At 47.6% G+C, this 71,059-nt stretch overlaps 3 protein-coding genes across 3 annotated transcripts in view; 2 read left to right on the top strand and 1 right to left on the bottom strand.

Annotated features, from left to right (window-relative positions):
• Nucleotides 1–5,120, bottom strand: part of fam110d (family with sequence similarity 110 member D) — a 16,671-nt gene extending 11,551 nt beyond the window's left edge. Inside the window, exon 1 of the mRNA XM_066662417.1 lies at nt 5,055–5,120. The gene's annotated coding sequence lies outside the window, so the exon portion shown is untranslated. The remainder of the gene's footprint in view (nt 1–5,054) is intronic.
• Nucleotides 5,121–25,365: 20,245 nt separating this feature from the next.
• Nucleotides 25,366–52,160, top strand: slc9a1a (solute carrier family 9 member A1a). Its single transcript, XM_066643160.1, has 12 exons — nt 25,366–26,225; nt 34,914–35,374; nt 35,697–35,947; nt 39,242–39,459; nt 40,267–40,469; nt 41,912–42,001; nt 44,063–44,133; nt 45,761–45,937; nt 46,483–46,597; nt 46,695–46,796; nt 47,874–47,946; nt 48,408–52,160. The coding sequence occupies exons 1-12, from the start codon at nt 25,925–25,927 to the stop codon at nt 48,713–48,715; spliced, it is 2,370 nt and encodes a 789-aa protein (XP_066499257.1). The 5' UTR covers nt 25,366–25,924; the 3' UTR covers nt 48,716–52,160.
• A 7,794-nt stretch (nt 52,161–59,954) lies between these two features.
• Nucleotides 59,955–71,059, top strand: part of LOC136664109 (mannosyl-oligosaccharide 1,2-alpha-mannosidase IC-like) — a 57,480-nt gene continuing 46,375 nt past the window's right edge. Inside the window, exon 1 of the mRNA XM_066641171.1 lies at nt 59,955–61,430. Within this exon, the coding sequence (XP_066497268.1) occupies nt 60,855–61,430 (576 nt within the window). The 5' untranslated portion in view covers nt 59,955–60,854. The remainder of the gene's footprint in view (nt 61,431–71,059) is intronic.

Below are 71,059 nucleotides of genomic sequence, written 5' to 3'. Positions count from 1 at the left end.
TGGTGCTAAAAGTGTGTCATGCTGAGGTTTTGTCATTAGGGGTGGATTGATTTCAGCAGTTCTGGAGAATTCCAGGTCCAGGTGAGTTTTAACTGAAACTGAAAACGACCTGCTGATAAACCTGACAGGATAATGCTGGGTAAACTAACGTTTAGCAACAACTTCATCAGGATAAATACCACAATAAATCATAAACAATCATTGTCCAGTATAATTAGTTACCAACATAAACACATCTTAGTTTTCAGATTAGGTTCTCGTCACAAAGACAGTGGATTCCAGAAAACGCAGTGGACTCCACAGTCCAATTCTGGGAGGCGTTGTGTTCTAACGGCCGGCACCCAACATTTAACACGGTGACCTTAGGCTCATGTGCAGCTGTTTCAGCGCTTTACCACAGGATTATAGAAGCTTGTACGCAGACATTAGTGTCCAGCGTACGGACAGCGGAGATCAGGACACACACCTAAAGAAGGCCATGGAAATCGACGCTAACAGCCACATGTCTGCCAGCACGGTTCATCCGCAGTCCTGTCAAAACAGTCCCAGCGCCATTAGCCACATTACTCATCTGATCTCGCCTGAGCTCATCTGATCTCTGAGATGGAAACTGAAGTATGTTTGTGGTGTTCATTTTCACTGCCGTGTCTGTGGCCTATTTCAGGCCGAACCTGAACCCTGCAGACAATACACGTCTGTACACGACAATACACCAGGACGTCCGAGTCTGTTGTACTTTAAAAAATATACCAGACTGTACCTTTCTGGCTCCCTGCGGCTGAAGGTGTTTAGGATTGATGTCGTGAACCTTTCATTGAGCACTGACACGTTTAATAAAAGTCCATTCGTTTGGGAAATTAGAAATTGGAGGAGTATAATTAATAAATCAGCTTTCCTTATTAGCCATGATTCCCATAATCTCTCCAAACTGACTCAAGGTCCGATATTAGCTCCCTGTCCTGATTTAGTCTCAGTTTTTCATGTCCAAATTACAGAGCTGCAAAGAAAATTGAGCTTAAAAGTAGAGAATGTTTATAGTTTTCAAAGTTGGGGATGAGTCCAAGGAGAAAAAAATTAAAATGAAATGTTTTTTTAAATGATTTCATCAAGGTCAGGGATTGAACTCTTACAAAATGCTGATACTGTTTAAAAACCAGCTGTTTTTGACATGTTTATTGGCCTAGATTTGCACAGATAGCAGAAGAACTGATTCTGTACTGTTCCTCTATAGAAACTCCTAGATTGATGTGTGCTGTATGCATCAAAAATAAACCCAAAATGTATTTTTGCACTTCACATGTGAAATAAATGTAGCCCTGGACTAAAGAAGACTTAAGAACACGAGAAATGTATTTCCCCCTCTGCAGACGTCCTGAGACTGCTCGGCCGGATCTGCCGCTTCTGACTCATGGTGATGAGTCTGTCCGTTCTCATTAGACGACGCTTCGAAACAGCCCTAAAGTGCCACAGAAATTGAGGCCATCTTCAGAGCCGCGACGTTTGGAGATGAGTGGAAGATCATGTCTTTCTGGATCTGTCAAAGCAGCGAGGCATTTGAGACGGACAGAGGGTTAACTCTTTGTCACGTGAGACCTCCATAGCCCCTCTGAGCCTGATTTGATCCGACAGGAGCGAGGCATTAACGACACGGGCGCTGACAATTAGGCGAATGCGAGAGTCCGAGTGAGACGCTCTCACAGCTGTCAGCAGACCTCCAGAGACTTTGGGTTCGGCCTGGCGTCCAGAGAAGGGCTCTTCGTCATAAACACAAGGCGTGAGCCTCGGCACCGACACGTTCACCTCTGACAAAGCCAACATGAAAGAATCAGGCATGCCTTAGTCGCCCAGATCAGCGGTGGTTATTTCTGAATGCTAACAGCACGGTTAAATCTAGGACAGGCAGATTTACGAGTGCAGTGACACAGCGTGGTTCTGGGGTAACGTAAATACATCATTAAATATCAGCTGGAAACAATGGTCAGATTTAAACATACTCCCAAATCCTGTCATTTTCAAAATCTTAAAGCCCTCAAATACCATCAGGGATCAGAGAAGCTTGGAGAGTTTCACATTTCCCAGAGTGCAACTGGGAAGACGACCAGAAGCAAGACCATCATCAAAATCCTCCCATAACATCCAGCAGAGCCAATCAGAAACAAGCTTATGATTTAAGAACCGCCCACTGATGACTCCTCCTGTAACGTCCACTTGAGCCAATCAGACACAAGCTCCTGATACAGGCTCCCATAATGCCCAGCGGTTTCTAAACTATAACCGATACAGATTGATCCACACAAACCCTTTTGTGTTAATAGAGAACAGAGTGCGTGCAGCAGTGGGACAAGCAGCGTCCCCTAGAGTTTAGTTCCACTGTGAGTTGTGTCTCCCCCTGCTGGGGAAACGGGTGGAGAGGGTTGATGATTGGTCGATGGGTCTGCCCTAATCTGCACTGTATTAGAAACCACCTCCATCTTGCACTTTTTTGGAGGCCTCTATGTCATTTGTATCAGTATATTTTTGTAGAACAACTCTAGAATCCACACAGGGACTACTTCAGGACCAGGTTAATACCCCATGCATTAAAACATGCAGAGCCTGGGGCTGACATCACTACATTTATTGCGTTTGTTCTAAACAACAGCAACAGAACGCTAACACTCTGTCTTGTAAATCCATTTTGACACGTTCTACGTCATTCTGCCTTACAGCTGTGTGAAAACAGCTGTCACACACACACACACACACACAGACTCTTTTAACTTTTACCTGTGCTAAAAGAAGCTGATGTCACTGGGAAAAGCCCAGAACCTTTACCCTTTCATTAGAAATGTAAGCCTTGTACCAGGAGAGTAGATTTATTAGCATGCTAGCCATTGGCTGCTGGAGGTAAGCCCCGCCCACCAATTACATTCCACATGCCCAGCAACATCAACAGAAGTCTTCAAAATTGTTTAAAATAAGATATATTTGCAATGCTTTTATGTCACATCTGTCTGCGATATCATTGGATGTTGTGAGGGGAAATCTGACTCAACTGGGACTTTTCCTATTATCTGATTTACCCAGCTGCATGTAAACACCTCGATAAGGTTACTCACAAAATCTGCTTTAATATCTGGGGCCAGACTGCACCTCTGAATCCCAGACCCAGATCCATCCTGAGGTATTTCTCCTCTCGCTCAGTGCCAGCTCACACCGACGGAGTCGAGCAAGAACAACCGAGAACGCGAAAACACTGCAAAACACTTAAGAAAAATAAAGATTAAAAAAGATCAAACAGAGCTGAGACTCAGAGGAACGTTTCTGCTTTCAGAGAGGAGGAAAATAATACACCCACATCAGCACAGGCTCGGCCGGGGTCGAGGACAGGTGTAGCATGTTTGTTTTGTCTGAATCAGTGAAACGTGTTCGTTTTGTCTGGACTGGAGTGTTTAGACTGACTCTGAGGACTGTTTCGAACTATGTACTCTGCCAAATGTTTGTGGACACTCCCTCATCCATCTCTTCCAAGTCTGTTCCTCTTTCAGAGGGAAGTGTTTACGCTAGGTTTTGGAACATTGCTTTTTGATGACGTTTAGACACATGGACTTAGTCAAGTCTGGTGCTGATATTGAGAGATTAATTAACAGTATTTTACCGTTAAAAGTGTTTGTGTTTTGGAGCTAAAGTAGTGCAGAGAGATAAACATTGTTGCTGTTATTCATTCATTCATTCATTGTCTGTAACCCTTATCCAGTTCAGGGTCGCGGTGCGTCTGGAGCCTTCCCGGAATCACTGGGTGCAATACACCCTGTAGGGGGCGCCAGTCCTTCACAAGGCGACACACACTCACACATTCACTCACACCTACGGACACTTTTGAGTCTCTAATCCACCTACCAACGTGTGTTTTTGGAGCGTGACAGGAAACCGGAGCACCCGGAGGAAACCCACGCAGACACAGGGAGAACACACCACACTCCTCACAGACAATCACCCGGAGGAAACCCACACAGACACAGAGAGAACACACCACACTCCTCACAGACAGTCACCCAGAGGAAACCCATGCAGACACAGGGAGAACACACCACACTCCTCACAGACAGTCACCCGGAGGAAACCCACACAGACACAGAGAGAACACACCACACTCCTCACAGACAGTCACCCAGAGGAAACCTACGCAGACACAGGGAGAACACACTACACTCCTCACAGAAAGTCACCCGGAGCGGGACTTGAACCCACAACTTCTAGGTCCCTGGAGCGGTTCACAGGTTGATATCTGTGATTGGAGTTGGGGGCCAGGTGGCCGGGGGGTAACAGCTCTGACTGAATGGTTAATCAGGTCACTGCATGGTCACTCACTCCTCATCATTAAGAACCTAATCAATGAACGACAGCTGATGGCGCTGACTGTCCCCCCTTCAACACACCGCCAAACAATCCCAGTGTCCCACTGTCCCAGTCCCCTAGTGTCCCAGTGTCTCACCCTCCCATTCCCCTAGTGTCCCAATGTCTCACTGTCCCATTCCCTTAGTTTCCCAGTCCCTTAGTGTCCCAGTGTCTCACTGTCCCATTCCCCTAGTGTCCCAATGTCTCACTGTCCCAGTCCCCTAGTTTCCCAATCCCCTTGTGTCCCAGTGTCTCACTGTCCCAATCCCCTAGTGTCCCAGTGTCTCACTGTCCCAGTCCCCTAGTGTCAGAGTGTCTCACTGTCCCATTCCCCTAGTGTCTCACTGTCCCAGTCCCCTGGTGTCCCAATGTCTCACTGTCTCATTCCCCTAGTTTCCCAGTCCCTGTCCCCTAGTTTCCCAGTCCCCTAGTGTCCCAGTTTCACAGTCCTAATCTTCCTATGTCAAAGTCTCCCAGTTTTCCAGTTTCTTAGTGTTCCAGTCTCCTAGTGTCCACATCTCACAATGTCCCAGCCCCAGTCTTCTAATGTGTCAATTTCCTAGTGTTTGAGTCCCATAGTGTCCCAGTCTCTTAATGTCCCAATGTCCAGATCCAGGGATAAACACGTCATAAAGCAAAGCATGCAAAATAAACATTATATTTCATTGCATACTCACTATGAGTGCAACTCTTCCTTTCTCTCCCAGTGTCCAGAGGAACTCTCTCTCTCTCTCTCTCTCTCTCTCTCTCTCTCTCTCTCTCTCTCTCTCTCTCTCCAGTGGTTCTGGTAATAAATGGTGTCCTGTGTTTCAGGGGAACCCTCGGTGCGTCCTCTCTGCTCCTCAGCTCCAGTCAAACTGCAGAGAAAAAAGACTTGCCCACACACAGCAGCGTGAGGGCGGAGTGTGTTTGTGTGTGTGTGAGTGTGTGCGTTTGTGTGTGTGTGTGGCTGAGTGTTGGGGGCAGGTAAAGCAAAAGCAGGGGTGTAGAATTTCTTTGGTTGGGGGGGGTTAAAGTGAAAGGACATGGGGCTGTAGGTGTGTGTGTGTGTGTGTGTGTGTGTGTGTGTGTGTGTGTGTGTGTGTGTGTGTGTGTGAGAGAGAGAGAGAGAGAGAGAGACAGTGGTGGCTGGTGTTAATGAAGTGGGCAGTATTTTTGTATCAGTCCCGAAACCACCGCGGCCCCTTCATTCGTGTCCAGCTGAGAACTCTGAGATTAGATAAAATACAGGTGAAATACAGGGAAGGGACCACCCAGTGAAAAGCTCCAGAGAAAGTAGGACCCCTAACATCCAAACAGCCCCCCGACACACACACACACACACACCACCACCGCCCCCCTCAAATCCACAGCACTTACAGCGTCCGTCTCTGAGAGACAGGAGAACGTCCGGCTCCACTCTCGCTCCAGATCTGACCGCATCCACAGCCCCATCCTTCAGCTCACAGGGTCTGAAAGTTGAAATAAAACCCTGTATCTCCGTGTTTGTGAACGTTTAGTTAATACCTCATCTAAACACAGCAGCTGTCCTTCACTCGGTGTGAAAACCTCATGAGGAATGAACCAATAGAAACGCTCCAACATTACCCTGAATTAAATCGAAAGTTGAGAAGGTTGTTTCCTCCTGTAAAATCCTGGTGTTTTTCATTGGACAGTGAGGAAGAGAAGGTTTAACGGACTGATGAGTTTAAATGTAGAAGGCTGAGAGAAAACAAGGTGGGGGGTGTCATCCTGTTTCTCACACACCTGTTTCTCTCATTCCCTGTCTTGTCAGGAAACACACACACACACACACACACAGAGTGGTGTGTACCAGTTTGGCTCCGTGTTGTGAAGGTGAAGGCAAAACAAAAACCTTACATTCAGTTACAGAGTCACTGACCATGTCAGTGGAGAGGGGGTGGGGGGCGGGGGCAGGGGGTGGTGTGGAAGAGGGGGGGTGTTGGGGTTGGGGTTAAGGGGGTTCCATCTTTCTGATTTTCCTGAGGCCTTTGAGTTGACCCTAAATATAACACTGTAAACCCAGACCCCGAACCTGAACCCACAGGGTTATACAGTTACACTCCACCTGACCTGCCCCAGCCCCCCGCACTCACCCGGCTGTGTCCTGCTGCCGCTTTGGTTACTGCGACTCCGTCCTCATGTGGTCGTGGGGGACTTGTACCGGCCGAAGTCACCCCACCTGTAAAGGGAACGTTGGCAATTCTGGGGAAACCCAGTTCTCTCTGGTTTGTTTATGTTCAGAAGCTCCACGTCTTTTAAAGTGGATTTGAGGAAGAAACAACTGTTGTTTGTACGCAGCTGAAGTGTCACTCGTCCCACAGAAACTCATTCTTAACTCGAATTGTTTCGTTTTGTAGCACCTTCGCTCTGTGTTTACTTTCATGCAGTTAACACTCTCCTGAATTTAGAGTCAGTTCCATTTACAGCTAAAATAAGACAGTGTTACCCCCCTATGGAGCAGGAATAGAGCAACATCCTCATCTCGGTTGGTGCTTTTCAGCGTTTGGAGTCTCTCCGTTGTCTAAAAACCTCCAGATGGCGTTTCTCTGCCGTGAGCAGAGAGAGAGAAAGCCTAGCACCGGACCCAGACACTTTGTTTTTTTACCCATTTACAGACACTGGGGCTTGGTAAACACATTATAGCGGTTTCCAGAGCAAACCCACTGCAGAGCAGCACATGGAGAACTGCTGTGTTGCGGTGAATTGGAGCTAAATTGAGGTTCTGATGTTGACGTGTTATAAACAGACAGGTTGGAGATGAGGGATCCCTGGGTGATCAGTGTCCCCACCATTAGCATCATTAGCTACTTTTCGTGGACGGTGGTGTGTTTTTTATCTGTGATAAAGTCCGCAGCTTCTGTTCAGTGAAGATGTTTGGTGGCTGCAGTTTCCTCCTCAGTTTTTCTTTAGTTGTCAGGAACTTTAAGACATCTGTCCACTTTTAATGATAAACATAGCTCGTGTCTGCGCTCAAAAGCAGTTCTGAGAACAATCTGGGCTCGTATCTGGGAAAAAAAAGTCGTGAATTGGGTTTAAATCACTTCAGGTGATAAATCAGTTTAAATGTAGCTGAAGTTCTTTTTCAGAACGTTATAAAGTTCTTTACAATTTTCCAGATGATTTTATTTCCTAATGTTATTTAATCCAGAAAATCTGACCTTATTCGTTAAACAAATCCTTTTGTTATTTTTAAGCCAGTGTCTAAATGTTTAAACCTGAGCTAATCCTGGACGTGGAGACGGGTTCAGTCGGACCGAAGTGTTCCGGAGTGGCCACAGCTTCCGTGTTATTAGTTGCGCTTGAGACAAGGTTTTTGTGTCTGTTTTCTTTCTTCCCTGGTGGTCTTGTCACTCCTCTCACCGCCTTCACCCAGGGGCTCCACAAAGAGACGGAAAGCAATGTCCTGTGTCCTGCAGATGTTAAGCGTTAGATGTTTGTCATGTCCCTATTGTCCAGCCTCTTCAGGAGTCGTCCTCTGGCCTTTGAGTCTGACAGGACGTGTCTCTCTCTGTTTCCTCTCTACCTGCTATTACAGGCTCCAGTGTTTGTTTGGATTTTCCATGGCACAGATGTTGGAGGGGGACGTGCCTCTGCGTCCCCGAAACACAGGGCTGAGTGGACAAGGCTGAGTGGAGAGGCCTTGTAAGGACATGAGACGAAATGGTCAGAGTTTGTTCCTGTGTTATCAGATCCTGTTTTGCCTATTTTTAGTCTCTGAGGTGTGACAGGGGTTCAGAGGATGAGTTCAGTGGCCTCTTCCTCTCCGTCCCCTCGAGGTTCTCGCTCGACCGAGACGTTTGTGACTGAAGCTTCTGTGGATTTTCACTGGCGCAGTGAGGCTAATGTGGCTAAGAAGTAAGGGAAGCCTATGGGAACTCATTATTATTATTATTATTATTATTATTATTATTATTATTATTATTTCTCTCCAGTGGAGGTGAATGGAACCAGGTGTCTCCACCTCTCCAACCCACACCCAGCATTTTATTCCCTCGTCACCACCACCTCTGATTCAGATTCTGATTTGGGTTTTGATTTAGATTCAGGGTTTGATTCTGATTCTGATTTGAGTTCTCATTCAGATTCAGATTTGAGTTCTGATTCTGATTCAAGTTGTGATTCTGATTCGGGTTCTGACTCAGATTTAGGGTTTGATTCTGATTCATATTCTGATTTGAGTTTTGATTCAGATTCAGATTTGGGTTCTGATTTTGATGTGAATTGTGATTTCGAATCTGAACCTGATACGGGTTCGAATACTGATTCTGATTCAGACTCTGATTCGAGTTCTGACCGATTCAGGTCCTGATTTGAGTTCTGATCCTGATTCAGAATTCATAAAAACACTGCATGATTTTCCAGAGTTTCTGTGTGAATTTGAACACTTCTGTAAACCCAGCCCTCTGACCCGACTTCTGCCAAACCCCAATGTGAAACTATCGTTATTTCTCCTTGTTTCCTCCTCTCCCTTTGTCTCTCTCTTTTCTTTTCCCTGAACACAGGAAACATTCAGGGTGGGACGCAAGACTTACAAGCGTCTGCAGCTTGTGTTTCTCCGGCCTGAGGCTCATTAAACCCTGCTGCAGCTCCTGGGTGAATTTACAGTGTGGATTTAAAGCAGGGACAGTGCGTAAGGCCAGTCTGAGGGTGTTTTCACTCCCGTAGTTTGTTGGTTCTGGTCCGAATCAGTGAGAAGTTCATAATCTTGGAGCGTTTTCCACTTGGTTTAGTGTGTTTTGAACCAGGGAAAAATGCAAGCACCAAAACAGGTCGCTGCAAACCACCTGAGAATGTTCTCGCCACTGATTGGTCAGACCTGGCCCTGTCTGAACCACTCGACTGTATTTTGTGTAATAAACATATTTAGATGTCAGCAAAACCTTGTAAACGAGAGTTTCTCGCCGTTACACCAGCGTTCCTCTCAGCTCCCCGCTGCTGTTTTACTTGGTCTTTTCTCCCTGTGTCAGCGGAACCGCTCAGAACTTTTCTATAAACTCTTCACTCAGAGTTTCCCTGAGACAGAGCTTGGATTAATCATATCAAGCCTTTCCTAATAAGACGAAAGTGAATGTGTGTGTGTATGTGTGTGTCTCTCTCTCTCTCTCTCTCTCCCTCTCTGTGTGTGTAGTCTCTCTGGCACCACTCTTACATAACCCCGGGGCTCTGTGGTATTTTATTAGAGCTGGACGGGTCAATTTTGACGCTGTTGACGCCTCAGGTCACCACCCTGCCGCTCTTTATTCAGTCGTTAAAGGGCCTGTTGGTCAGTGTCTGGACGGTGGACATAATGACAGACTTTTATGACTCGTGTTGACCACAGCCTCAGATGTGTGTGTGTGTGTGTGTGAGGGGTGGAAATTTTCATGCCCCCTCAACCTAGGGTGGGGGTGGTGCCTCACTGATTATTTACAAAAGGTTTCATTAGACACTGACCCCCACAACGTCCCCCTGCATCTGGGGGTCAGAGTGAGATTCTAACATTTGTCCTGTGTGCTTGTGTGTAGTTAACAGTGTCCAAAGCCCATAAACACCAGCCACACTCAGTAAACAACCTCCAGAATGTAAAGATACTACAGTCTAAAGGCTTCAGTGGGTCACGGATGGAGCTCTGGTCACTTTATAACCCGGAGACACCCCGTCTCCGACGGAGCTTAACCTTTAACCGTTTGGCACGACTCCCTCTAAGACAATGTTTACCGTGACCCCCCGTGACCCCGTGCCTTTCGGCTTGTGGACGGTCCGCACAGATCTGGCTCACACACGCTCACTGGCCGCACGGTTAGGCGTGGTCATCTGTAACACATCAGTAACAGCTGGATCATAATCGTAGTCAAATCCTCACAGAAACGTTCCAGCGTTTAGGGCAAATGTGTTTCAGAACAGCGCAGAGTCCTGCTGTGTGAAGAGGAGTCGGATGAGGAGGTGTCCACAGACTTTTGGACACGCAGATGGGTCTCCACAGTGAGAAGAGACACAGGAAGTGGAGGAGTTTGTGTGTTTGTTTATGAGAAATGCCAGGACAAAAATTCCAGAAAACACACTGAACTGTTGTGTGGGAGGGGCTTTAATGACCTGGGGATCAGCTGATTGGCTGCGCAAGCCGGTTGCTGCTCAAACATGAAGTTACTTTGTAGTGCAAGCATTTTACAGTTGAATAAAAGTACGACCTATTTTTTGTTTTTACACGAGTCGTCTGGTTGGACTAGCATTCATCGTTAGCGGTATTCGTGTTACACTCGAGTGTAACGTTAGTCTGTGCTGCTTTGCACACATTAAAAGGACAAAAAACAATCAAAAAATGTAATATATCTCCATTTATTCAGCAAGCTGGCTTGCATAATTATTATCAGACACCGTGCACTTCCTGCTCCTAATTTAGCGATGGTTAAAGAAACCATACGTCAGGGTTAGCTTTGGTGTTAGCGCCCAGTTTTAGAGTTAATGTCATTATTACAAAAAACATCAGGCTGAAAATGAAAATATTACAACACAGTTGAGCAGCCACAGTACAAATGTTCAGCTGTTTAGATGAACACACACACACACACACACGAACACGACAATAAGCTTTGTCTTCCCCCGCTCTCCTCGCCCTTCTGAAAGCTGACGTCAATTATCTTGACAAACTTCAGCGTTTGTTTCTCATTTCAAAAAAACAAAAGCCTGTCTGTCTGTCCTCCTCTGAACTCCTGTGTTTCACACAAACACTATAGCAAGACTGAGATCTCTCTATCTGTGTGTGTGTGTGTGTTGCCTGGCCTTCACTGCAACACTGGAATCACTCCTCAGTGACTCAGGCATTTTCCAAAATAAAGCATCTCGACCGACACGCCCCACTTAAACACTTTCCATTCTCCATTCTTCTCTTTCCTGTCATCTAATTTTGACCATACCTTCTCACTAATGCTGGTTTCTTACACTTCCTAATGCCAACTGTCAGCTAGTGAGGTATTCAGAGCTCTCAAGTCTCACACATTCACTCACACACTCACACCTACGGAGACTTTTGAGTCTCCAATCCACCTACCAACGTGTGTTTTTGGAGCGTGGGAGGAAACCGGAGCACCCGGAGGAAACCCACGCAGACACAGGGAGAACACACCAACTCCTCACAGACAGTCACCCGGAGGAAACCAACACAGACACAGGGAGAACACACCACACTCCTTACAGACAGTCACCCGGAGGAAACCCACGCAGACACAGAGAGAACACACCACACTCCTCATAGACAGTCACCCGGAGAAAACCCACACAGACACAGGGAGAACACACCACACTCCTCACAGACAGTCACCCGGAGGAAACCCACGCAGACACAGAGAGAACACACCACACTCTTCACAGACAGACACCCGGAGGAAACCCACACAGACACAGGGAGAACACACCACACTCCTCACAGACAGTCACCCGGAGGAAACCCATGCAGACACAGAGAGAACACACCACACTCTTCACAGACAGACACCCGAAGGAAACCCACACAGACACAGGGAGAACACACCACACTCCTCACAGACAGTCACCCGGAGGAAACCCACGCAGACACAGGGAGAACACACCACACTCCTCACAGACAGTCACCTGGAGGAAACCCACGCAGACACAGGGAGAACACACCACACTCCTCACAGACAGTCACCCGGAGGAAACCCACGCAGACACAGGGAGAACACACTACACTCCTCACAGACAGTCACCCAGAGCGGGACTCAAAGGACAACCTCCAGGACCGTGGAGCTGTGACAGAGACACTACCTGCTGCTCCACTTTGCCGCCCTTATTCACCTACATCTAAACTTAATTTACAGGAGGCCCAGAAAATGTCAAATAGGAAGAAATGTTTCCGGAAGAAATGTTGGATGGATGAGGTGTCCACAAACATCTGACCATGCTAATAAAATGCTTCACTATCAGCTCTCTCAGATATGGACAGCTCTTGAGTTACAGAGGTACTTAGATTACCTACAAACAGAGCACATATGGCCCTCTGAGACCAGGTCCTCAGAGTTAGCACATGTATCTAAAGATAAGAGCGCTTAGCTAGCTGTCTAATGTCTCCTGAACATCACAGAGCAGCTTCATCCGTTAAAGCCCATGTAACAGCCAGCAGTAGCTAACATTCATGACTGTAAATCTTGCCTTGACCCCATAACGATAAGAGTCTTCTTTTCTACAAATAGCCCTGTGGGTCTCTATTTATATCTTTAGCCGCTAGCCCTGTTTAGACTGTGGTCGTCCCAGGAGGATGGGAGCTACGTTTTTAGCCCAAAGCCGACAGAAGCTCCTCTCTCATGTGGGAAGATGTGGTGGAGAGGAGTGACATATTTCATCCCGGAGAATCTGATTCCGCTAGGCTGCCATTTTCATGGGTGTTAGCTAGAAAGCGTCGACAAGGTGACCCCAGATTAGCTGCTACTCGAGTCGTGCTTCACATACATGTTCACTGTGGTTTTGTGGTAGCGCGCCCAGGAATGGGTTAGCATTGTCATTTTTGTCAGAGACAAAAAACCTCCAGAAGATATACATCGGTTCTCACATAATATTTGGTCAAATATAACTGCTCTGAGGATAACTTCTGCACCCTGTTTGCACATTTGGCTGTTGATTTCATTTGGTTTTGTGGTAGCACTAATTTTGTTCCTCTGTAGGCAGCTGTGTAGGTTTAGCAGAGCTGTAGCCAAAATCAAAACAGATTCTATCACTGCAGTGGCTAAAACAGTGATTAAATCGACAATTCAACTCACGTTACTAGATGTTCAGCAAGAGGATTTTGACTAAACACAAGCTCAAATTGTTTCAAGATCAGTAAAACAATCTTATCTTAAACGTCTGTGAAGTGACACCCTGAGATGTGATAATGATCGTTAATCATGCTAATCTACAAACACCTCTGTTCTAAAGTATAAATGACTAAGTTTTCTCAGCTCATGGAGCACAGAGACAGAACGCAAAGGCTCCCTGTAACACTGGGTCCGATTTAGCAGTTCTAATGTAGCATTAGCCCTGTGTTGTTGATGTGGTTTAGAGGCAGTGCTGCTTCTGTGGAAGGGAAGCTAGCATTGTCACATTAGCCTCAGACAATTAGAAAAGACCTATAGAAATATACCAGTTCCCACGATGCACCAGCTTCCTTTTCTGGAATCTTTTTTTTTTTTAGCATAAAACTGCTTTTTAACTCCGTGCTGACTTGGCGGCGAAATGAAGGGTTTGAGTTTAATAACACACGAAGGAAGGCTTTTTACTGCAGTGAATTATATACGTCGACTCTACCAGTGACTCACTTGCACACACACACACATGCGCTTCAGGGTTTTTACCGAGGAACGTGTTCTAATAGGAAACATTTCCCCTACACCAACCTCCTGATGACATCAAGATTCAAAGTGAATTTCTAAATCATTTTGATCAATTTTTATTTGATATAATACACAAACTAAAAATGAAAACACAACACATATTTTATTAAAAATGTTGTTATAAATTAATACAAATGTGCCATATTTCTGTTTAAAAATTATATTTCAGAAAATTAGCTTTGAGTGAATTAAAAGAAATATAAATATTTATAAAATAATGTAAATATATTTATATAATAATCAGATCAGAATCACAAACTATATCCAAACTGAACTGAATCAAAGTGTTAATATTAACACTAAGTTAACACTATATATGAATATTCACTATTTATATTATATTTATATCACAGAATATGAACACTGTACCGTTTAAACCTGCAGGAGTCTGAACGTCTGTAAAGAGAACAGCTTGGTTATTTATATCCAGAGTGAATGGAGCGTTAAAGCCAAGGCTATCCTTCTTTGGCCTTGAGCAAAAAACTCCACTGCCGTGTCACAGGGAAAGAGACATTTTTAATAACAACATCCACTACAGAAAAATGACGCTACACCTAAGAGGACAACAGCATAAAATTTATTCAGTTTTCAGGAGGAAAGAAAAGAAGCGAAATGCAGAATCCACATGAAGTTATAAACCTCACCTGGTGTAAGATGGAAATTATTTAAAATCGCTTTCAGGGAGCGCTTTTGAGATTATTCTTGCCAAAAGGAAGTGGCCAATAAAATGGGTATCTTTATATTTTAATACAGAACTGCAACTCCCCTGAGATAAACCAGTTTATGCTCCACAGAGTGGGTCCCCAGGGGGCTGTCATATATATAGCAGGTTTAGTAAATGACCGTGTGACTGATTACATCTTTTAATAGGTTTGTTTGAGGTGAACTGTGCCTCATCTTGGTGGTCAGCAATGAGAGTAGCCAGTTGCAGTGGGGAGGGGAGGGTACACAAGAGCCGTCAACACGGACAGTAGCCACCTGCAGCCCAAGTGAGCTCTGACATTTAAGAGAGATCATTGAGATTTACATTTTAGAACTAAACAAAACAAATGTCAGGTTTCTAGCCTGTGAAGGTTAAGCCCTGTTGTTATCAGGCTGTCTTTTGTCTCACGCAGGTCTGGCAAAAATATAAATAAATAAAAAAAAATAACCAGCAGACAGCAATCCACCTGCGCAGCGCCGTGCGAAGTCGAACAAGCTGCTGCAGTTGCTCCTCGGGAGCTGCGGGAGACAACAGACAGACTGATGACGACAGAGCTATTCCCACTCACAACCATTGTGTGGTGTAGTTCATCTCAAACTAGCCTACTAACTTTAAAACGTTCTTCTCTGACTCTGACTGCTGAGGCTACATGAACAGAATGAGGCAGAGGCGCCCTCTGGTGGACAACAACCTTTAACACGAGCAGCAATGCACAGCTCCAGTTCTGCGGGCCAATCTCAAGCAGAGACTGGTAGTTGTCCATCTCAAACTCACTTGATTTAACTAATCTCTAGGCAAAGTGAGTGTCTGAGGAGGGCAACTACTGAACTGTGCTGTGAAATGACCCCCAGGACTGGAGCTGTACAGCCCTGGTGAAAAGGGTCCATCTCCAAAGGTTCCTTCGTGAAGGTAAATCACCTTTAATGGTCAAACAATGACACTCAGTTTGGCCGACCTCCATTTTTGAACTTCAAAGCCTCCAGATGTGTCCAGGTTCAAAGTGCTGTGAGCTCACAGCTGTCTTCTTCATCGTCACCAGGCCAGAATTCCCGGGTCGCTCCAGAGCTCCAACTCAGCCCAAATACACAGACCTTTCTGGAACCTCCTTCTTTTTCCAGAAAACACCCGTCTGCTCTGTTTGTAAACTAGATGATACTCTGAAGCACACGAGCCAGGGTTCTCCGTGCCCAGTGCTGAGTCTGTAAAGTGGTGGAGCTCCATTCAGATCCTTTGGGGCAAAAAAAGACCCTAATCAAGCAACACCAGAACCAGGTCCAGGCCTCAGTACTGCTGAAGGTCATCAAATCCTCAAAGCAATGAACGCTGCGTCCACAAACTTATGGCCACCTCACTGCCCCCCCCCCGCCCTGGATTTCCTTATTGTTTGGTGCAGTGCGCCCTCTGCTGGACGTATTCCATATTACAACACTGCCCATGTACCTCGGTGCACCAAACGATGACCTCTCCCGCTCCAACGCCCTGAAAAGTTACTCTAAATAACTGTGTTCGTGCCTCCTAGGAACTTTAAGAGCGGTGACGTCACCTTTTTGTGCCATCGTTCAATGGTGACAGGTTAAGTTAACCCTTCGGGGCCAGAGGGCCTCCAGGACACTGGAACTCTGCGCTGGGACTGGGCAGCATGTTTTAAAAGGGCTGTTAGGACAGTAATTAGAGTAAACGAATTAATTACGTTAATTTTAATAATGGGAGTAGAAAATTAGAAATGGGTTGTTGCAGCTGTTACAGTATAATTTACAGCATTTTACAGTGTGATATACAGTGTTTTAGTGTGATATATATAGCATTTTACACTGTAATTTACAATGATTTACAGTGTGATATAGTGTTTTAGTGTGATATACATATAGCATTTTTCACTGTAATTTACATTAATTTAAAGTGTGATATACAGTGTTTAAATGTGATATACATATAGCATTTTACACTGTAGTTTACAATGATTTACAGTGTGATATAGTGTTTTAGTGTGATATATAGTATTTTTACAGTGTAATGTACAGTGTTTTGGAGTGTGCTAAAACTACAGGAAACACAATTTCTACTTACTTTAAAACTATAGAACCTACGTTTATAATAATAATCTTTAATAACCCAGACTTCTCTGCAGAACAGTGTAAAGGCTAGGGTACAGTAACTGTCTGAATCTAGAACATGTTCTTCCAGAGCTCATATAACGTTCTTCTTTGTCCGTGTAGAGCGTTTTTTAAAATGGATGTAATAAAACTGAACTGAAGGGACTGGACTCGTCTGACTTTCTATTCTTAAACATTTTCCTGCTGCACAGCCACCAAGTATGTGATTCAGATTTAACCCATTCATTACTGCAGCTAGTAGTTAAAGGTAATTCATACTTATCATCACATCATCATCTGAGCCACGACCAAGCAGCAGGGCATCACGTCTGCGAGGGTCCGAGAGTGTCTGATTAAGGGTTTTCACGCTAAGGTTTACTTTAGCTTCCCAAATAGGAAACTTTCCTCTTGTGCCGAGAGAAAGAAAACAGATGTTAAGGTACACTCTGCAAATACTTACAAACACCGGCGCCGTCATTAGGATGATTTTAGCAGCTACAAATATATACAACCTGCCATTACACCTCAGCTTTAGATCATGTACCATAAATACAACCTCTGAGTCTTCAGAGCTCACGCTAGACAGGAAACAGAGCACTGGGCCATGGGTCCGGAGCCTACCCGGAATCACTGGGCACAAGGCGGGAACACGCCCTGGGGGGGGTGTCAGTCATTCACAGAGCAGCACACACTCACACATTCACTCACACACTCACACCTACGGACACTTTTGAGTCTCCAATCCACCTACCAACGTGTGTATTTGGAGTGTGGGAGGAAACCGGAGCACCCGGAGGAAACCCAAGCAGACACAGAGAGAACACACCACACTCCTTACAGACAGTCACCCGGAGGAAACCCACGCAGACGCAGGGAGAACACACCACACTCCTCACAGACAGTCACCCGCAGGAAACCCACGCAGACACAGGGAGAACACACCACACTCCTCACAGACAGTCACCCGGAGGAAACCCACGCAGACGCAGGGAGAACACACCACACTCCTCACAGACAGTCACCCGCAGGAAACCCACGCAGACACAGGGAGAACACACCACACTCCTCACAGACAGTCACCCGGAGGAAACCCACGCAGACGCAGGGAGAACACACCACACTCCTCACAGACAGTCACCCGGAGGAAACCCACGCAGACGCAGGGAGAACACACCACACTCCTCACAGACAGTCACCCGGAGGAAACCCACGCAGAAGCAGGGAGAACACACCACACTCCTCACAGACAGTCACCCGGAGCGGGACTCTAACCCACAACCTCCAGGACCCTTTCTTGAACAAATAAACATTTTAAACATCTCCCTGGTTTTGTAGCATTTGCCAAAACTGCATTCAATGTTCTTCTGACCAATGGGTTAGGGTTAGGTTGCGATATTCCTGAAATACTGTGATCTGATGTTTTGTCCATTGACATAAATGCATTGGTCGTTTTTACCTACGTTTACTGAATCACTGACCAGTGGAGTGCTTTTTCTGACTCAGTAATGAACCCTCTTCTCGTCTGAGGTCCACTGAGTTGTTTGTGTTTTTAAACATAACACACAGCTGGATGCTAATAATTCTATCATGCAGTGCTCTGTCTGACAGTATCTGCCCCCTCTGTGTTTTTCTCGGGTTCCCTTTAGCGTGTCCTGTGTCCACTGGCTGAGACAGAGACAGGTTTGTTTGCCTCTGGCCTGTGGTCAGACGTTATTAATGTAATTGCCCTTGAAGTGTTGAGCTCAGGGCGTTCTGTGCCCGCTCACATTCAGACGATCCTCCATCACCCTTCAGTGACTACAGCAGATACATTAACTACATGTTCAGGAAAACAGCGCGTCTGGCCTTGGCTCTGGAGCCCATTATTTTTTTTTTTTTGCGCTCCGTGATTGAAGAGAGACACAAAGAACACACCATTTACAAGACAGACTTCAAAGAGGGGAACTGACCTCAGTGTGGGTCAAAAAATGACTTAGGGCCAACTTTTCGCTTTGGTATAATTCTTTTTTTTTTTTGTTAGCGTGAGGTTGAAATAGCGGGGTTACAATGTTTTGATGAAATGGTAAAAAAAAGTACTACAATATTATACCTAATTCTACATTGCATTTAATTATTCTAGAATATACATTTTGATATTATGAACATAAACATTTTATTGTTTTCTGTGTGAGGATTGGGCGGCACAGTGGTGCAGCAGGTAGTGTCTCAATCACACAGTTCCAGGGTCCTGGAGGTTGTGGGTTCGAGTCCTGCTCCGAGTGACTGTCTGTGAGGAGTGCGTTGTGTTCTCCCTGTGTCTGCGTGGGTTTCCTCCGGGTGACTGTCTGTGAGGAGTGTGGCGTGTTCTTTCTGTGTCTGCGTGGGTTTCCTCCGGGTGACTGTCTGTGAGGAGTGTGGTGTGTTCTCTCTGTGTCTGCGTGGGTTTCCTCCGGGTGACTGTCTGTGAGGAGTGTGGCGTGTTCTCTCTGTGTCTGCGTGGGTTTCCTCCGGGTGACTGTCTGTGAGGAGTGTGGTGTGTTCTCCCTGTGTCTGCGTGGGTTTCCTCCGGGTGACTGTCTGTGAGGAGTGTGGCGTGTTCTCTCTGTGTCTGCGTGGGTTTCCTCTGCGTGACTGTCTGTGAGGAGTGTGGCGTGTTCTCTCTGTGTCTGCGTGGGTTTCCTCCGGGTGACTGTCTGTGAGGAGTGTGGTGTGTTCTCTCTGTGTCTGCGTGGGTTTCCTCCAGGTGACTGTCTGTGAGGAGTGTGGCGTGTTCTCTCTGTGTCTGCGTGGGTTTCCTCCAGGTGACTGTCTGTGAGGAGTGTGGTGTGTTCTCTCTGTGTCTGCGTGGGTTTCCTCCGGGTGACTGTCTATGAGGAGTGTGGCGTGTTCTCTCTGTGTCTGCGTGGGTTTCCTCTGCGTGACTGTCTGTGAGGAGTGTGGTGTGTTCTCCCTGTGTCTGCGTGGGTTTCCTCCGGGTGACTGTCTGTGAGGAGTGTGGTGTGTTCTCTCTGTGTCTGCATGGGTTTCCTCCCATGCTCCAAAAACACACGTTGGTAGGTGGGTTGGCGACTCAATCTCAAGAGTCCATAGTTGTGAGTGTGTGAGTGAGTGTGTGTCGCCCTGTGAAGGACTGGCACCCCCTCCCACCGCCGCCCTGAACTGGATAAGAGTTACAGACAATAAATGAATTAATGGGTGAATTTGTAAGGATAATCTAATACAGCTGTTATGCTACAAACTCTCTTCTTAGAGAAGCCAGTCAGTAAAATACAGTGAAACAAGACTCTGAGCTGTGGTCACTCTCCTAAATATATAGTTAAGGCCAACAAGTAAAAAGACACATTTAATGATGTTTCTGAACAGCTCGACTGTATTTATTAACACAAACGACTATTTAGAGTGTTAGCACCACTTGTTTAATGTTAATAATGTTCATATGTAATAATCTTCATTCTAGGCAATAACAATTTCTTCCAAATATAATGTGTATTTCTGAAGCACTGATATTCCACAGGCTGGACTCAAAGAGAAAAATAAAGTCATTACATTATGTTTGGAGACATGTAACATGATGCTAATCGGGAGTCATGCTAATCCTCATCATCCTCCAAATGTGTTTTAATATAAACAGAAGTTAAAGTGCCAGTCCGGATCAAACAAAAAGTCCTCAGGCTCATGAAGCCACAGTTCAGAACAATAAAGATTCACTGCACAGACAGACGTACAAATAAAATTACAGTTTAGCAGAATGACGCGCGTTCGTCCGTTTTTATGGATAACAGTGTGTCACAGCGAGGCAGAACACACAGTAACACGGCTTCTGAGATCACTCTGAGACAAGGGCTAATGGTCTTCCATAAGCTTCCACTAATGGTTAGCTACATTAGCATCGCAGCTCCAGCAGTTTATAAGCAGCATAAAAAAAAATAATTAAACAGAGAACTGAGTCACTAAACTTCACCCAGGGGTTAAATTAGGGATCTTTCTCTTTTTTTGAACTGGTCTCATAATCTTTAACAAAGATTATTGCCACTGTACTCTCTGCTAAAATATATGCTATTGGGCTAGTTGAAGAAGAGATGTGTACTTAGCATGCTAAAAACGACCAATACAAATTAAACACAATTTTTATGTATACAGTACTGTGCAGATGTTTTAGGCACCTCTGATGATTATATATATTTAAAGTAATGCCTTCTCAGTGAGTGTGGTGCTTGTATAGTTATATATAACGAATACGAAATACCTGTCATTTTAGTGTGGGAGGTTTCATGGCTAAATTGGAGCAGCCTGGGGGCCAATCTTCATTAACTCCACATTGACCATGTTCATCCAATGGTTCAAACATTGTGTCCTGAAGGCGGTGCCGTGTATCAGGACGACAATGCACCAATACACACAGCGAGACTGGTGAAAGACTGGTTTGATGAACATGAAAGTGAAGTTGAACATCTCCCATGGCCTGCACAGTCACCAGATCTAAATATTATAGAGCCACTTTGGGGTGTTTTGGAGGAGCGAGTCAGGAAACGTGGCCACTATCCTGCAAGAAGAATGGCTTCAAATCCCTCTGACCACTGTGCAGGACTTGTGTATGTCATTCCCAAGACCAACTGACGCTGTATCGGCCGCAAAAGGAGGCCCTACACCGTACTAATAAATTACTGTGGTCTAAAACCAGGTGTTTCACTTTCATTGTCCAACCCCTGTATTTATAACAAGAAATAAATATAAGATATATTTTTTTCTATAAAGTAGTAGGTGAGAGTGAGTTTAAAGAACAGCGTTTTGTTCGGATTCTCCTTGATTTACATGAATTTGAAATACAGACTCCACGAGGAGATTTGGAAAAGTTAAAAAAACAACACATTCACACACACACACACACACACACACACACACACACACACACACACACACACATATATAACGTAATATAATTAAAATTCATTAAGATGTTGTGTGGGCGGCACGGTGGTGCAGCAGGTAGGTGTCGCAGTCACACAGCTCCAGGGACCTGTAGGTTGTGGGTTCGATTCCCGCTCCGGGTGACTGTCTGTGAGGAGTGTGGTGTGTTCTCCCTGTGTCTGCGTGGGTTTCCTCTGGGTGACTGTCTGTGAGGAGTGTGGTGTGTTCTCCCTGTGTCTGCGTGGGTTTCCTCCAGGTGACTGTCTGTGAGGAGCGTGGTGTGTTCTCTCTGTGTCTGTGTGGGTTTCCTCCGGGTGACTGTCTGTGAGGAGTGTGGTGTGTTCTCCCTGTGTCTGCGTGGGTTTCCTCCGGGTGCTCCGGTTTCCTCCCACAGTCCAAAAACACACATTGGTAGGTTGATTGGCGACTCAAAAGTGACCGTAGGTGTGAGTGAATGTGTGAGTGTGTGTGTTGCTCTGTGAAGGACTGGCGCCCCCTCTAGGGTTTATTCCCGCCTTGTGCCCAATGATTCCAGGTAGGCTCTGGACACACTGCGACCCTGAACTGGATAAGCTTACAGATAATGAATGAATGAATGAATGAAAGATGTTGTGTATTGGAACAGAAAGTAGAGGACTCAGATAAACTCAGCTCTCAGAATCACTGGCTATTTCAGGGTGAAGCTTTTATATTTCTCAGTGTTTGGTGAAATTTGGAAATCACAGCAGGTCTTTTTTAGTTTAAGGGCAGTGCTGAGGACACAACCACAACAGAGACAACACCGAGCGCTATGCTGCACTCACATCAGATTACAGAGAGGAAAGTTTAGCGTGCGGACGGGGGTCACCGGGTTAAACCCTAGGTTTGTTGTAATTACAATTCGTCAAAGGCTCGGCCTGGATTTCTCTTCTCTCCAGAGAAGTCGGCATGTGCCCAGCCCCTGGAAAACACAACGTGCCCTGCAGCTAGTTACAGTGAGGGAACATTCCTGACACCACCTCACAGAGCACCGCATTCCTCCCCAACAAAGTCCTCAAACCAGTCTTTTATATAGGGGACTTTTATTATATAAACAGCTTCATATATAACAGAGTCTTAGGTATTACTTTATTAATTCATTCATTTTTAATAACAGCTCATCTAATGCCTACCCAGAGTTACTGGGCGCAGGGCAGGAACACACCCTTGAGGGCACAACACACTCACACATTCACTCAGTCACTCACACACTCATAACTATGGACAGTTTAGCATTGCGAATCAACCTACCAATGTGTACGTTTGGACTGTGGGGTGAAACTGGAGCACCTGGAGGAAACCTACACAGGCACAGGGAGAACACACCACACTCCTCACAGAGAGTGACCCAAGGCAGGGCTCAAACGTACAACCCCAGGCCCCTAGAGCTGTGTGATACAGGTATTACTGTGTCATATAAACTTCAACCCTGTTATTTACGACACGGTTATTTACAACATTGTAGTGTACGTTTCACCATTGTTTTGTGTTAAAGCACCTGCCCATGGACCTTCAGAAGTTCTGTTTCTAAGCTCAGGGAAACACACTAATCTCACCTGACCTGATCACACACGGCAATCTCTGCATCTTTTAAGGTGGAATTGTGTGTTTGAGGAGAAAAGTGACTGTTGTTTGTTTGTGGCTGGAGTTTAACTTGATTGTACGCTTTCATTCACTGTTTGAATTACCACACAAACTCTTTTATCTACTCAAGATGTTTAGTTTTGTAGCACTTTCGGTAATACAGTTAGCCGTCTCCCAAATTTGGAGCTCAATCCCGAATTTCCACCTTAAGTGACATGAAACAGCAAAAATACGTCAAGTCAAAAACCACCAATGGAGCAGGAATAGAGCAATATTCTCATCTTGGTTTATGCTTTTCAACATTTGGAGTCTCTCCGTTGTCTAAAAACCTCCAGATGCAGAGAGAAAACCTAGCATACCAGACTGAGACACTTTGTTTTTTTACCCATATACAGACACTGGGGCTTTGTAAACACATTAGGCCAGTTTCCTGCGCAAACCGACTGCAGAGCAGCACCTGGAGAGGAAAATCTGAATTTTATATAAAGTGTTTTTTTATTACAATCATGTACTTTGTCTTTAAAGTGCAGACCTGTGTGTTCATCCAGATATAGATTCCTGTGAATATGTGAAGGCCGTGAACATATGAGCCACAATAATGTCTCCGGATCCTTACAACCTTGTCACAGAGCAGCATTCTGTCTGTTGAGGTACAATGACATCTGGTCATTTTCTGACCATGAATAACAATCAGATTTAAATCTGCATCAGGGGTTCATCGTCCACGCACAAACACATCGTCTTGGCCCGGACGAAACGAACAAGCGACAAGCAGTGGTGCCTTTAACTGAGGTTTCCTCCAGCAAGAGTCAGCTCTGTGCTCTGGGCAGGATCGCGTCATCATGAACAACCAAGGAAAACAGCGCAGTCATGAGTGTGAGGACAGGTCATATCATTCTCTTTATTCCCTCAGTGTTAGACCTCACCCTCGCTGTCACGTTCTCCCTACACCACGTCTCCAGACGAGATGAGACTATGCTCTCCAGGAGACGAATAGTATCAGTGAACACACACTGCACTGAAGAGCACAACATCATCTCTGAAAATAGCACCTAATCACATCAGAGAGGTCTGAGTGCACAGTGGCCAGGGTCCAAGCTGCACTGCACCAGCTGCGCCTGCCTCGTCCAGTGGTCCTGGTCAGTCCAGCGGTCCCCCCAGTGCCCCCCAGCAGCCAGTGGATCCAAAGAATGCCATTATTTGCCATTTTCCACTGCATGGTCCCTACTCGACTCTACTCCACTTATCCACCAGGTAAACATGGTCCTGGTTCTGGAAGCGGGTTCTTGTTTAGTGGCTGTTCTCTCGTGTTTCAGAGCGAGTTGAGTAGGGACTAAACCGTGGCGTGTAAACCTTGCAGAGCGCTGATCGTCCAGAGAGAGTCGTCACTCTACTCCACGCAACGCAGACGACCAGCACCAACTCTCCATCTGTAAAATCTCCAGCTGCAGCAGAGATCACGTTTGTTTTTATCCGACTCACGACGGCAGCTCGTAAATTTACGCCGTGGTCTTTTGAAGAGGTTCAAACGCTCCTTGGATCGGTGGCCGACGAAAGAATCCAGCGAGAGCAGGACGCTGCAACAAGGAAGGAACAAACTCTACTGATCTGTCTGAACTGATGACGGAGCTGTGTTCAGTCCCAAACAACAACAACATGCCAATACACCATGAGTAAACACCGCTTAACGTTACCACCGCCGTTGTTGTGGTTTCCAAAGACCACTGTTCCTCTTAGAGACAGGGGTTTGAGACGACATCAGATGCAAATCACAGAGGGTCTGTGGGAGTGGAAAACTGACCAGGGACCAGCGACTGAAAAGCATGTAGAGCCGAACTGAGTAGGTAACAGTGGAAAAATGATAGGTTTCATGCTTTGCTCACTTTACAGTATCTGGTGCTCCCATGATTCTGTCTAGTGTTTTCAAAATATTATGTGATGCACACTGCGTGTGGACTCCTTTAAGCCCCCCATAAACATCTGCTCATGATTAGTGTGGTGCTGATGTCAGGGAAACACTGACGGTCTGAACATGTGCTTGACCTTGAAGTTGCTCCATTCACAGCAAGGGCACCGAGAACCTCCTGATCACTGGATGGCGCTCTGGGTAAAAAAATAAATAATAAAAAAGGGGGGAGTCCACCTCAGAGTTCACAGCTACTCATTTTTCCTCACCCCCTCCCTCTTTTTCACTGTCTGATCTCTATCCCTGCCTCTGTTTCTCTTTCTTTCTCTGCCCCTCCCTTCCTATATGTCTTTGCTACTCTCTGTCCCTCCCTCTCTCCGGTTTGCAGAGTGTGTATTAGTGTGTGTGTGTATATAATGCCCCCATACTGCAGTAGTGGACAGTCACACTGCAGCGTCCTCAAAGTTCAAATCCGTTTCTGATTTTCCGGGTCTGGGCTTCACTCTGTGGGGATCCGAATCCCCTCAGCCGCGAACAGTGACTCCCCTCGCGCCCCGAGGGCTCTCCTCATCCCTTCACTCTCCAGCTTTAAGTTTCCTCATATTCACAACCGTCGTTGTCGCCCGAGGAGGTGTGGGTTAACCCCATTCACTAATTCACCACAGAAAAGCCCCGGGTTAAACACCGCGGCACGGGAGAGTGAGCGAGCTCTTATGCTAAGCTAAACCCCGTCTTCTTAACCGCCGCCCCCTTCTCCCCAACGACACCTGACGGGGCGGAGCTGCAGACATTTGCCTTGGCGCTGGGCTAAAGCTAAAACAGCCGAGGCGAGGAAGTAGGAGCTGGAGCTGAAGGTGGAGCTGTAGGTGAAGGTGGACGGTAGCCGGCTTTAAAAGGGAAACAGACAGTATGAAGACGAGGGAACGGTCTTTAACCGTGTAACATTATCTTTCCGTTCCACACGAGGGGAATTTCCGAGCCGTTCCCGACCATGAAGGCTTCGGCGGAGAGGCGCAGGGCGCGGGGGATGTCCATGTCACTGCCCGTGCTGGTGGTGGCCGTGACGGCGTTGAGCTGCTATCTCCTTCCCCTCGTAGCCGCCAGCTCCCCGCACCGGACCTCCGGAGACGTAAATGCCGCGGGAGGCTCACAGAAGGACGGCAGCTCCAGCAAAGGAGGTCCGCAGAACCTTACGAAGAAGTCGTTCCCGGTTCTCGACTTCGACTTCGGGCACGTCAAAAAACCCTTCGAGATCTTCTTCTGGATTCTGCTGGCCTCCCTCATGAAGTTAGGTAAGCTTGGGTGGACTGCTCCTGTAGAGCCCCGTCAAAAACTCCTCTGTACTTTAACTTTGCTCTTAGAGAACTCTTTCTGGTCTTGTGTAACTTCTCCAACTCTGGCGGAGAACCCTGTTCTGCCTGGTGCTTTCTAACCCTGCCCTTCTTCCCCAGAGCTTGGTGTTTTATCCCAGGTGTCTGTCCTCCCCTGGATTCAGATGTCCATCTGTACTTTAAAGAACCAATTTGAACCAGATTTCAGCTTGAGACACAGCTCTTCTGACCGTAAACACACTGATGTGAAGGGAAGGGTCTGAGATTCTGGAGTTCTCTCTGTCTGTACTCATTCAGTTGTTCTTTATTAAAGGAAATGGGCACCTAAAAAGCTCTCTGCGTGATTAAAGAGAAAGGCACCAAAAGGAGTTCTTCTGTCGTTACGATGGGAGCTTTGTTACAAAAGAAGAACCACTCTTTGATGTCGTATAGAAACCTTTTTCTACAATCTATTACACATTCCACATCAGAACACTTTCACAAAGCAACGACGCATTTAATCACGTAAAGAGCTCTTTTAAGTTCCTGTGGTTCTACGTAGAACATTTCCTGTAAGAATTCTTGAGTGAAGAAGCATTTTTTTAACTGTATCTTTTTGTCTGCCTCTGACTTTGTGTTTGTCTGTGTGTGTGTGTGTACGCTCTGTCCTGAAGTCCGTGTCGTTTAAGGTGGACTGATTGCACACCCATAGCTGATAGTTTCTGTTGTTCGTGTGTAGTTTTTCTCTTTTCTCTTTAGAACAGGATGCCGTGGAGCAGCTGCACATGAGCCTGAGGCCAGTGAGTTCAGTTCCAGATGTGAGGAAGCGGGTTAGAGACTCCCAGTGATCTCCAGTGTAATCTAGGAATTCTTTTGAGACGCTGGAGGTGGTCAGGTCTGTGTGAGTTACATCGCTGGATTACAGTTTAAAGCCACTGCTGCTTCTTTAGGGTCTCGGTTTAGTCTGGATTTGGAGACCGGTCGAGCAGAAACGGACTCTGCTGCAGTCGCCCACTGCTTTGTCATGCCCTGGGTACGTGAGAACGCTGCTGACGTGAAAAGGGAGCCACCTAAAGAACAGGTTTAACAGGTGATTGCAGACAATGCGTGAGTTTATGGCTGGTTTGCGAAGTTGATCCTTAACGTAAGCCTGAGGTTCCCACACAGCCTGGGGGCGGGTTATGGATTGGTCAGTATGAGTCCTGACAGATTCCAGCAGACTTGCATCCCCCTGGCACTGCGGGTCCAGAAGGGGCTTTAACGCCCCTCAGACTCACCCCCTGTTCACACGGGCAGGCCAGAAGTTGCATAGCTCTCTCGAAGTTAGTTTCTTGTCATTCACCGCAAAACAGAACATTATCTATACATGTGTTTTGAACCTATGCCAGAGGCAGTGTCAAAACGAAAACGTTGCATTGACGCTGACTGCAACAACTGTGATTGGTCAGTAGTTGGACGGACATTGTTTATGTTGAACCAAACACAAAGACGCAGGCAGCAGCCCCTTAGGTTGCGAGAGGTTTCCTCAGACATGGCGTCTGAAAATTTTGCATAAATGAAAAATACAGACGTCTCCAAAAGAAAAAAGAAACCTTGCAAGAGAAACACGACCACGTAAACTATGCTCTGTCCCAAACGACAACCTACTTATAGATTTATAAAAGTAATTCTACTTCGCCATTACATTGTGTACTATACAGTGTTGGAGATTCAGTGGCGTAGTGGTGTAGAGCGACATAAAGGTGAGAAATTATATTCAGTTCAATGTAGGGCTGGACAGTTATTCAATATCAATAAATATCACAATATAATGTTTCAATAACGATAATATGATTTTATTTTTTAAAACACATTTGCAATATTTTATCATACATTATTTACATCTGTCACTAACTGACCGTCATTAGAGGGCGCTGTCATCATTTGGAAGTATTTCATTGGATTTTATCCTTTTCAAATCGATATTGGATTTATATCGTTTCGACTAAAATTCAGAAATATATTGCGATATAAATTTTGGCCGCATCGTCCAGCTCTAATTCAATTGTCGCCCGGTCACTGAATCGTGGCGACAAACGGCGTTCTCCCAGAGGAAATGACTGGTCGCTCTGTCGCTTGCAGTTGTCGGATTATTTCGGGACATTTACTAATCTCGAAAGCACAGTATGTTCCCCTTTTTATACAGTTTCTTGTGTGCGTTGTTACTGTTTGATAACGTGAGTCAGTTTTAGAGCATGACTGGACTCTGGCCAATGATCTATAGATTCCTCTCATGAATACGGGAGTGCCCCTCCCTCGCCGATCGTGACCCTCTGGTCCAGAGAACGGCTCACACACATTAACAGAAAAAACAGAAATAAAGAATCACTGCTTTATTTGCTTCAGCTTTGACGCCTGTGATTAACTCATTGTTTGCCTGGTTTGACAGAAACCTGATAAATGGGACAGCTCGGACAACGTGACCCGCCTCTCACGTTTCTCTGTTTCGTGTTTCTCCCTCCTTTTCTGCTCCAGCACAGAGCTGTGTCTCTGGGGTTTATCTACGCTCCCAAGACGTGAGGCTGTGCGTTCTGTGACTCTGCTTTTCCTTTGTCGTCTGTTAGAGCAGAGATTTCCAAGCACTGGAACGGGCCCTCCTCACTACTGACCCTCCTCACTACTGACCCTCCTCACTACTGACCCTCCTCACTACTGACCTTCCTCACTACTGACCTTCAGCTCCACTGACACTAAAATGTGACTGACCCTTACTGCGACTGACCAGTGAGTTTGATGGGTTACCCAGCGTGACCTGTTTGCGTGTCCCTGTTTCCTCCTCTCGCGCCGGTTCCCTTAGAGCAACCCTGTGATTACTGCACTATCTGGACACAACAAAGTCCACTCCCTTCTTACACGCTGCGGCTGATCAGACGCGGTGTGATAGTTTAAGGCGTGTCTGGGAGCGGCTTCCCACCTTCGAAATAAACAGTGTGTGTGTGTGTGTGTGTGTTTATTATTAAAAGGTGGTTGTGTGGTGAGGTGAGGGAGGAGGGGAATATCCGAGTTTGGAGCGATGTTCTCCTCCGGGACGCCGCGCTGCTGAAGTCTGGGGAGGTTACGGTCCTCGGATCGGCGTTCTCTGCTCCGGAACGCTTTTCCTCTTCAGCTGTTGCTAAACGATATGCTGTTTACCTGCGCTGCGCTGGCAGTGCTGATAAGGAGGTGCAGGTTTGATGGAGACGTGTTTCTCTTGCTCTGCAAACATTTTAAAGTCCTTATGCTCCATTTAACCCACACACACACACACACACACACACACACTCTCACACACCCACCTCTGATACCTGCCTTATGGCCATTTCTGTGGAGGCTGGTGGTTTTAAGGTGCACAGACTGGTGGTTTTACGGTGCACAGACTGGTGGTTTTAAGGTGGATAACGTGTTTCAGACTCTGTCTGGACCTGGTCAGATGTGGGTAGTTAAAGCCACTGCTGCAGTTCTGCTTCTAAATGTTGCACTGCGTAAGCAGCTTGTGTTTGGTCACGACGTTTTCAGTAACTGAGCGTATGTTTTGGCACCAACAGCACCACACCCCGCCCCTGTAATGGAGAGCGTGGGTGAGATGCTCTAATGCTGCTTAATATCTCATCTCCCTTAATGGGGTTAGATAGTGACACTGATCAGGGTGGAGAGACAGAGAGAGAGAGAGAGAAAGAGATGTTAGTGGCGGTGGAATGTGTAGCGCTGAGGGCCTGAGTTATGTCGCAGGTCAGTGTGGAGCTGTCGGTGATGTCCTGGCTCCGTGAATTCCATGAATTCTGTCACAGAATCCTTCTGAACCATGAAGAAAAACTAGGAAACAGAAAAATGAATATAGTGGGAGAAAAAAAGGTCTAATAGCGCCATGATACTTCATCGAAATCGTAATTTTCTCTGTCAATTACATAATAATAGAGTTCTGTTCATACTTTTTATACATATTTTAAAATTAATGTTATTATATATAGTGTGTGCATATATAATCCCCGCTGTGTGTTCATGTACTGTCCCTTTTAAAACCACGCTACCGTGCTATAGTCACGTGACTCTTCCTCGTCCAATCAGCCGCACGGAGGAGAACCTAAACACAGAGGCGAACCGAGCGACTGGAGCTCGTACCAAAGAAAAATGCTGTGTGTGTTATTTGGAGGTGTTTTGACTCTGAACATAAAGAAGTCAAATGTAAACACTGAGGAATAAACAGTTTCAGGCCAAAGTTTATCCTCAGTCTGTTTCACACTTAACACAAACACACACCGAATACGAACAGAGCACGGCTCAGACGCAGAGACGCATCAGAAACACACACCCCACCTTTAACCCTGGAGTGTGTTTACAGCACGAGCCTCGACAGTGAACTGTGAGGCAACAAACAACAACAGAATAATCCTCCATTTAATCGTAATCGAGGTAAAATGGTCTGTGAATTGCGCTCACATCGTCCAGCTCTGTGCTCTGATGGAATTAATGGGAGTTGTGTGTCCTCTGTAATTTTCCAAATGCTGAGTGCATTCTCTCAGTCTGTGTTGATTAAAAACATCGAGTCGTTCTTGCTCTCCTGAGGGATGGTGGATGGTCAGGGTTTCCTGTCTTCAGAAGATTGCTGCTGTCCCCGGGGATATTGTCTCAGCTATTTATGAGGTCAGAAAACCCGGAGCGGATTCCTCAGGACGGACCGGAGCAGCGTCAGTGAAACACTGCTTCACTGTGGGCCTTTGTGGGTCATGGGACAGTCTGGACACTCATTTCTTTATAAAAACAGGAACAGAAATGATCTTTGTGGTCGAGCAGGCCGCTGCAGAGCTGGTCTGTCCTCTCTGAATGAACCGGCTTATGCTCCATAGAGTGGGTTCCTGAGAGGGGGAGGACATCAGGGTTTTGTGATGGAAGAGACTGGGTGATGTTTGGTTTTTAACTCTTCTTTCCGAGCTTATCTTCGTCCACATCAGCAGTGCGTTCGTCTTCAGAGAAGAGACGCTTCCGCCAGCTGCTCTTCTCTTTTCTCTCTTTATCTCTCTCTGCCTCTTTGTCTTTGTCTGTCTCTCTCTCTCTCTCTCTCTGTGCTTGTCTCTGTCTTTTTCTCTCTCTCTCTGTGCTTGTCTCTTTGTCTTTGTCTCACTCTCTCTATCTGTCTCTCGTGAGCAGGACTGTGTGATTGGATAATGCTGATGATGAAGAAAGTGTGTGTTACAATGTTTTCTGTTCTGCTGCTCGATACATTGTACTTTAAACAATTTAACACAGGGCCAACTTCCCCTTCAGTGTGTGTGTGTGTGTGTGTGTGTGTGTGTGTGTGGGTACTGCTGCACCAGCTTGCACCATACTTCCTGTATGTGTGTTAGTGTGAGATCCTGTGTGTGTGTGTGTTTGAGAAGTTGTTGTTGGCCGTGGCATTGTTGAATGTGTGATAGTCGTGTTTACTGACCCCTTGAGGACGCCGAGGACTCTTCTGTAACTAACCGCTCTGCTGCAGTTGTTAGAGCCAGTGTCTGTGTGTCTGTGTTCGTTCGAGCTCTGACCCACTCTCTTTACAGGCTCCTTCTGACTACTGCAGACCGTCCCTGACCCGGGCCCCCCTCCTTTTTAATCATACGTGCAGTGAATATTTGAATACATTTTAATACATTTTAATACAGTTACTGCGTAAACAAGGCCTCAGGGACAGTAAGAAAGTGCGAGAGTGACACGGCAAGGACGGCTCGTCCCCATTCCTAGGCTTGGACACGGACACAGTGCTGAGCTCCGCTGTGATTTAACGGTAGTAAACGATGCGTTCAGACGAGGGTTCTGAAACCCAGACAAAGGAGAATCCGTCCCCTATTTGGCCCTGTCTCCTGCGTGAGCGGCTGTTCCCGTGGAGCTGTGGGAGGCGGGTTGAGGGAATCCCTCACGAGTCCGAGACGACTATAACCCCAGACTGTAACAGCTGCGCTGGCTTCATCACTGAGGTTTCAGTTGTGTGTACATAACTCTGACCGGTGTGTGTCCATGTGTCAGCTGAGCTGGAGTGCGTCCAGAAACGCACTTGGAGTAAAAGTGAGAAGTCAAGAGGGTAAACAAAGGTTTTGGGGAGGGCTCCGAATAACACTCAGTGAATATTTATTAAAAAAAAAATTCCCTCCATACCAATACAGTAAAAACCCATTAACCAAGCTCTGCCAGAAGTATCACCGTCCAATCAGCGTTAGGTTTTGTTCCATACAGTCCTGTCTATTTTTGGGCAATTTCAAGATGGAGGAAAATTGCCCCAGGCTCCTCTCATAAACTCTCATGTTAAGGCTCTTTTTTTTTTTTTTGAGCTGCAGAGCCTTCAGTTCATTCTCAGTGGGTTCCGGGAGCACACCCCAACATACTTTCATAACATAATTGAATCACTGATGATTACTGAAAACTGAGAAGTGGTCAGCTTTTAAAAGTAGACCTTAATCCCCAAAAGTGTGGGCACCCCCTGCCCTGGGGTCACAGTGGGAACTGGAACTGCTGCGGCATTTTAAGGTGGGAATGAAAATGTGATGTAAGACCTGTACTTTGTTAGTTAAATTTTGTGCTGTAGCTTTGTTTAGGTTCAGGTGAGGCGCTCTCCTCTGAAAGCTTGCGATGAACAGGTTATTCATGCCCTTATCGACGCGGTTCCTGTGAAACCTTTACAGTTGTAATTACCATAAAACCTCAGGGAGCTGAAGGAGCAGAAAGAATATCACACTGTGACAGAGAGAACACTGTTTCACTGTTGAATTATTTTATTATGATTCGTTAAAGCAACACTATGTAATATTATTATGCTCATTTGAGCTGTAGTAGTGAGAATATAACCTCTGTCTTTGCTACTCCATGCTCGGCACTGAGGAAACTGCACTATGTAACCCATTCCCCATCACTAGGAAACCCATCCCCTTTTTTTCTCCTCTATGATTTCAGGACAGTGATTTAAAATGAATTACCCTCTTCAACTATAGGAGGGAGCACTTCTAGTGATGTTTAAAGATGCAGTCAGTGGTTTTCTTCTGAACATGGCCGTCCTGTATGGGAGACCCGCTGTGTGAAGCAGAAGCTGGTTTTAAACTGTAAAGACCTAGACTCAGTGGTTTCAGGACTTGTGTAGTGCACTACAGAGGGAGTATGGAGTGATTTGGGATTAAACCTGTGTTTCTCTCAGGCTTCGTGGTGTTTTGATGTCTCTCTTTACTCTTTAAGTGATATACTCTATACTCTTTAATGATAATGCAGCTGTTTTTGTATTCGTCTGGACGGGAATATTTTCCAAAACGGAGAAAGGAATATCACTGATATCAGCTTTGTTTTTTTTTTTTGTTTTTTGTTTTTACTTTATTTATTTAATTATTATTCACATTTTAAAACTGCCTTGTTACTGATTGTAAATTCACTATTCATTCCCATTCTTCACTGCCTTCTGGGTAAGGCTTCAGGCCTGATTTCTGTTGTGTGGATGTAGAGGTGTGAGCGACAGACGGCGTGTGAAGTAAATGAGCTCTGGCTCTCAGCCGAGAAGCTGCTCATTAGAGGAGTGTCAGTTGTAGCTGGGGGGTGATGGGGCGGGCGATTGGGGAAGTGAGGGAGGGGGGGGGTAGACTGGCATTTCCAAGCTGCTAATGACCTGGTGTTAATTGGGTGTTCTCAGTGTGTGCTGCTGTTGCGGAGCAGGTGGCCTGGTTCTGTGTGTCTCTCCTGTTGCTCGGATCGGGGGGGTGGGTGAGACACGTGAGGGACACCCGAGGGCTTGACTGCAGAGCACAAGGGAACCTGAGAATGATGTGGGGTCCTAAACATTTGCTTCCTGTCACTCTTAATGTTCTCCTTCAAGCGTGTTGAGCTTTGGGCAGGTGCTTTTTTTGAAGTGTGGGCGGAGTCTGTGTGAACTCTAAAGAAACCCTGATTAAATATGACCTTTTCAAACAGGACGTTTCCTCTGGTCAGTGTCTGACCGCATCAGTGACACGTTTGATTACACAGTCCAGCTCTTTACTAAAGGAATTAGTGTGTGTGTGTGTGTGTGACTTAAAGGGTGACAGGTTCTTGTTCCTCATTTGTCATGGGGTGTGTATCTGTGTGTGTTGTGGGGTAGAGCCCTTTTCCACTGATCTAGAACCAGTTCTGTTCCTGTTCGTGACACAAGTCTGGAACCTTTTTGGCATGTTTCCACCGACATAAACGGGTTCCTGAACCAGAAAAGTCCCTCCCCAGCTAGAACACAGAGCAGTGGGTTCTTCAGGAGGGAACTGTGATGCGTCCGTGGATGAGGGGAGATAAAGAAGCTCCAGAAAGAGCTCAGAGGGGGAGGGGTGGGGGCGGTGAGATCTCTTCAGACAGGCGTTCAGCTCTGGAGTTTAATGTTCCTCTGGGATGGAACTGAAGGGTTTGACAGATCTGTAATTACGGCCCACGCTCCTCTGCTGTCCCGTCTCTCCTCCCACCTCCTCCTCTCACTCCTTCGTTTCTCTCTCTCTCTATTCTCTTTATTCCTTTCTTTCTTTTGTGGTGTTGTCAGACCATTAGCACTGATTTCTCCTTAAACACGCTTTCTTCACAGCGCTCTTTTCTTTAGGGATGAGTCGGCTTCACATCCTCCAAATGTGCATTCTGTTTATCACTCTGTTTATCATCTCTCTCTCTCTCTCTCTCTCTCTCTCTCAGGGTTCCACCTGATCCCCCGTTTGTCCTCCATCGTCCCGGAGAGCTGTCTGTTGATTGTGGTGGGGCTGGTGTTGGGGGGCATCATTAAGCTGGTGGGTGAAAAACCCCCTGTTCTGGAGTCAGACCTATTCTTCCTCTGCCTTCTACCCCCCATCATCTTGGATGCAGGCTATTTTTTACCCATAAGGCCTTTCACCGAAAACCTAGGCACCATCCTGATGTTCGCAGTGGTGGGCACTCTCTGGAACTCCTTCTTTGTCGGGGGTCTTTTGTACGGCGTGTGTCAGATAGAGGGCACCAACCTGGCCGTCGTGACCCTGCTGCCCTGCCTGCTGTTCGGGTCCATCGTTTCTGCCGTGGACCCTGTGGCGGTTCTGGCCGTTTTTGAAGAAATCCACATCAACGAGCTCCTTCACATCCTGGTGTTCGGGGAGTCACTGCTGAACGACGCCGTCACAGTGGTGAGTGCCCTCCCCCGGGAACGTTCTGTTCCTCCAGGAGGACTTTGTGTAACGTTCCTTTCTCTGGATAGATTTAATCTGGTGATTTGAACTTGTAGTGAGTTTCACTTGGAGCTGTAATCGATGTCTGGAGGAAGGCCCAAATATATATCACCGTATATATATATCTCAGCCCTCGGACTCCAGTTTGAGGTGGAGTTTACGCTCGTACAGCGTTCAGGTGTAAACACGGAAGTCCTGCCGTGATTGGTCCGTACTCTCACTTTTCTGGAGACAGTGGGAGACCTCTCCTCTCAGCTCTGCTCCTCTGGTTCTCCTGTAGGTGCTGTATCACCTGTTCGAGGAGTACGCCGGTGTGGGCGAAGTGACGGCGCTGGACGTGTTCCTGGGAGTCGTGAGTTTCCTGGTGGTGTCGCTGGGCGGAGTGATGGTGGGGGCGGTCTACGGCATCCTGTCGGCGTTTACGTCTCGCTTCACGGCTCACACGCGCGTCATCGAGCCGCTCTTCGTCTTCGTCTACAGCTACTTGGCTTACCTCTCCGCTGAGGTGTTCCATCTCTCCGGCATCATGGCGTGAGTACCAGCCGTTACACAAATCTGTCCTTTTCCTGCTTTTTCCATTAGTTGACCTTTGGGCAGCAGTGTGGTTAAGAATGGTCCGATAGAAACACACTCAAATAACTCTTACGTTTAACGACATAACCCTTAGAAATCATGGCTTGTTTTGGCATTTTTTACTTGTTTTCTCTCTTCTTTACCTTTCTGTCTCTTTCTCTCTTTCTCTTTCTCTCTCTCTCTTTCTCTTTCTCTCTCTCTGTCTCTGTCTCTTTCTCTCTCTCTGTCTCTGTCTCTTTCTCTCTCTGTCTGTCTCTTTCTCTCTCTCTCTGTCTGTCTCTGTCTCTCTCTGTCTCTGTCTCTCTCTCTCTCTGTCTCTTTTTCTCTCTCTCTCTGTCTCTGTCTCTCTCTCTCTCTGTCTCTTTCTCTCTCTCTCTCTCTGTCTCTTTCTCTCTCTCTTTCTCTGTCTCTTTCTCTCTCTCTCTCTGTCTCTTTCTGTCTCTTTCTCTCTCTCTCTCTCTGTCTCTTTCTGTCTCTTTCTCTCTCTCTCTCTCTGTCTCTGTCTCTGTCTCTTTCTCTCTCTCTCTGTCTCTGTGTCTCTGTCTTTTTTTCTCTCTCTCTCTGTCTCTCTCTCTCTGTCTCTTTCTCTCTCTCTCTCTCTCTCTCTCTGTCTCTTGTCTCTTTCTCTTTCTCTCTCTCTGTCTCTTTCTCTCTCTCTCTCTTGGACTCTCGGTCTCTGTCTCTCTCTCTCTCTCTCCCTCTCTTTCTCTTGGTGTCTCTCTCTCTCTCTCAAAACACAAACAATCCCAGTGCACTGAGCCTGTACGTTCAACTGAAATTGGCGGCAATGCCCTACGTGTCTTTTTTTCATTCCCCTCGTTCTGAAGCGGTCAGCGGTCTTCATCTGTAAAGCTCATGTGGTGGAGATGTAAGGTTTTGACACAAAGGAAGGAGGTTACTCACCCGGCTCATACTTGCAGCCTGTGTTGTTTTAACCTCTGTCATGATGTGGTAACAAGATTTCATCACATGCTTTTACCACAGCTCGTGTGTGTGTGTGTGTGTGTGTGTGCGTGTGTGTGTACATCGCTGTGTACGTGTACATCGTGTACGTGTACATCGCTGATGAATTATGATGCAGTTTTATTGGAGAAGTAAAGTGTTTCATCCTAGGAGACATGGACACATTGAGCCTGTGTTTGAGTCTCCACTAAGGGCTGGACGATATGGCCACAGTTTATATCGCGATATATTTCTTAATTTCAAAATTTAATATTGATATAAAATCCACAGAAAAACTGCCAGGAACAAACGAAAAATGACATAATTCTTGCCTTTGATAATATTAATATCTTTAGCGTGCAGTGAACTGACGGCAGTGAAAACCTCACTCAGTGATAGACGCTGTTATTAATGTTTATTAAAATATTGAACCTAACCTGATCATATCATTGTTACGGAAACATTTTGTATTGAGATTATATATTGATACAGAATTATTGATCGCTGATCTCCTCTCCCAAATTTTTAATCACTGATCTCTTCCCTCTGATCTCCTCTCTCTGATCTCTTTGATCTCTGACCGATGAGCGGTGAGAAATGCCAGAGGATTTACTGCTCCCTGGACGAGGCGCCGCGTGCCGACAGAGCTGTCTTTTGCCGCAGGATGTTGAGTTAGGAGCTCTCTGGACAGATACAGGGATGAGATTGCTGGCAGAGACAGGGACATCGGTCCACTGCGGGGGACAAAGGACGCCCCGTCCTGTAGCAGAGATTATAATCTTGGCAGAGAGAACTCTGCAGACGGTGACGGGGAAGCTGTGTGTGAACAGAGCCCTGTTCTGGAGAGAATGAAATATTGAAGGAAGCTGATGTGCAGCTGCTCTGGAGCATCCTGTTTTCTCCAAAATGTTTTGTTACATTTATATTTAAGATTTGAACAGCGTTCTCTCTTGTAGTGAAGACACTGTGTGTTGAAACAGAGACATATCCAGGCGTGACTGAATTATGCAAACTCAACACCGAACTGTTTACGATGCTCAGGGTGGGTGTGTTGGGTGTTTGTAGGGTGTTGCAGAGCTGAGGGCTGTTAGAGTAAATGTAACCAACCGTGGAGTTCCTGTGTACGCCAGAGAACCCATGGGTCCCACACTGCTCTCAGATGTGCCTCGTGTATCGTTCAGCCTCCTCGGGGGCAGGTCGGGTTCAGGGGTGTGTGAGGCTCGGGGCCAGTCGGCCTGAAATGGGTAAGCGGTTACGGACAATGAATGAATGAATGAATTATTCATTAGTTAATAATTTTTGTTATGCACAATATATAATAAAATTGGAGTATCGACAACAAAAGAAAGCATACAATAATAAACAACACCGGTAAAGTGAAGGTAAAGTACCCTTTCCCATTTCAGTCCGACTTGAATTATCTATGGGCTGGTTTCCCAGACAGGGATTAAGCCTAGTCCAGGACAAGGCTTAACCACTGTTTTCAAACAAATTGACATAACAACCGCAGAATAAAGAGACCAGAGAAAACGACAGAGTGGTGATACTTATGTAAACAAACACACCAGGAATCACAAAGGGTGATACTGAGGGCAACAAAAATAATTAAAGAAATGTCCATATAAGTTTCGAAATTGGGTGTAGGGAAGGGATCTTTCTTTTTTTTTTTTTTTAATACAGTCATACAATCTCAAAATATTATCATGATATATAGTATTATGGTAGGGGGTTGGACTAATATATGTGCACAAAGTCGAGTGAAGGGTTTTCGGCGCTGTGCAGTTCAGTTCAGCACAACCTCTACACCTGTCAGTGTGCACTGTTGGGATGAGCTGAACTGCACAGCGCCGAAAACCCTTCAGCGTCTGGTGCTGAAAGCTAGAAAACTAGTGAAATAAGACGGTTCTACAACTTCGCACACCACAGCAGATGATTTTCCAAGGAACTGAGGCTCAAATCTCATACGTTTAGAGAGAAAGCCTCATAACTGTGAGCACAAGTTGAGTGAAAGCCTTTCTGAATATTTTGTCTGTTTTCAGACAAAAGCACTCAGCGCTAAACTCAACTGTGGTGGGTGACTGGACTTGTGTGGTTTTCTTTTTTTTTTTCCCCACCCATTTTCAGAATGTGATGACATCAGTCAGTGAACTATGAGTTTGTACTTAAAGACACAGAACAGAAATTTGACACAACACACACACAAATACCGCCCTCATTAAATACCGTGGGGTGCTATGTTACCGTTATAAACCCAACAGGGCCCTGAAAACAGGGTGAAGCTTGACCCGACCGTGTCCCCTCTCCCCTCAGGTTGATTGCCTGCGGCGCTGTGATGAGGCCGTACGTGGAGGCCAACATTTCCCACAAGTCTCACACCACCATCAAGTACTTCTTGAAGATGTTGAGCAGCGTGAGTGAGACCCTCATCTTCATCTTCCTCGGAGTGTCCACCGTCGCTGGAGAACACCAATGGAACTGGACCTTCATCACCGTCACCCTCATAGTCTGCACGGTGGCTCGAGTTCTAGGTGAGTTCCACACCGTTCTGGGTCAGAAACCCAGCGCCCCCTAGTGTTTCAGTTTAGCAGGGGTCCGCACTGTCCAGAGACCACAGACACGTTACTGCGCTGGAGTCAGGGACGTAAACACAATTACAAGACACAAGGCCTGATCACGGTCAGTCGTTTACCACCAAGACGCAGCAAACAGTATTTATTAGATTTCTACAGTGCAGCTCAGAGGCAGGTTATACTCCACAGAGAGTGGCGCCCCCTTGTGAATAAACAGCATTTATTATAATGGAGCTGCTGTTATTCTGAAATGCTAAAAGCAGTCCTGGACAACCTGGCACTGGTGTTGCGGGGGTGTATGAGGCAGAGCCATGTGGGGGCGGAGCCTTCCGGTGCGGGAGAAGGAGGAGGCAGAACTGTGCAGGGGGCAATGCAGAGATGTTCGGGAGGAGGCGGAGCTATGTAGGGTGGGTGAGGGGGAGGCGGAGCTGTGCTGAGCTTGGAGAACAGTTTTCTTTAAAGAACACAAAGGAAGCGTTCCGACAAAGCGTCACGCGTCCCTCGCGTTCCCTGCGCCGTTGTGGTTCGGGGGGTGGTGGGGTTTGGTCTGTTTGAGCACCATGAGGTTTGTGTTTCCCAGCGAGCTGTTCCACATTTGATCCACTGCTTCTACTCTAAAAAAAAAAAGGCTTTACACGACAGATTTCTGTGAGCATTTGATGGCATTGAGCCATGAGAACATTACTGAGGTCTGCTGCTGCTGTTTTATGATTGGTTTGGGGTTTATTCTCCTGAATGTTGTGTGACCTCCTGTTCTGTTCTCAGGGGTCATCGGGCTGACGTTTGTGATCAACAAGTTCCGCATCGTGAAGCTCACCACCAAGGACCAGTTCATCATCGCCTACGGTGGCCTGCGAGGGGCAATCGCCTTCTCCCTGGGATACCTGCTGGAAAAGAACAAATTCCCCATGAGGGACATGTTCCTCACCTCCATCATCACCGTCATCTTCTTCACCGTCTTCGTGCAGGTGAGGCCGAGGGTAGAGGGAGACGGCGCTGCGAGGGTTAATGCGAGAGCGGAGATTAGCGTCCGCTCATGTTTCTCACAAGGATTCCCGTCTTTTCCTTTCAGCTCAGAGCTTCGTGTGGAGTTTATAAACACTGTGTTACACCATAAACAGACCCTTAATCCCAGGTTTAGGTCAGAGTCAAAGAGGCCCGGCGCTGAGCTTAAAAACAACAACAGCTTGATTTCAGTAATCCTCACTGACCCCAGACCAGTGAGGGTCACCCCCCGGTTGTTTACAGTGAAGGTCACCCCCGGTTTAGTGGTGCTGACCTGAGATCAGTCAGTGGGAAAGTAAAAATATTCCATAAAATAGATATTTAAAAATAAAGGTTTAGGTGAGTCATAAAACACGTTATATACAGAGTTGATGATCTATGACTGAGGGGAATGTGCAGAGAACGGTGTGTGTGCTCCCACAGCAAACACACCCATGGCCTGAGGTGTGTGTGTGTGAGTGAAGGAAGGTTGGGGTGTGTTTAGGGAATTCTTCACCTGCTCAGTTCTGACTCGTGGTGTAGCAGTAGGTTTGTTGCTGTTTGCTACAGAAGTTGCTACAGTGAGTGTGGGCTGTTGATTCTGTAAACACCAGGCTGTGTTTCCCGCCGGAGTGGAACTCTCACCTGTCGGAGGAGAACGCTCACCTGCCGGGAGGAGAAGGCTCACCCGTGTCGAAGCTGCATCATTAATCAGAGAGAGGGCCTGAGCCGAGAGGAGCGTGGGTTTGCAGTGTGTTGCTCTCGACAGGTTCTGCAGAAAACCACACTGTGTGAGAGAGATGTGTCCCACTGTGTGTTTAGATTAATCTTACACAAGGCTCAGTGAGAGCTGAAGCTCAGAGGGTGGTTTTTAAAGTGCCTAGTTCCTGTGTGAAGGATGTGAGGGTTACGCACTTACTGCAAGTGTTATTGTAATCACAGGCAGCTGTTCCTGCTGTTTACTGCAGCCTGAAGGTCACTCAGGGTTTCTGCACGATGCAGCTCAAAACCTGGACGCAAAACATGTGAGTGTGTGTGTGTTAGCTGCAGAATGAGCTGTACATAGGGAATGAAAGGTGGAGTGTGTGTGTTTGAGGGAATTATTTCCATCAGCAGCAAAGTCTGGTCTGAGTTCTCCTTAGAGTCGACTGCACCAGCACACACTGTCTTCAGGAGGGTGTGAAACCTGTGCAGTCTGTGACTCCACCCCCTCTGTGACTCCACCCCCTGTTCCTGGGTCATTATTAATCCAATCGTCTAAACTAATTTTGTATTCTGCAGTTTTGGCACAGTTTTCTCCGTGGACGTTAGCGCTCACCAGCTCCGCCCCTGAACCCCGCCCACCCGTGACGGCAGGACGAGGTCACACTCCCTCTGAGGGCTGTCAGCAGTGTGATGATGACTGAACCCTTTTCTTGTGTTCTAGGGGATGACCATTCGCCCCCTGGTTGACCTCCTGGCTGTGAAGAAGAAGCAGGAAACCAAACGCTCCATCAACGAGGAGATCCACACTCAGGTAACCCCCAGGACCTCCTTTTCACTCTTCACTCGCCTGTGTCTGAGCCCCTCAACCCCTCCTTAATCCCTCCTTAATCCTCCCGTAATCCTCCGGTAGAGGTCTGCACTCCGGGGTCCAGTGACTGCGGGAGTGGCACAATATAAACATGTAGAAAAGGCGAAGCTGTTATTGTAATCAAAAAGCACTGTGTATAAAACTCTGAGTGTGTGTCCTCTCCATGTGCTGCTCTGGAAACCGCTCTAATGTGTTTACGAAGCCCCAGTGTCTGTAAATGGGTAAAAAAACAAAGTGTCTGGGTCCGGTGCTAGGCTTTCTCTCTCTCTGCTCACGGCAGAGAAACGCCATCTGGAGGTTTTTAGACAACGGAGAGACTCCAAACGCTGAAAAGCACCAACCGAGATGAGGATGTTGCTCTATTCCTGCTCCATAGGGGGGTAACACTGACTTGCTTTTGCTGTTTCAGATCACTTAAGGTGGAAATGTCTCTAAACTCGGGAGACGGCTAACTGCATTAGCGACAGTGCTACAAACTAAACACCTCGAGTTACACATGAGTTTCTGTGGGAATTCAAACAGTGAATAAAAACGTACACTTCGGACTTGTACAAACAGTCGTTGGTTTCCCTCAAACACACCGTTCCACCTTAAAAAGACGCAGAGTTTGAGCTGTGTTTCCCCACAATCGTAGATGGTCCCTTTTTAATAAAATTTATAGGAACGTTATTCTGCAACGGCGTGTGTGAATAATCCTCCTCTCCTCAGAGACGTGACGCTCTGTTCCGCTGCGTGAGACTCTCCTGCTGGGATCAGGGTCACCGAGGACAAGCTGCTGGAGGCAGATCTGTGTGCGTCTGAGCGCCACCTCCTGGCTGCAGCTGGGGGTGTGCTCAGGTCTCCTGCTGTTCCGAACGCTGCAGTGCGTGTTGAGCCCAGACGATGCTGTGTTTCAGAGGTGTTCAGTGCTTGTCCTGGGGGCTGTGTCCGGCTCAGATTAGTAATCTCTCCGTTCAAATGTGTCCAGTAACTAACCCTGCGTCCTCAGAACCGATGATATTTGTTGTGAACGACGTTCCTGTGTCTTCGCTCTCAGAGTAAAGGGAGTTATGGCTTTCAGAGGAAGCGTTCCTATTCGGCAGGGGGGTGGGTAAAGGGCGGCGGCCAGGGTTTACACACACCCCACGCTGCAGGGCGAATACACACGCTGAGGTTTGTTTTTAAAGTAAATGCAGAATCCTCCCAAGCGTGTGCACACACCTCACCTGCATAGCCCACAACCAGCATTCCTCTCACACACATTCCTCACACACACACACACAGAACCCCCCTGAGGCTGGTTAGTCAGTGAGGCATTAGGCAGATGTTATTAATGTCTCTCTTTGTCAAAATAACTGTCTTCAGACGCGTTGACGTTATCCTGCGGTCAGTGAGACTCTGTCTTAAAGGCCTCCACAGCGGAGACGCATTATTAATAACAACAACAATAACAACCATTATAATAATATAACAACACCAATAACAGCCCTAATACCGCTGTCTGTGAAGGAAGTTTAACCCCGTGTGCAGCCCAAGGCCCTGAGCCTGCCCAGGAGCTTCAGACACACACACACTCTTAGTTCAAATGTAGACTCCTTTTCTAACGAGTGAATCCAGTCTCAATCATAACAGCATTGGGTTAAAGGGTTTAATCTCAGCCTTCAACCTGAGGGTGGTCCTCGTCCCTGAGACAATTCTCTAAAAAGAGAATGGCTCCACGAGCTTTTTTCTTATATATCCCGAAGTGTCAAGGTCTCTTCCTGAGAACACATTATTCCACGTTCTGATTTCAAAAGCTGTTTTTAATCGGTGAGGATTGTAGCTGGTTATGGCAACCGAGAAGTGGACCCACACCTCTTTGTTTTAACGATACACAAGTCGTGCAAACTACGAACCGAAGCACATTCGACGAGAGCGGAGGCGGGGCAGTGTAGAGGGATCCGAGTTTGTTAAACATGTCCGATTCGGATGCTGAAGTCGTCCTGTTTTTAATCCCTGTGCTCTCCTTTTGTGTTTTCTCTTTAGTTCCTGGACCACCTGCTGACGGGCATCGAGGACGTTTGTGGACACTACGGTCATCATCACTGGAAAGACAAGTGGGTCCACGTTCTTCTGCTGTGTGTTTCAATGCAGTGGCTGGGGCTTAAAGTGAATCTCGGCTAAATTTATGGCCTCTTCGCTAGGGATGCACTGAAATGAAAACCTGTCGCCAGTCATATTTCTCTCTGAGTTAGAGGTGACATTCACGATTGTAATCAAAAACAGTGTATAAAGCTCTGAGTGTGTCTCCTCTCCATGTGCTGCTCTGGAAACCGCTCTAATGTTTACGAAGCCCCAGTGTCTGTAAACAAGTAAAAAACAAAAACAAAGTGTCTCAGTCCGGTATGCTAGGCTTTCTCTCTCTCCACTCACGGCATTCACTGGAGGTTTTCAGACAACGGAGACGCTGAAAAGCGCAAACAAACATGAGGATATTGCTCTATTCCTGCTCTGTAGTGGGGTAACAGTGACTTATTTGTGATGTTTCAGATCACTTCAGAGAATAGTTTCCCCACAAATGTTTCTTTTAAAAGGTTTTACTGAGGTGCGATGTCCTGATGTTACGAACAATGTGCGAAGACTCGTGTCATAAACGTTATAAACCTGTTCCTCTGGGATCATGGCTCTGTGGGGCATTACTTTAATCTCAGCTTCACTCTGTAAAGTTGTAATGGCTGTGGTTATTCGTGCGGTAGATGTTGCACACGTTCCTCTGATTACACCTCATTCTCTCTTTTACGGAGCACGTCGTAAATGCCACTCCTCCTCCTCCTCCTCTGAGCTCTTCTGCCCTCTTTCCTGAGCGCTCATCCGAAGCCCAGCGGCGCTGAGACGCCGTTATAGAATTATCTGCTCCTCGCGGAGAGTGCGTGTCTCCTGAGCCTCGTGCTTGAGCGTGACCTTCAGAAACCTGCGATCGATTTCAGAGCCCCTCGGAGGAGCTAATGAGTCTTTACCGAGGGGCTTGTTCAGAGCAGAAAGGGAGTGTGTAGGAGCGCTCCGAGAAATCAGGGTTGAATGCTTTTATACCACACAGCGATTCGCAGCAGACGCCATTTTATTAGCGCCTATAACATCGCAGGAGGGGTTTGTCCTAACGTTATACGTTATCATTTGCCTGTACATGGGTTTGACCAATCAGAAGCCACCAAACACTTGTTATGCTATGACATCACAATCACACAGAATCAGCCTCGGATTGAGTTTGATATCTTCACTGTCCAAACAAATCAAATCAAATCAAATTCAAATCAAATCAAATTTATTTATATAGCGCTTTTCACAACTGATGTTGTCACAAAGCAGCTTCACAGAATTCCAGTAAGACAAGATTTGACATGAAATGTAAAGACAAATGTAAAACCCTCAAGTGAGCAAGCCAGGGGCGACAGTGGCAAGGAAAAACTCCCCCAGCTGAGGAAGAAACCTTGGGAGGAACCAGGCTCACAAGGGGTGACCCATCCTCCTCTGGTCAATCTACTGGTGATGATACTGGTGATGATACATCTACTGGTGATGAAACAACACGTGCGTCTCCATGTTTGTGGATGTTTAGTTTAGTACTTCGTTTGAACACAGCAGGAACCAATAGAAATGCTCCAAAAGTGATGATATATGCTCCTTAGTTTAACTGCACTCCGTCTCCATCCATCCCTCTCTTTCTCTCTCCTCTGTCTCTGAAAGGTTGAACCGCTTCAATAAGAAGTACGTGAAGAAGTGCCTGATCACAGGAGAGAGGTCCAAAGAGCCACAGCTCATCGCTTTCTACCACAAGATGGAGATGAAGCAGGCCATCGAGCTGGTGGAGAGCGGAGGAGGAGCCAAGCTGCCGTCTGCCATGCCCTCCACCGTCTCTATGCAGTGAGTCTTCTCCGCTGTCCTTTATTTGACCCTCAGGTCCGTAGCCCTCGGCTTGAAACGGGCCCTTAGGGAGCCTCGTCCTCGCGGACACTCGGATACTCCACCTTTTTGGGCCATAACAAAAACACGGCGCGTCTGGGAACCAGCTTGACAGCCACTGCTGTGGAGTTGTTGTTGTCATTCTGCTAAAGAAAGATTAGATTAGTGAAGAATGGAAGAGTTATTCAGTTAATTATATCAGGAATGAACCCTGTCTGGAAGGGATTAACTGTCTGTGGGGTCCTGGGGTAATACTCTCTTTATACAGGGGTCATCTGTAGCTTTATTTCTGTCTGAATCGACCACGTCTGAGTTTTTCCCTGACGTCCTTTGAGGAAAATAACAAGTTCACAGAAGAGGGGTGTAAAGGTTTTTTTTTATTACAGACATCCCCCTGAAAACGAATCCAATCCCAACTGGGCTTTAAACCTTAACACGGTTATAGAATGACCTTTTGGAGGACGAAGGGTTAAACGCTCATGTGTAAATCTGTTCCTCTTTTACAGAAACATTCAGCCCAGAAAGACCCCATCGGAGAGAGCGCTGCCTCAGCTCTCAAAGAGCCGCGAGGAGGAGATCCGGAAGATACTCCGCACCAACCTCCAGAAAACTCGGCAAAGAGTGAGTTCACGGCGTCTCTGTGGCGTTCTGCTGCCCTCAGAACCTTCGGAACCCACTCATGCCGTCTCTCGCTAACCTTTGCTTTTGTGTTCTGCAGCTGCAGTCATACAACAGACACACTCTGGTGGTTGATCCGGACGAAGACGGATGGAGCGATATTCTGCTGAAGAGGAAGAAGATGAAAGAGCTGGAGAAGAGGGTGAGGAACCGGATCCACAGGGAATCTCCGGTGTTTTGGCTGCGTTCACGTTACCAGGCCGAAGTGTGGACGTGTCAAATCAGATTTGAGTCACTTTCATATGTGCTTCCTGGGCGCGACATAAACATGATCCGTCAGATTGGATTTGATTGTACACCCACGCTTAGAGCTGGGTCCCAAATAGCACCATCTTCCCTACATAGTGCACTACTACACTGTAGTTCGACTGGGAGATGTGACACTCAGTTGATTATAAGGCGCTTTTTGATTTGACAAACAACACAAAGCATGAGTGCTCAAACCTTTATTTTAAGACAGTGTGCACTTCAAAGGGTTTAGGGAGACATTTGGGATTCAGCCCATTTCTCAGTGAAGCTGTAAAAGCCGACTGTTTTCGTCAAGGAGATGTTTGCTGTCGTCCTGAGAAAACGTGATACACACATGAGCTAACGTTGTTGCTGACTGAGGTGTTGTAAATAAACCTATCAGAGACAGATTCTGCGAACCATCCCAACAGCCAAATCTGATCGAATCTCAAATCTGAATTGATGAATGAGGCTTGTAATTTGAACGTAGCCTTTGATTTCACTTCTCTCTCTTTTCTGTGTGCGCCAGTTTAACGGTTTAGCCGCGAGGTTCTCAGACGCCAGGCCACGGACTGATACCGAGCCTGAGAGTGCCACCGGAGCAGTGCTTTATAGAGAGTCATGTTTTAAAAATACATTTTCGGCTTTAGGAGTTAAACCCCTGTAGTACACCGTCGGCAATCTATGTTTAATGTAAACAGCCATGAATATCGTGAATGATTCTAGACGTGAAGATGAGGATGAGGAGGTTGATTCTAGACGTGAGGATGAGGAGGTTGATTCTAGACGTGAGGATGAGGAGGTTGATTCTAGACGTGAGGATGAGGATGGAGGTTGATTCTAGACGCGAGGATGAGGATGACGGTTGATTCTAGACGCGAGGATGAGGAGGTTGATTCTAGACGCGAGGATGAGGAGGTTGATTCTAGACGCGAGGATGAGGTTCATGAGGATGATGATGATGTTATTTGTGTCTTTTTGGATTTCACAGATGAACAATTACCTCACGGTGCCAGCCCCGCCCCCAGACTCCCCCACCATCGCCAGAGCTCGACTGGCCTCCGGTAAGAGACCCCTCCCTCTCAGACTTTAGTCAAGAACTGGATCTGGTTTCTGTGATCCAGTGTAAACTTTAATCGGGATTAAAAGCTACAGCTGGGGTTTGCAAACTTTATGAAGACGCATGGTACAGACATGTTTAGAATTAATCACTCTCATTTTTCAACTCATTTAAAAGACCGTTAGACAGCATTCATTTTATTTAAAAAACGTTGGCAAAAATAAGAAACTTTTCACGTTTTATTTGGGATTTATTTATTATTCGTGCTAAAATATATTTGTCCAGCAGAGGGCCACATAGAGGTGTTTTGAATGCTCAGGAAGTCCAGATTTAGAACTTCCTGTCTAGTGATATCTGGATTAGCTTTATTACATAATTAGAGCTTTTCTAGAAAACTAAGCCAAACCTTTTACTGTGAATCAGAGACTGAGGAAATGCTTGTCCCTCTCTCTGCTTCTGTGACAGACCCTCAGGCCTGGAGCGTGAAGCCTGCGGCCAATGCGGACACCGTCCCGTCCATTAAGGTGGACCTGGCGTCCCCTCAGAGCCCAGACTCGGTCAGCGTGGTGGACGAGTTCGGGAGAGCGTGCGGACGCGCCCCCCGGGAGGACGAGGAGGAGGAGGGGCTGACCATGAAGCCTCCTTCAGAAGCCAAGGGGGAGAAAGAAGAGCAGGAGGATGGCAAAGAGCAGCGTCTCCTCCGCTGCCTCAGTGACCCTGGACCGGCCACAGCTGAGGACGAGGAGGAGGAGGATGAGCCCTTCCTCCCCTGAGGGAACGAGGGAGAGTGAGTGAGTGAGTGAATGTGAGAGAGAGAGTGAGAGAGAGAGATGCACGTCACTGGCTCTTTAGCTGCCTTCACTGTCAGAGTCTCTCCCTCTCCCTCTCTCTGGAGCGTGACCGGATGACTTTGCGTTTTTATTCGTGCCACTGCAGCGCCTCCAGGGCGTGAAGCATGGACACCAGACAGAACAGGAATGTTGAACTCTAGCCATAAGCCAAAACAAGAAGAAACCGTGTGTGAACCAAACGAGAGCGCGGAGGGAGAGGTGGGGAAATAGCCATTCGTTTTCTAGCTCTTTTCGTTCCTCTCCTTCTTGTTTTTAAACTCAGAAGAGGAGCCGGGGGGGCGTTTGTGGAACAGGGGAATCTATGCATTACCAAAGGTCCGCACTGTTGCAGCGAGTCCGTCTGCGGTTCCGCCCTCGTCCCTCTGCCCTGCCTTTTTTATTTCGCCTTCATGACTTCAGTGCTTTATGAGAAATCATCCCCAAACCATAGTGTCGCGTTTCAGGAGCAATATCAAACCAAAGGCCTTGAATTTCGCCTGAATCAGTCCACTGGAGCGGAGTCCGGTCCGGTTCTGGTTGTGACCTCGACTTGACGTGTGTGTGTTTATTTATTTGGTATTTTTTTATTATTATTATGTATTTTTTCTTTCTTTGTTCATCTCTAACCCCTTGAGACTTGGAAATCTCAAAAAACGCAGAGAACTGTGACTCTGGGGGATCTCACAGACACCAAGCTTAACGGAGAAAAGGGAACACACACACTTTACATCGTGTGTCTTCATAGGACTCTCCCGGTAATCACAGAGACGTTGTGTGTCCCAGATGACACGCTGTAGGCCTTTGATCTTCAGAAGTTTGGGGACTGGTCGGATCACACGGATGTTTGAGTTCCAGAGTGAAAATATCTCCCTCTTTTTCACACAGTTCCAGGTTTCGCTGCATGTTTCCTGTGTTTAGAGGATGGTTTTTATTTTCGTTCACAAAACTACAGGGTTTGACCAGTGTATCCCAATGTTTGCCTGACATTTTGTCTTGTGCTCTTAATTTGAGTCTTTAGGTGCTTTTCCACTGCATGGTACCTACTCAGCTCGGCTTGGTGCAGATCTACACCTGGTCCCTGGTTGGTTTTCCACTTCTCCACAACAACCCAACATGGTGTATCGGCGTGTTGTTGTTGTTTGGGACTGAACACAGCTCCGTCATCAGTTCAGACAGATCAGTAGAGTTTGTTCCTTCCTTGTTGCAGCGTCCAGCTCTCGCTGGATTCTTTCGTCGGCCACCGATCCAAGGAGCGTTTGAACCTCTTCAAAAGACCACGGCGTCATTTTACGAGCTGCCGTCGTGAGTCGGATAAAAACAAACGTGATCTCTGCTGCAGCTGGAGATTTTACAGATGGAGAGTTGGTGCTGGTCGTCTGCGTTGCGTAGCGTAGAGCGACGACTCTCTCTGGACGATCAGCGCTCTGCAAGGTTTACACGCCACGGTTTAGTCCCTACTCGACTCGCTCTGAACCACGAGAGAACAGCCACTAAACAAGAACCTAATGGAGAAGCAGAGCAGAATCGAGTAGGTACCATGCAGTGGAAAGATGCCCTTTGTTTAGTACAGACTGTCCACTAGGGGCAGGTCAGCGGTGTAGTGTGCGCAAGCCGGTGGGTTTTAATCTGTCCGGGTCACGCTCTGTGAACCTGGATTTTGAGTTTTTCCCTTTAAAACAGGAACTGTGCTTTACTGCCCCCTGAGGGTGGTGGGTGGGGTTGGGTCGTCATTATTTTGTATGGGCGTCATGTACCAGAAGCTGGTGTGCATGCAGAGTAGACAGGCCCTGCTTCAGTGTCTCCAGCGTCTTAATGCGATGTGTATTTTTGTTTGGGTGCATCTCCACGGTCACTTCTTCATTTCCGAGACTGACCCCCGCTCTGACGCGCCGTCCCCGGGCCCGGACACTTTGGACGTCTAATGAAGCGTTCGGTAACGTTCGGTTCCAAATTTTAAAATGTTAGCCTCCCTTTAAAAGCCACGGAGGTACTCCAGGTTCAGCCATCGCTTGGCAGAAGATGATAGTAACCCCCCACCACTCCCCACAAAGGGGCCTGGTCTCCTCGGCACAGTGGCCGTGTCCCTCTCAGCGTTTGAGCCGTGTGCTTGTAGAGTGTGTGTGCTCAGAGGGGGTGCGGTTACTCGTTCCGAGCAGAGTTTCGGAGGAAGTGACTGGGTCGTGTGGGAGTGGTACCCGACACCAGCCAGTGATCTGGAACCGGAGAGAACTTGATCAGGAGGGAGTGCGTGAGACCGTTCCGCTCAGGTCTCAGTCTGTAGTGTGTCCCCCATTTGTCTCTGCTCTTCTGGAAGTGCTTTACACTAGAGGAGAGAACCTGTGGCCGGGGATAACTCCTATTAACCAATCATATCACTTGTTAGAAAGCCATGCTCTTTGTCAGATCACGGTGGGTAAAATCACGCCCCGCGTTCAGGAACAGCAGCGCTGATTCCCTGTTGACGCTGACTTTAATCGGAGAAGATGCCGAGGACAGGGTCTGCATTTGTATATAATACCACTACACGCAATTTGGCTACGGTCAGGTGACCCCTGCACCCCCCGCCCTCCTCCTTAATAACCAGCGACCCCAGCACTTTCTGCAGGACTGCACCTTTAACCCCAGCCACTGCGAGCAATAATCCCCCCGCGGTCAGAGGTGCAGCAGGAGGACTGTCCGGCTGTGTCCGGCAGTGCCAGCGTTCCTAGTCTTTATTCTTCATTCATGAGCGACATTCCCAGGACACTTCAACACACAAACTACTAGAATTAAAGAATAAAGTTATAATTTACGGCACTTTATTTTCATCTCCAAACGATTTTACCAAACTATTTCCACTTTTTCCTTAAACTTTATATTTAAATCTCCTATTTTTTTTTGCTTAGATGTGAAGCTCCTTGTGAAAACCTCTGTTTCCACCTGTTACTGTAGCGCTGCATCCATTCTGAGTGGAGAAACCTACATACCGTACCTTTAATGTGTCCAGAGGAGCGGAGAGAGTGAGGTCGAGTTACTGTGGTTCATTCTGTTTGACAGGGTCCAGTCTTTTGGCCCGGAACTGACCAATGAGACGGGTCTCTGAACTTGGTGGTTTTATGGCATGTCTCTTTTGTTTAATTTGTTTGTTTTTTTTCCACACATCGTTGCCTTCTTCTTGAATTTGATTTAGGAACTGATTCACTGCTGGAGGAGGAGGAGGGTTTGCAATAGAATATTATTTTATATACGGTGACTGGGAACATGAGAGATCTATATTATAAACTGTAAATGTTAAATATCATTTATCGAATGAAACTTTATGAATGTGTCGCTGTGTTCGCTTCAGTGCTCCATCCTCACTGCGTCCACTCACAGGAACCAGCGAACGGTCATCAGTCAATAAACACAATAAAATACAACGTTTTCACTGATGTCTGGGTTTGTTTCACACACACACACACACACACACACACACACACACTGACCACTCTCCAGTTGCATGAACCTTGCAACAGTATTCCACCCTTCACCACAGAATGACCACACCTCCATAAAGTGAGAGTTACTCAGTGAGGGTGAGAAAGTTACTGAGTGTGTGTGATTGGGTGAGTGAGAGTTACTGAGTGTGTGTGATTGGGTGAGTGAGAGTTACTGAGTGTGTGTGATTGAGGGAGTGAGAGTTACTAAGTGTGTGTGATTGGGTGAGTGAGAGTTACTGAGTGTGTGTGATTGGGTGAGTGAGAGTTACTGAGTGTGTGTGATTGGGTGAGTGAGAGATACTGAGTGTGTGTGACTGGGTGAGAAAGTTACTGAGTGAGTGTGATTGGGTGAGTGAGAGTTACTGAGTGTGTGTGATTGGGTGAGTGAGAAAGTTACTGAGTGTGTGTGATTGGGTGAGTGAGAGTTACTGAGTGTGTGTGATTGGGTGAGTGAGAGATACTGAGTGTGTGTGACTGGGTGAGAAAGTTACTGAGTGAGTGTGATTGGGTGAGTGAGAGTTACTGAGGAAGTGAGAGGGTAAGTGACTGGGTGAGAGTTACTGAAGGAGTGAGAAGGTGAGTGAGAGTTACTGAGTGTGATTGCGTGAGGGAGTTACCGAGTGTGTGATTGCGTGGGTGAGTGAGAGTTACTGACTGTGGCTGGGTGAGGGTGAAAAAGTTACTGAGTGTGTGATTGGGTGAGTGAGAGTTACTGTGTGACTGGGTGAGGGTTACTGAGGAAGTGAGAGTTACTGAGGAAGTGAGAGGGTGAGTGAGAGTTACTGAGTGTGTGACTGGGTGAGGGTGAGAAAGATACTGAGTGTGTGATTGGGTGAGTGAGAGTTACTGAGGGAGTGAGAGTTACTGAGTGTGTGACTGGGTGATGGTGAGAAAGTTACTGAGTGTGTGATTGGGTGAGTGAGAGTTACTGTGTGACTGGGTGAGGGTTACTGAGGGAGTGAGAGTTACTGAGGAAGTGAGAGGGAGAGTGAGAGTTACTGAGTGTGTGTGATTGGGTGAGTGAGAGTTACTGAGTGTGTGATTGGGTGAGTGAGAGTTAGAGTGTGTGTGATTGGGTGAGTGAGAGTTAGAGTGTGTGTGATTGGGTGAGTGAGAGTTACTGAGTGTGTGTGATTGGGTGAGTGAGAGTTACTGAGTGTGTGTGATTGGGTGAGTGAGAGTTACTGAGTGTGTGTGATTGGGTGAGTGAGAGTTACTGAGTGTGTGTGATTGGGTGAGTGAGAGTTACTGAGTGTGTGTGATTGGGTGAGTGAGAGTTACTGGGTGTGTGTGATTGGGTGAGTGAGAGTTACTGAGTGTGTGTGATTGGGTGAGTGAGAGTTACTGAGTGTGTGAGATTGGGTGAGTGAGAGTTACTGAGTGTGTGTGATTGGGTGAGTGAGAGTTATTGAGTGTGTGAGATTGGGTGAGTGAGAGTTACTGAGTGTGTGTGATTGGGTGAGTGAGAGTTATTGAGTGTGTGTGATTGGGTGAGTGAGAGTTACTGAGTGTGTGTGATTGGGTGAGTGAGAGTTACTGAGTGTGTGTGATTGGGTGAGTGAGAGTTACTGAGTGTGTGTGAGAGGGTGAGTGAGAGTTACTGAGTGTGTGACTGGGTGATGGTGAGAAAGTTACTGAGTGTGTGATTGGGTGAGTGAGAGTTACTGTGTGACTGGGTGAGGGTTACTGAGGGAGTGAGAGTTACTGAGGAAGTGAGAGGGAGAGTGAGAGTTACTGAGTGTGTGTGATTGGGTGAGTGAGAGTTACTGAGTGTGTGTGATTGGGTGAGTGAGAGTTACTGAGTGTGTGTGATTGGGTGAGTGAGAGTTACTGAGTGTGTGTGATTGGGTGAGTGAGAGTTACTGAGTGTGTGTGATTGGGTGAGTGAGAGTTACTGGGTGTGTGTGATTGGGTGAGTGAGAGTTACTGGGTGTGTGTGATTGGGTGAGTGAGAGTTACTGAGTGTGTGTGATTGGGTGAGTGAGAGTTACTGAGTGTGTGTGATTGGGTGAGTGAGAGTTACTGAGTGTGTGTGATTGGGTGAGTGAGAGTTACTGAGTGTGTGTGATTGGGTGAGTGAGAGTTACTGAGTGTGTGTGATTGGGTGAGTGAGAGTTACTGAGTGTGTGTGATTGGGTGAGTGAGAGTTACTGAGTGTGTGTGATTGGGTGAGTGAGAGTTACTGAGTGTGTGTGATTGGGTGAGTGAGAGTTACTGAGTGTGTGTGATTGGGTGAGTGAGAGTTACTGAGTGTGTGTGATTGGGTGAGTGAGAGTTACTGAGTGTGTGTGATTGGGTGAGTGAGAGTTAGAGTGTGTGTGATTGGGTGAGTGAGAGTTACTGAGTGTGTGTGATTGGGTGAGTGAGAGTTAGAGTGTGTGTGATTGGGTGAGTGAGAGTTACTGAGTGTGTGTGATTGGGTGAGTGAGAGTTACTGAGTGTGTGTGATTGGGTGAGTGAGAGTTAGAGTGTGTGTGATTGGGTGAGTGAGAGTTACTGAGTGTGTGTGATTGGGTGAGTGAGAGTTACTGAGTGTGTGTGATTGGGTGAGTGAGAGTTAGAGTGTGTGTGATTGGGTGAGTGAGAGTTAGAGTGTGTGTGATTGGGTGAGTGAGAGTTAGAGTGTGTGTGATTGGGTGAGTGAGAGTTACTGAGTGTGTGTGATTGGGTGAGTGAGAGTTACTGAGTGTGTGTGATTGGGTGAGTGAGAAAGTTACTGAGTGTGTGTGATTGGGTGAGTGAGAGTTACTGAGTGTGTGTGATTGGGTGAGTGAGAGTTACTGAGTGTGTGTGACTGGGTGAGAAAGTTACTGAGTGAGTGTGATTGGGTGAGTGAGAGTTACTGAGGAAGTGAGAGGGTAAGTGACTGGGTGAGAGTTACTGAAGGAGTGAGAAGGTGAGTGAGAGTTACTGAGTGTGATTGCGTGAGGGAGTTACCGAGTGTGTGATTGCGTGGGTGAGTGAGAGTTACTGACTGTGGCTGGGTGAGGGTGAAAAAGTTACTGAGTGTGTGATTGGGTGAGTGAGAGTTATTGTGTGACTGGGTGAGGGTTACTGAGGAAGTGAGAGGGTGAGTGAGAGTTACTGAGTGTGTGACTGGGTGAGGGTGAGAAAGATACTGAGTGTGTGATTGGGTGAGTGAGAGTTACTGAGGGAGTGAGAGTTACTGAGTGTGTGACTGGGTGATGGTGAGAAAGTTACTGAGTGTGTGATTGGGTGAGTGAGAGTTACTGTGTGACTGGGTGAGGGTTACTGAGGGAGTGAGAGTTACTGAGGAAGTGAGAGGGTGAGTGAGAGTTACTGAGTGTGTGATTGGGTGAGTGAGAGTTACTGAGGGAGTGAGAGTTACTGAGTGTGTGATTGGGTGAGGGAGTGAGAGTTACTGAGGAAGTGAGAGGGTGAGTGAGAGTTACTGAGTGTGTGACTGGGTGATGGTGAGAAAGTTACTGAGTGTGTGATTGGGTGAGTGAGAGTTACTGAGTGTGTGATTGGGTGAGTGAGAGTTACTGAGTGTGTGATTGGGTGAGTGAGAGTTACTGAGTGTGTGACTGGGTGAGAAAGTTACTGAGTGTGTGATATTGGGTGAGTGAGAGATACTGAGTGTGACTGGGTGAGGGTGAGAAAGTTACTGAGTGTGTGTGATTGGTTGAGGGTGACTGGGTGAGTGAGAGTTACTGAGTGTGTATGTGTGTGCGTAGGTTGGCACGGTGGTGCAGCAGGTAGGTGTCGCAGTCACACTGCTCCAGGGACCTGGAGGTTGTGGGTTTGATTCCCGTTCCGGGTGACTGTCTGTGAGGAGTGTGGTGTGTTCTCCCTGTGTCCGCGTGGGTTTCCTCCAGGTGACTGTGAAGAGTGCGGTGTGTTCTCTCTGTGTCCACGTGGGTTTCCTCTGGGTGACCGTCTGTGAGGAGTGTGGTGTGTTCTCCCTGTGTCTGCGTGGGTTTCCTCCGGGTGACTGTCTGTGAGGAGTGTGGTGTGTTCTCCCTGTGTCTGCGTGGGTTTCCTCCGGGTGACTGTCTGTGAGGAGTGTGGTGTGTTCTCCCTGTGTCTGCGTGGGTTTCCTCCGGGTGACTGTCTGTGAGGAGTGTGGTGTGTTCTCTGTGTCTGTGTGGGTTTCCTCCGGGTGACTGTCTGAGGAGTGTGGTGTGTTCTCCCTGTGTCTGCGTGGGTTTCCTCCGGGTGACTGTCTGAGGAGTGTGGTGTGTTCTCCCTGTGTCTGCGTGGGTTTCCTCCGGGTGACTGTCTGTGAGGAGTGTGGTGTGTTCTCCCTGTGTCTGCGTGGGTTTCCTCCGGGTGACTGTCTGTGAGGAGTGTGGTGTGTTCTCCCTGTGTCTGCGTGGGTTTCCTCCGGGTGACTGTCTGTGAGGAGTGTGGTGTGTACTCCCTGTGTCTGCATGGGTTTCCTCCCACACTCCCAAAACACACGTTGGTAGTTGGATTGGAGACTCAAAAGTGTTTGTAGGTGTGAGTGTGTGTCCCTGTGAAGGACTGGCGCCCCCTCCAGGGTGTGTTCCTGCCATGTGTCCAATGATTCCAGGTAGGCCCTGGACCCACCGCGACCCTGAACTGGATAAGGGTAACAGATAATGAGTGAATGAATGAATGTGTGTGTGTAGCTCTGGTGTGTTCCTGTTCCTGGGACGGCTCATGAATGAATGAAAATGTTATCACAGCGTGTACAGCACAGTATGAGTGTTAATATTTAAACTATTTAAAGCTGTGCCATTTTATACAGCGCCCTCGTTTGGTAGGTTAGGATATGTTCCAGCCCCCGTAGTCCGACACACACTTTCACTTCCACACTCTGGAGCTGGAATTTATTTTAAACACAATAAAGCAGTAACTTCTTATTGAACAAAACAAAATGTGACGTGTTGTGTGTGTCTTCAACTTTTATACCTTTGAGCTTTTGACGTTAAATAAAGCTTCAGATTGAACACACGACAGACTCCAGCTTTTATTGGAATTTATTTGGGTGTGTAGTGGTCGTGTGGGTCGTGTTGAGGATGGTCAAATTGTTGTGAAGTTCTGGGGCAGTTCTGTCAGATGCTGTTCTGTGTGTGAGCAGCAGGGGGCGCTGTTGTGTTGCTGAGGGACAGAACATAGCTGGTTGTGGTTTGTGTAAATGTGGACAATGTCTGGAGCGGAGAAGACCACCCCCCCAGGCCCCAGAGAGACGGAGTGGACAGGCCATGGTGGCGCTGTGGGCTCTGAGTTCATTCAGCAGTTAGCATTTAGTGCTCGTGTTATTGCTGAGAGGAGCTGATTAATGGCTGTAATTCCACTTTGTTGCTGAATGTGTTTATTTCAGTGAGTCCAGCCTCATTTCCATATCTCCAGCTCCTAAAGGAACAAACAGAAAACACAGAGAGGGCGAGACCACCTCGAAGCACAGTGTTTAGAACCCCATCAATACCCCCTCAGTGTTTATAATCTTCCTCTGTTTACAACCCCTCCCTCTGTGTATTTAACCCCTCCCCCAGTGTTTATAACCCCTCCCTCTGTGTATTTAACCCCTCCCCCAGTGTTTATAACCCCTCCCTCTGTGTATTTAACTCCTCCCCAGTGTTTATAACCCCTCCCTCTGTGTATTTAACTCCTCCCCCAGTGTTTATAACCCATCCCTCTGTGTATTTAACTCCTCCCCCAGTGTTTATAACCCATCCCTCTGTGTATTTAACTCCTCCCCAGTGTTTATAACCCCTCCCCCAGTGTTTATAACCTTTCCTCGGTTTACAACCCCTCCCTCTGTGTATTTAACTCCTCCCCAGTGTTTATAACTCCTCCCTCTGTTTACAATCCCTCTCTGTGTATTTAACCCCTCCTCCAGTGTTTATAACCCCTCCCCCAGTGTTTCTAATCCCTCTGTGTTTATAACCCCTCCCCCAGTGTTTATAACCCCGCCTTCTGTTTACAATCCCTCCCTCAGTGTTTATAACCCCTTCCCCCAGTGTTTATAACCCCTCCCTCTGTTTACAATCCCTCCCCTTGTGTTTATAACCCCTCCCCCAGTGTTTATAACCCCTCCCTCTGTTTACAATCCCTCCCCTTGTGTTTATAACCCCTCCCCCAGTGTTTATAACCCCTCTCACTGTTTATAAACCCTCTCTCAGTGTTTATAACCCTCACTCTTTATTTATAATCTCTCCTCAGTGTTCATACCCCACTCCATGTTTATAGGCCCCCTCAGTGTTCATAATCCTCCAACGACAGATGATCTACTCTGACTTTACATCTACAAGGTGGACCAACGAGGGAGGAGTGTCTCACAGAGTGGACAGAGAGTGGACACAGGGTTTAAAAACTCCAGCAGCACTGCTGTGTCTGATCCACTCTACACCAGCACAACACACACTAACACACCACCACCACGTCAGTGTCACTGCAGCGCTGAGAATGATCCACCACCACATCACACCTGCTCTGTGGGGGTCCTGAGCGCTGAGGAACAGGGGGGAAGGGGGGGGGGGTGGTTACAAGTGGAGCTGAGCGAGGGGACAGTGAGTGTAAGTGAGGATGTGGTTGTGATGTTTTGGCTAATGGGGGTGTGCTGAAGGTAGGGTGCTAATTTGCAGAGGCGTCGATATCCTGTTAGCTAGCTCTGCACTTCCTGTTCGTTTTCACTTAGTGTCCTCTAATGGAACTGAGCGTCAGGGGTCCACAGGGGGGACGAGTTTACGACCGAATCAGCAAGAAAATCCCCCCACCCACCGTCTCAGTCTGTCTCTCGCTCTCAGTCTCTGTTTTGAATTCACAGCGTTTGTGATGTCATAAATAGCAGTGCCTCAGCAGTTTGGCCACGCCCACTCACATTGAAGTTATAAGCAGCGTTTCAGTACGTATTTTCTCATGTTTCCCAACATGTACGCAAGGTCATTCCTGCTCTTGTGCAAATTGATCCACACCGTCCAGAACCAGAACATCAACCCCCCACCATCACCACACAGCCAACCCCTCTCCAGGGACTCCTCCACTTTCTTTCCGCTGATTTCAGCTCTTTCTCCAAACTCCAGACATTAATCTCATTTTGTCCAACCATCACCCCTCACTGCCGCCCCTCCCCCCAACACACACACACACACACACACACACACACACCTGGGGCCTGTGGCCCTCCCTCTCCCTAGGGTAAAAAAAGAAAGAAAAAAAAAACAGAACACATTGGCTCCAAATGCAGGCTCAGGACAAGAACGGCGGGAGAACTGGAATCACAGATTCCACAGGTCCACACCGTCCAGAACCAGAACCGACACCGTCAGCAGCTTAACTCCATCCACCTCTGAGTCTCAGCTGGACACAGAGATAACGCCCACCTCCCACCTTCCTCCGACCCCAGGAATGTGGAACACGGCAGGGATCAGTAAAGTGTGGGAACAAGATCATCAGCACCAACTGCTCATTATTATTTGAACTACACCCTCACCCCAACACCCCCATACACCTAACACCCCCCACCCCCCAACAAAATATTTCACCCTACTCCCACAGCCAAAACACCCGCATACCCCCCTCCACACCCCACCCAACAACCACACCCTAAACCTGCATACACCCTACACCCCCATACAGCCCCAAAACAACATACCCCACCAGAGAGAGAGGAAAAGGAGAGTGAGGGTGTGTTACTCACTCAGACCACAAGGTGGACACAGCAGCACACATTTCACCGCTTCAACTCCACCCCCAGCACACACACACACACACACACACTGTACCTCTGTGTGTCTCTCTCTCTCTCTGTCTCTGATCGCTCGTGTTTTTGCTGCTGAGCCTCTTCACCTCACACTGCAACAACACCCTCCTCCTCCTCCTCCGCTTCTTCCTCTTCCTCCTCCTCCTCCGCCGCTCGTGAACGCGCAGCAGAGCGGCGGGAGCGCGCACACATCGGAGGGAGACAGAGAGGGAGCGGGTCTCGGAGCTGTGTCTCTTTCTCTCTGGATTTGATCTTCCTCCTCTTCCTCCTCCTGCGGCTCCTCCTCGCGCTGGGGTCCGGTTCGGTACGTTTCGGACGGTGATTTTGGGCCGCGCGCGTCGCTTGTGAACCGGAGGAAGCTCGCGCTTGTTTGGATGTGCGCGCGAGCAACACAGTGCTGCTCAGTGTGCGCGTGCGTGCGTGTGTGTGTGTGTGCGTGCGCGCGCTCGCCGGACACATGGACCTCGGTGCTCGCCGGAAGAAGTGATTCAGTGGATTGTTTATCGGGCCGAACCTCTGTCTCCGCACAGGACCCCACTGCACGCGGCACACTCTCCTCCCACTGACCGTACCAAGACCCAGACCCTCACACAGAGGGGCACTGCACTGCTCCGATGCAGGCGTGTTGTCAGGGGACCAGTGTTCAGTGACCGATATGGTCAGGGCTGGTAGCCGGTAGTGAGCCGAGACAGAGGCCAGGTTCCAGCTGATGGGGTCCGGAGTGACCTGTCCGGCGCGCCCCCGCCCTGCGTCATGACACGTGCGAGTGTACCGCCCAGTAGCCACTGTCGCTCAACTACAGCAGGAGGTGGGGGGACCGACTGACACTCTCGTGCACTCTGACCACATCACAGACCTTTGCGGTCAGCTCTGAATGAAGAAGCTCGCTCCAGGGTCCGGAGAATCAGAACCACCCGCGCACAGCTTGTAAATGGTGCTGAGGAAGTTCCCCGGAGTGACCGGGCCGGGCATGGGGCTCCGCCTGTCGCAGAAGTTCGTGTTCCTGCTGTTCCTGTCCGGTCTGGTCACTCTGTGCTTCGGGGCGCTCTTCTTTCTGCCGGACTCGGTGCGACTGAAGCGGATTTTTTTGTCCAAAAACGAGAGTCCGGCGGTGACCGCCCGGTCCGAGGGGGACAACAAGGATCCACGGAGAACCGGAGAGACGTCGAAGCTGCCTGAGCCCGGGGCCAAGCTGAGGGTCAGCAGGAGGCCCTCGGTGACCCAGGAAGGCAGGATACCAGACAGGACGCCGGAGAGGATGCCGGACAGGACGCCTGACAGGACGCCGGAGAGGACACCGGACAGGACGGTGGGGACGCAGGACAGGACTTTGGCAGATGCCGGGGATGGACTGCGAGACACGGCAGCGTCCAGGGACAGCAAGGAAGTTCAGAAAGGCTCCAGTTATGAAATGTTCAAGAAATGCCTCCTGAAGCCGATGCTCGGAGTGGACCGAGGGAAACCGGCGGACACCCTGAGCGTCCAGCGCAGGGACAAAGTCAGAGAGGTGAGAAAAGTTTTATTTTTCCTTTACCTCTGCGCAGAGTTGGGCTGCTTCAGATCTTTAGGTCATTCCTGTGTCTCAGAAGCTCCCCACGCTGGAGGTCCATGTGGTACTGGTTCAGTCCGTGTGGTCAGAAGGTCCGGTCTGTGTTGGACAGTGTAAAAAGCAGATGGACATTTTACAGAAGCAACACTTTCTCAGCTTTGACTCTCTGAGCTTCTCTTTTCTCCACTTTGGGATTCACCACTGGTTCACCACGTCCACGGGGTTAGAATTCAGATCTGAGAAATGGAGTTATTACCAAGAAAGGACTTTTATTTTGTATTTTAGATCCAGTTTCTCCTTTAACTTCAGTGTCACACCAAAACCCTGTAGAGAGCTGTGGAGGGTGGAGGGTGGGGGTATATATCAGTTCTAGAAGTTGATGCTGGAGTGTAAGGATCTGAGGGCCACACTGTGACTGTTTTAATGTTTTAGTCCGTCTCCAGAACTGTGTGCAGTGGTCAGAACCGACCCAAAGTGTTCAGAAGAAAGATGAGCGGTGAGCGGAGACAGGGTCCTGGGCCCAGTCTCACTGATGGAGGAGGAAATGAAGGAGAGTCAGTCTGGTCCGATCCGCGCTTACACCACTCTGATAGAACCGGGTCAAAACACGCGCCGCTGAAAGAGTTAACTCCGCTCTGATAGAACCGGGTTAGAACACGCGCCGCTGAAAGAGTTAACTCTGCTCTGATAGAACCGGGTTAGAACACGCGCCGCTGAAATAGTTAACTCTGCTCTGATAGAACCGGGTCAGAAGACACGCCACTGAAAGAGTTAACTCCGCTCTGATAGAACCGGGTCAGAAAACGCACCACGGAAAGAGTTAACTCCGCTGTGATAGAACCGGGTCAGAACACGCGCCGCTGAAAGAGTTAACTCCGCTCTGATAGAACCAGGTCAGAACACGCGCCACGGAAAGAGTTAACTCCGCTCTGATAGAACCGGGTCAGAACACGCGCCGCTGAAAGAGTTAACTCCGCTCAGATAGAACCGGGTCAGAAGACACACCGCTGAAAGAGTTAACTCCGCTCTGATAGAACCGGGTCAGAACACGCGCCGCTGAAAGAGTTAACTCCGCTCTGATAGAACCGGGTCAGAAGACACGCCGCTGAAAGAGTTAACTCCGCTCTGATAGAACCGGGTCAGAACACGCACTGTAGTATCTCAAAGTACTGAGAATGAATTTCGAAATATTGAGATAGCAGCGGTGCCTTGTTTATTATTATTTATTATTGTTATATGAAGCAGAAACAGACGGGAGGTGTGTATCATGCATCATGTGTTGCTTTAGTGGCTGAGGAACGGTTCGATGCCACCTTAAAATTAAGGTATCTAAGTAGCCAGCGTATTTAAGTGTGCACTATGATGTAAAATGCACTCCGTAGACAGCTCACTAGGTTTTGGGACAGACCCATCGACTTCATCGAAAGTTAAGAATGTTTTGAACTTCTGTAAAGTTACTGTTTTGGAGAAACTTGTTTTTCATTGGACAGCGATGTCATGTCATGATTTCAGTTCTGTTACCTGCGCTGACCCCCACACGCTCAGGGTTTTACAACCTGAAAAGACTCAGGAAATGTTCCCGTGCTCTCGCTGTGGTCAGTCATCTTGTTGGTGTTTGATTTCAAAAGGACAGGAAGGGTGATAAGGGTGTGGCGTGGGGGGGGGGTGAGGGTGCCTTGCATAAGGAAAAAGGACATGGTTTTTATTCAGAGGCGTTTTGTTCTGTTATCTGAGAGTGTGTCCGGCTCAGAATGACCTTATCCTGCTGCGTCAGGGCAGAGGGCTTTACCAGCAGTGGACAGATATTTATCATCTGACTCCTTTTTTATTCCCTGCGACTGCTGTCCCCCTAAACCCTGTCCCGGCCCTCGACTCCTTTTCTCATTGTTATAGAGAAGCCACGTTGTCAGATTTTCTTCTGGACGCTGTCCAGAGCCCGTGTCTATTTCTGGACTCCTGCAGCGGCGGGCCCCGCGAGGACGATCTGTGGAAAAGAAAAGATTATCAAACATTCTTCACGCTGCTGAGCGTGAACCCTCTGACCAAAGTGTGTGTGCGCATTGGGGTTGGAGTCTCAGAAACGCTGCTGTGCTCGGCTGACAGGAAGCTGGGTCTGGTTACATTTCCTGCAGTAGGACACTGACGAGAGGGCGAGAGAAGTGTAATTAGAGAGAGAGAGAGAGAGATGTTTCAGTAACTGAAGCTGCTGATTGGCTGTGTTTCTCAGGTGGTGTCCTGCATCTGTTTCATGGTTCTCACTGCAGAGATGGTGTTTCTGATAATGTGGCCAAGCAGGGGCCGGCAGGTCTGTCTGGTGGGCAGTGAGGAGTCTGGTGGGCATTGAGGTTTCTGATGGGCAGTGTATGGTCTGGTGGGCAGTGAGGAGTCCGATGGGCAGTGTGGAGTCCGATGGGCAGTGTGGAGTCCGATGGGCAGTGTGGAGTCCGGTGGGCAGTGTGGAGTCCGGTGGGCAGTGTAGAGTCTGGTGGGCAGTGAGGAGTCCGATGGGCAGTGTGGGGTTCGATGGGCAGTGCGGGGTCCGGTGGTCAGTGTGGAGTCCTGTGGGCATTGAGGTGTCTGATGGGCAGTATGGGGTCTGGATGGCAGTGTTGAGTCCGATGGGCAGTGTGGGGTCCGGTGGGCAGTGTGGGGTCCGGTGGGCAGTGTGGGGTCCGGTGGGCAGTGTGGGGTCGGGTGGGCAGTGTGGGGTCCGGTAGGCAGTGTGGGGTCCGATGGGCAGTGAGGAGTCTGGTGGGCAGTGAGGAGTCTGGTGGGCAGTGAGGAGTCTGGTGGGCAGTGAGGAGTCTGGTGGGCAGTGAGGAGTCTGGTGGGCAGTGTGGGGTCTGGTGGGCAGTGTCTAGTCTGGTGGGCAGTGTGGGGTCTGGTGGGCAGTGAGGAGTCTGGTGGGCAGTGTGGGGTCTGGTGGGCAGTGTGGGGTCTGGTGGGCAGTGTGGGGTCTGGTGGGCAGTGAGGAGTCTTGTGGGCAGTGAGGAGTCTTGTGGGCAGTGAGGAGTCTGGTGGGCAGTGTGGGGTCTGGTGGGCAGTGTGGGGTCTGGTGGGCAGTGAGGAGTCTGGTGGGCAGTGAGGAGTCTGGTGGGCAGTGTGGGGTCTGGTGGGCAGTGAGGAGTCTGGTGGGCAGTGAGGAGTCTGGTGGGCAGTGTGGGGTCTGGTGGGCAGTGTGGGGTCTGGTGGGCAGTGAGGAGTCTTGTGGGCAGTGAGGAGTCTGTTGGGCAGTGTGGTGTCCAGGGGCGGCTGGGGAATGATTGACCAGTTGTTGATTTAAACTAAAAGACAGATGTTGTTAGTCCACTTCATGTTTTTTAGCTGGAGTTTGGTCTGGGGCTGGGGTTGGGGAGCTTCCAGTAAAAGGTCCGGGGGCGGTTGTGACAGAGTGTACAGAGCTCTGATAAATTAGGGCCTTGGGGGAGTTGGGGGCTCTGTGGGGGGACCTGGAATGCAACGGACTGTGATGAAGCTGTTTTGAATTTCTCAGTTTCTCAGTTGTTTGGCATTACTTTCGCTTTCAGAACCCGTGTCTGTCCACCAGCCCCACGACGGATAATGACCACTAATGACTATTAAACACCACTAAAGACCATCAGTGACCACTAATGACGGTGTGCCCTTCACTGGCAGGTTAAAGACTCTGATGTTCCCGAGTTTAAATCGTCTGTTGGACGCGTTCCCCCTCTGCCTTGTTTCCTCAGCTACACTGTTGTGCAACACCTTCGCCTTGGCCTTTCTCGTCTGTTCCTCCCTCCTTCTCTCCCTCCTCTTCTCGTCTGTTTGCTCATCGCTCGGCCGCACAGGGCTCTCGCTGCTTTCTGACCGTCTGGAGGTTTGTGTTATTAGCACAAAGAGTAATGAGCATGTGTTCCACCCCCCCCCCCCCCCCCCCCACACCTCTCTCTCTCTCTCTCTCTCTCTCTGTTCTAAAGAAAGCGAGGGATGTGTGGAGTCTCTAATGGAGTATTGTTGGAGTGCTGCTGTAGCGATCTGGGTCGAGTCCAGTGTTGCTGTGAGGTGTAAATCTCTGACCGACTCATTAGGATTCAGTCTGTTTCTATCAGTAGGAGTCAGTGGTCATTACAGTGGTCAGTGTCCAGGGTTTCTGTAGTCGGGTATTGGCATTATCATTATATATAATTAAACTGAATTGTGCCGTTATTTTTGCGCGAATAAAAACGTCAAGGGAATCTTAATCTTGCTGAAAGGAAAATGAATGTTGCACTGGAATTAAAATATACAGGTGTGCTTTTTAATACCTACATACACTCAGAGCCGCCTCTCTACACTCTCCTTACTCACTCTCCTGCGCAGATGAGGGATGAGGACATACTCTTGTATATTTTAATTTGAACACAACATTCGTTTTCCTTTCATCTAAATGCATTATCCCCTTGTGTGGTAGTAAATGTGATATTAATACAATATTAAGTTTCTAGAGAAACTCCGGAGTGTCGGGTCCGGAGATGTCCCGGAGTGGGGGGGGCGGAGCCTGTGCTGCTCGTGCAGGGGAGACTCCGTAACATTCCTGGATTACCGTGCATGTGTGAAAGGGTCACTTGGCTGAAATATCCATGCACTCGCACAGAACTGTGGCACAAAAATAACACCATAGATGAATACAAATGTACTGAAGTGAAGCTAGGCCCTGCACGTGGCCGAGAATCAGCTTCTAAACACACCCCAGAAACACCAGTCGCTAATGTTGCTATCGTAGCTAATGTAGCTAATGCAGCTGAATGTCCGCTAGCGCGTCTGTGGGGGTCTCAGTGTTACAACATGAAGCGATAACGCTCTACTGTTTTAGTGAAATGCAGATGTGTGTTGGTGAAGGAGGCCGTGGTGTGGTTTCACTTTCTCCCAGTGTTTAATGTTCTTCTTTCTGTGTGGAGTTTTTGAAGTGAGAGATTAAAATGACAGTGAGATATCCGAGAGTGTTCTCCTCCAAGCGTGTTATATTATTATTAATATTATTTGAGATTGTTGTAACCCAAAGGAAAATATTTTTCACGCTCATGCGGCTGAGATATAGTGGTTAAGGCTGTGTTTGTGTGAATGCACAGTGGCACTTTGTGTGTGTGTGTGTGTGTGTGTGGTGTGTGTGTGTGGGTGTGTGGGAGCATATGCATTCAGTGTAAGTGCTTAGAGAGAAACAGAGAAAGAAACAGAGGGGTGGCCTTCTTTGCCTCAGGCTAGGGTCTGCACAGTCGTCCCTTATTGTCACACACACACAGAGAGAGAAAGAGAGAGAGAGAGAGAGAGAGAGGAGAGAGAGAGAGAGAGAGAGAGAGTCTGTGAGAGAGAGGGGAGAGAGAAAGAGAGAGAGTGTCTGTGAGAGAGAGGGAGAAAGAGAGAGAGAATGCCCCACTTACAACCTGCAGCTCGTCCCAGGCCGCACCCTTCTGCTTTTATTGCTGCCTAATTGGACAGAAAGAACATGCCGTGAAAATGTGCATTAGCCTCAGCGGTGGGGGGCAGGAGGGGTTTGGGGCTGGGGGGCTGTGTGTGTGTGGGGGGGGGCACAGTGGGGGCCTGTGGTGGGACTTCCTGGGTTATTCTTTATATAGAAACACACTCGCTCTGTTTGGCTGTAGAGAACACTGCTGCAGCTTCTTAAAGTGAGAAAGAGTTCAATGAGAAATTAAAAATAATCCCCCCACAACCCCCCCACCCCCTGATTCTGTGGTCTGATGCTGTGGGACTGTGGGACCCAGCACAATGTGTCCTCAAACGTTTGCCCATATTGTGTTTGAGGCTAATACATAATGGTGGTGTTTCAGGGCTCATTCGGGGGGCTGTAACGGAGCCCCAGCAGCTAAATCTGCATGACAACTGCGCCCCCTGCTGGAAAACCTGTTCCAGCCTGCTAAACCTGAGTGAGTGAGTGAGTGAGTGATTGATTGATTTCACATTTGTCCGATTATTAGCAGTGATCCCAAACCCAACAGACTGGACTGGCCCCTGTGGTCAGCTCAGGGTCAGCGACAGAGGAGCTAACAGCTAATTAAGCACATCATTAACTGGTGGGAGTGGGGGGTGATATTCATTAACATCACAGCAGCACTCATGGACCACCAGAGTTCATCAGACAGAGAGAGAGAGTGTGTGTGTTCTAAGTCAACTGTGTCATTTTAAAGGTGGTCATGAGCAAGCTGTGAAGATTCCAAGGTGGTATTGGGTGAGCTGTGGTGTTCTTAAAGTTGTGTTTGGTGAGCTGTGGTGTTCTTAAGGTGGTATTGAACGAACAATGGTGTTTTAAGGTGGTATTGAATGAGCTGTGGTGTTTTTAAGGTGGTATTGAATGAACTGTGTGTTTTTAAGGTGGTATTGAATGAGCTGTGAAGATTCCAAGGTGGTATTGAATGAGCTGTGGTGTTTTTAAAGTTGTGTTGGGTGAACTGTAGTGTTTTTAAGGTGGTATTGAATGAACTGTGGTGTTTTAAGGTGGTATTGAATGAGCTGTGAAGATTCCAAGGTGGTATTGAATGAGCTGTGGTGTTTTTAAGGTTGTGTTGGGTGAGCTGTGGTGTTTTAAGGTGGTATTGAATGAGCTGTGTGTTTTAAGGTGGTATTGAATGAGCTGTGATGTTTTTAAAGTTGTGTTGGGTGAGCTGTGTGGTTTTAAGGTGGTATTGAATGAGCTGTGGTGTTTTTAATGTGGTATTGAATGAACTGTAGTGTTTTAAGGTGGTATTGAATGAGCTGTGGTGTTTTAAGGTGGTATTGAATGAGCTGTGGTGTTTTAAGGTGGTATTGAATGAGCTGTGGTGTTTTTAAGGTGATATTGAATGAGCTGTGGTGTTTTTAAAGTTGTATTGATTGAGCTATCGTGGTTTTATGGTGGTATTGATCAAGCTGTGGTGTATTTAAGGTGGTGTTAAATGAGCGATGGTGTTTTAGAAGTGGTATTAATTGAGCTGTGGTGTATTTAATGTGGCATGTTTCTACAGCCAGTTGTTTTGGACTTATTTCCTTCACTGTGTTCCTCAGATGTGATGGTTTACCTCTCACAGCTTAATGACTGTAACCCCACCCACCCACACACACACACACACACATCCCCCATCCCCCAACCCTTGACACTGCCATGGTGTAATGCTCTGTGGTTGCTAGGAACATAGTCACTGTGACATTCACATGAAATTTCTGACCACAGTGTTGCTTCCTCACTGAGCTCCACACTGTCCTCCATATTGAACCAACACGTTGCAGAAGTCCTCGCCCCATATATATCTCCCTCACACTACGTAGTGCACAGTGAAGGTCAGAAATAACGGTCTCTACAGTAAAATAGTGCACTGTATGACAGATAAATACACCATTTATATTCAGTATAAACTTCACGTCCCTCTGTCTAACTTTTAGGGCACTGTCTGAGTGTAGTGTTCGTCTAATGATCTGTGAAGTGCACTATGTAGGGAGTAGGGCACTATTTGGGACAGATGTGAGAATCCATTGGGTCTTTAAACTTTAGTAACTATACTACATCCCACACAATACACACTCAAACGGATCCAAGTGCTGGGAGGTTGTGAGGATCTCAGGTGCAGCATCAGGAACCGCCAGCAGTGCATTAGACTTTAGTCTTTAGAGCTCCACGCACTTGGAGGAGAACACTAACCTGCCCACTGCAGTAGATTTAGATCACAGACCCCTGAGAATCATGGGAAATGTAGTTGTTGTATGGAGTTGCTGTGAGAAGATGGATCAGCTCAGTTAGATCCACAGAAGAATTAGAGAAAGAGACACACAAGCAGAGAGAGAGAGAGAGAGAGAGAGAAAGAGAGAGAGAGAGGGAAGGAAATGTGAGGGGGAAGCAGTGAAAACAGGAAAAGGAAGGGAGGGGTTATAAAACTGTCTGAGTGACAGGTTTATAACACTCTTCATCTCTCTGTGATAGGTTTGCCATTCTGTGTGAGTGTGCGTGTGCGTGTGTGTGTGTGTGTGTGGTTTCACTCCCTAACGATTATCATAATAATTTGTTGCCATTGACATAACTTTCTCAGAGCTTCCACAACTCCCGGGGAGTTTACACCCCTCTGACCAGCACCTGCTATCGAGCAGCACATCATACAGCTGGACGATATGAGCACAAATCAATATCACGATTAATTTGACGAACATTTGACCTCGATTGCGATTAATGAAGGTTTATTTTGTTGCTGTTTTTCTTGGTACGAGTCGCTCGGTCGCACTCCGTGTTTAGGTTCTCCTTCATGTGGCAGAGTCACAGCACGGTAGTGTGATATTAAAGGGACAGTGCATGAACACACAGTGGGGACATAAAGAGTTAACAAACAAGGAAAAGGGTCCAAATGAAACATATCTTGAGAAGTTAAAGTCACTGTGTACGACCCGACGGTTTCTCGTTCCTCTTGCGCTTTTATACTGTGTTTTACGGCGCGAGAGTGTGTGTGACACGCAGGGAAACCTGCCTCTCGCTGGAAGACGCAAAATTTTTGCAGTGTTTTTATTATTTATTTGTACATTTTTGAAATCCAAACTTGGCCTCTCTCTCTCTGTCTGTCTCTGTCTCTCTCTGTCTCTCTCTCTGTCTCTCTCTCTCTCTATCTCTCTCTCTCTGTCTCTCTCTCTCTCTCTCTCTCTGTCTCTCTCTCTCTCTGTCTCTCTCTCTCTCTCTCTATCTCTCTCTCTCTCTCTCTCTCTCTCTCTCTCTCAGATAGTGTGTGTGTGTGTGTGGGGGGGGGGGGATTAGAGAGGCCTTTGAGTGGCTCAGTGTTCAGACCCAGATCTCAGTTCTGTTACAGTAACTCTCTCTCTCTCTCTCTCTCTCTCTCTCTCTGTCTCTCCCTCTGTTCTGTGTGTGTGTGTGTGTGTGTGTGTGTGTGTGTGTGTTTACTCTGTGTGTTTTCTCGTGGCCCGAGGGGACAGTGATCTGGACGTTCAGGGCCGTGTTTTGTGAGCGTTGTTTACTCTACGAAAAGAGAATAAAATAAAAACTTTCAAAGGACCCCCCACCCAACCCCCTACCCCTGAGACTGGGGTATGAAGATGAAGCCTCCCCCCGTCCCCCGTCCCCTGTCCCCCGTCCTACCACAGCAAACTAACAACACAGCTTCGGACTTTCCCCTTTAACCGCAGTGGTGTTTACTCAGAGGCGCGAGTGTGTGGGACAGAGATGGACAAACAGAGGCAAAGTCCGACAGCAGAGCTCATCCATCTCTAACTTCAGAGGACGGCCCACCCCTGTCCCCCGTCCCCGTCCCCTGAGACTCGAGGCCACGTTCCTCAGCTCATTCCTTCGGTCTGCGCTGTCCACTCGTCCCTCCGTGTCCAGAGCAGAGCAGGTCTGAGGACACAGGGTTTACTTCTCGGCTGCTTTAGATGAGTAATGTCTGACTGATGTCACAGTCGTCATGGAAACAGATTTACGAGCTCTGTGATTGGTCCGTGAGGACCTAAAGGAGTTGTTGTTAAATCTGGACACACCCTGAGGACAGTTCTCCCAGCGCGGGTCCTGTCCTGGAGCCGGTCTCTGATCAAATGCTTTCAGGTTGGATGATGGACTTCCACTGAGCGGCTCTGTGTCCCATCCACAGTGTCCACTCCCTCCCGTCCAC

Source organism: Hoplias malabaricus, chromosome 1, assembly GCF_029633855.1.
Source record: "Hoplias malabaricus isolate fHopMal1 chromosome 1, fHopMal1.hap1, whole genome shotgun sequence".
Lineage (NCBI taxonomy): Eukaryota > Metazoa > Chordata > Actinopteri > Characiformes > Erythrinidae > Hoplias > Hoplias malabaricus.
The sequence above is the reverse complement of the archived record's forward strand: the minus strand, read 5'-3'. Positions and strand labels throughout refer to the sequence as shown.

What these genes read in the sequence shown, in the direction of transcription:
- slc9a1a (XM_066643160.1), top strand. Translation starts at nt 25,925, where the DNA reads ATGAAGGCTTCGGCGGAGAGGCGCAGGGCGCGGGGGATGTCCATGTCA. An exon ending in GGCCTCCCTCATGAAGTTAG is followed by an intron (nt 26,226 to 34,913) that starts GTAAGCTTGGGT and finishes TCTCTCTCTCAG; the next exon opens with GGTTCCACCTGATCCCCCGT. An exon ending in CCCTCCACCGTCTCTATGCA is followed by an intron (nt 45,938 to 46,482) that starts GTGAGTCTTCTC and finishes CCTCTTTTACAG; the next exon opens with AAACATTCAGCCCAGAAAGA.